This window comes from Tachypleus tridentatus, chromosome 5 (genome assembly GCF_004210375.1).
Source record: "Tachypleus tridentatus isolate NWPU-2018 chromosome 5, ASM421037v1, whole genome shotgun sequence".
Lineage (NCBI taxonomy): Eukaryota > Metazoa > Arthropoda > Merostomata > Xiphosura > Limulidae > Tachypleus > Tachypleus tridentatus.
Genome location: NC_134829.1, coordinates 27189907 through 27261995, shown reverse-complemented (window position 1 = coordinate 27261995; position 72089 = coordinate 27189907). Strand labels below are relative to the sequence as shown.

The following is a 72089-nucleotide window of genomic DNA, read 5'->3' as shown; positions in this document are numbered from 1 at the left end:
ATCCACAGACTCAAGCTGTGACTTACCTAACGGTCTCTTTAAAACCAAATTTAAAAAGTATCTTCTATTTCGTTGTGTATACAATTCCTATGCCCTATCGCTCTTTTCAATAATAACTGATGGTTTGGGCATTGAGGCACATCTTGTTGGTTGCGGGTTTTAACTCCGTAAACCGAATATTTTTGCCCTTTCAGGGAGAGGGGAATTATAATGTGACGGTCAATATCCCTTTATTCATGAGTACAAACTTACAAACAACAACAGAACTTGACACTGACTTACTAACCATTATCGTTAAAAAAACGAAAAGGAAAAATTCAATGTTTTTCAAGAAAACTAAAAAAGATGAAAACTCATAAACCGTCCACGATCACCAGGACAAAACTCGTTAGAAGTACGTAGTTGATTAATTCACATATTATGTGTTTATAAGTTCTAGTAAATTATTCATCAAATTATTTCTTCAAGTTGAGGAAACTATCGGTACTGGTTTCTAAACAAGAGAGTATTCATATTTTTTGACAATTCTTTTATGTTTCAACTGAAGGTCTGAATATCAAACAAACTCAAACCGTTAAATTTAGAAATAGACTGGTGTAGCGAACTAAATAGCAAATTACACCTCCATATCATCTGTTCTTTACTGAGATTCATGTTTTGGCGAAGATATTAAATCAGCAAACAAAGACAAAAATATTGAACCCTATCCACCCACAAAATGAAAAATTACAGTGTTATCAGATGTTTAGAAATAACTTTGAATTGTGTCTCCAAAATTTCGAAATCTTCAACTATTCTGCATAATCCAAGCATTCCTCTTTTGGGAAACACTGAGCAGAGCTGATAAATTTTGTTTTCAGAAGTGCTATTGGAAAAGAAACGATATATTAAAAACTGCCCTTTCAAACATGTGAAACGATCGATTAGAAATTAAATAAAGTATCCGATAAGTTTCACTAATTTACTACCAGACGGCTCTCCTGGAAATTCAGAACGCAAGCAATCGTGTTAAATTATGATTCGGTAAATAAATGGGTTTAGTTCAAATCATGAAAACATAGAACGTTTCTACTCACTAAATTACGTGTTAAAGTTGCGCCCTCTTTACCAAAGTACTAACATCCTCGAATGATGAATCCTTTTAACACAGTGTACGTGACGTAACTAATTCTGTTGGTTTTCAGGCGATCATAGTTTTATGGTATATCGTGTTGTTTTTTTCTTCTAGTTGTTGTTTTGTTTTTTGTAAAAGGCGTTCACTTCGATCACAAACTTACGTGACTTCAATTATTTCCGTCTCTCAGTTGGTAGTCTGATTGCACAACAAAATACGAACATATCAACGCTTGTCAGCTGTCATACTAAGATAGTTAAGGAGGTAGAACACAGAAACGTCTGTTAACACTCATATTAAGGCATTTTCTTGCTAGGATAGTTAGGAACATAGTATTTATTTATTTACACAGGTATTTATTCGAAATGACAGTGGAGCAAATAACGACACAGCAACAACTATTAACAGTCATATCCAGATATTTACTCGCTAGGACAGTCAAACAGATTATAACCTATTAACAATCCTACTTAATTATTTACTGCCCCCCAGTGGCTCAGCGGTATGCTTGCGGACTTACAACGCTAAAATCCGGGCTTCGATACCCGTGGTGGGCAGAGCAAAGATAGCCCATTATGTAGCTTTGTGCTTAATTCAAAAACAATTATTTACTTGTTCTGACAGTGAAGTATATAAGAAGACAGCAATTCCTTGACAGTCATTCACGGACTCTCTAGAACAGTCAAGCACATAAGAACATAGCAACGCATGTTAACCTTCATACCCAGCTATGTACTTGCTATGACAGTCAAACAAGTAACATATCAACGTCTGTTAACAGTCATACCCATGTTTTTACTTGCTAGGACAGTCAAACAAAGAGCCAAACAAAAGTATCCCAAGAGCTGGCGGTGGGTGCTGTTGAGTAACTCCATTCTCTCGTCTATTAGCACAAACTTCGAAACAGCTGTGCATAAATATATATTTGTGTAACTTTGCACGAAAATTCTAAAATAAACAAACAAAAAGCCCAATAAAATTTTATCACAAGGCCAGTTTACGGGTTATAAAAGTCCATTTAAAGGAAATAGTTCTGAGTGATAAACTTAAAGTCCATTTGAAAGAAAGTCCTACATAGTATGTTTGTTTGTTTTGCTGCTCTTTGGACTATCTGTGCTGTGCCCTCCACAGATATCGCAACCCGGTTTTTGTGTTGTAAGACTTTAAGACAGTGGTTTCCAACCAGGGGTGCGAGATAACATTTCAGTTTTTTTTTTTTGGTTTATATTAAGGGTACTGTTCTATATATTCAAAAATTACTGTGGGAGGTGCGAGAACATATTAACATTTTTTAGGTGTGCGGGGCATAAAAAAAGGTTGAGAACCACTGCTTTAAGATAACCTTTGAGTCACTAGGGAGGGGTGGTGGTAAATAAAACTGTTTCGATGCAAGAACTGAATTATTTAAACAAATGTGATACTTTACAGAACGTGGATTTTTCAATATTATAACGTATCTTAAAATTGCTCAGAAGTTTAAAAATGAGAAACATTACAGAAATAGTATACAAAATACACCAATTATAGTTTCATTCATGGATGCTAAAGTGAAACCACCAATATAGACAGGCCAACTTGCTAGAATTTCTTTGCTTGTTATTAACCAAAACGTTGCACAGTGGGCTATCAAACTCCAAATATAACCTCTGAAATTTAACACCGAGCAACTAAAAGACGAGGGCAAGTTTCTTTGATAAAACAAACTGAAAAGTACGAGTTAGAACATTAATCACGCGGCTAGCTACAACCTCCTGCATAATGTCACATCAATTTACAGATAATCCAGGATGGAAAAAAACAAACATATCTTGGTGAGTTTTTTTCTTTCAGTTTTTATTTTCTGTAATAAAACAGTTCGAATAATTACTGCGTTATAAGAATGATGTTGATATAATTAGCAGACTGTCTCAGTTTTGTTTGTCTTTTGCGATGGATTAGAATTCAGATGTCTTTGTTGTTTGAGAAAAGAGTTCAATGAACGTTTTAAGAATCAATTATGAGGTCAACAAATTACTGGTCATTGTTTTTAGAATAACTTGTTTTACAGAGAAGGGAAATTACACTAACACGAAGTTTAAGTTAATCCCATAGGTTAAGTTCTTCTTGACGAATACGTTTACTTAAACAATAGAAACAAAGGCCGACTGACTGGCATCGCTACGATTTCTTTTGTTAGGAATAACATACTCTTTGTATGCTGTGTCCAACTGCAACTGTATTCATTTATCATTTTAAAAACTATTTTAGCTCGCTCAATATACTCTCACGTTTTGCTTCGTTTTATTCTTAAATTGTTCAGAGTTTTGATTTAGCAATCAGTTTTATAATCTGAGATTACGTATAGTTTGACTACACTAAAGTACAGGGTGGCCCGTGAGTCCCTACCCTGAACGAGGTGCATCCTTAATATTGCCAGTTTCAAACAATTTGCTTTCCCAAAAAAAGAAACAACTTTATAATACATGCATAATTGAATATAACATAATAACATATGGATGGGTTACGGGCCACCCTGTACTTTTCTAGAATTGATACTTTCCATTAGTTGATGAACAGTGTGAACGAACGGTGCCTTTATTCCGTAGGTTCACTCGCTTTCTTCAAATTATTCACACACTTCAGTAACCATGACATCATTTATTCGATTGTTGTAATTAAAAACGAGATTTAGCTTCATTAAAATTTTTGTTTTTTTTTTTAGATGTATTATTTTTTTATTCACCACTAATAAGCTTAAATAATTTAGGTATTTGAACTACATGACATACCATTACAACAAATTAACCATTATAGTAAACAAGTTAGAACATGTTTTAATCAGATGCACGTGACTTGATGTTTACTATTTATTGGTCGCAAAAGTTGTGTCTTTCTCGTATTAAAGATAAAAAGAAACATATATATTTTAATTGGTTTATTCACGTGTCTCATATTGATTTAATAAAAGTAATACACAACTTAAACCACAATTATTTCTTGTTGCGAAAACACAATATACTTTCCTACATGTTTCAGCCACCTACGTTTGCTTGTGAATTTCGCGCAAAGCTATACTAGTGTTATCTGCCTTCTCCCTAGTCTTACTTACACCGTTAAATTACGGATGGTTGGCGCAACCACGTTTGTCAGGCCATCAGCAGGCAGAGTGTAAATAAACAGTACAATGGTAAATATATCAATTCAAAAATCTCTTTTAAAGAACGTGCGTTACATGTCAGTTTTAAACTATGTTCTGCTTAAATGAAACAACACCAATAAATGCATGTTTACATACATACTGATATATTCAAGTGGTAAAATATAACGAAAGAGACAAATATATTGTTAAATATATATACATGTATCCATGTTCGTATCATGCTAAGTGGAGGGCTGGACTTTAAAATTCCTGAAACTTTGTTTTTATTGTTTAAAAATTCTATTTGTTTAATTATTTCTAGTGATTTTTCTCAGACTCAGTTAACTACTCAGGGAATAATTGTATTCGGTCTCACCTATAGTGTATGGTAGTTTTAGTTATTAACATGTTTTGCTGCACATGATAAAATACAAGTTTTGTTTTTATTGCATGTTTGTCTTCGTCAAAAATATATTTAGAAAACGAGTTGTCTGACCAATATATATGTGATGTTTGGTCCGCACTTTATTTTATGAATTCCACTTTTGTCCCAAATTGTTAAGTTATATTTCATTGAAGAAAGAAGGTTAGAAATGTTCTTAAGATGTCTATAATCAGTTTAACAGTCACTATATCTAGAAATATGTTTTCCTATTTGGTTTAAGGAAAGTTAGGTAGGCAAGTAACTTTCTTTCTTTTTATAAACAACTCAAAGTGTATTGAGATGAGACAAAATTATTTTACTAGTTATTTTGGTAACAATGTTACAGAGAACTATACGATCGTATCTTCTATGTATGACTACATGTTTAATATAGCTGATTTCATTGAAAGGTTAACGTTGCTGGACGACATACGAAAAGCTCTGGAAGCTAGAGTACAGAACACACCAACTTGTTGAGAAAAATGTTAATCTATATGTGATGGAACAGAGGATGCAAAAAGGTTTCCTAAACACTGACATCAGAGTTAATAATTATCAAAACACCCAAAATATTTAGTGGCTATTTTATTTATTTGCAAATTTACCATTATCATGTGCAATGTTTAAGTGGTGTAAAACTTATTTTAGCTTAATGTACCCGTGACTTCACACAATAACTCTATTTTTCTCATATCTCAGACACATTTTTGTTTTAACTGACAGTTGAAGGGGTGAATTTAAAATTAATATGAAACTCAAGGTTTCTATGGAATACGACAGTTTTCTCGATTTTGTGCATACCATACATAATTTAAGTAAATGTTTTACAGTGACCTAGGAAAACATCTTATGAGTGAAGGTGAAATGTAAGTTTTATTCGAATCTGAACTTAGCAGTACAGTTTAATAATAAATGTTCACTAAAATGGTTAAGAAAATTAATTTTTTACAATTATGAATCCTACTTATATTTATTTATCCTGCTTTATTTATTTAAAATGATGAACAATATTAGGAACTATATTTTTCATGAAAAAATATCTTTTCTGAGAGGAGTTAATCATAAAATGAGTACAGTGAACAACAACCAGTTAAAATCCACTTAAAACTAAATGGCTTGTTGTAACCTTAAAAGCCTTTTCCTATCGTTGTGGCCCCCCGTTAGTACAGCGGTATGTCTCCGGATTTATAACACTAAAATCAGGGGTTCGATTCCCCTCGGTGGGCTGAGCAGATAGCCTTTGTGGCTTTGCTAAAAGAAAACACACACATTATCGTTGTGACAATTCTTTTAAAATTACTTTTTTTAATCGACTTTTCCACTCTTTAAGAACATGTCTGCAAGTTTTACACACCTTACAATTTATATTAAAAAGATTTTGAATATGTAAATCGGATAGATACGTGACGATACAGCTAATATAAAGCAGCGATGGAAGGAAATATATCAGAACTATGTTGACGTGATGTCACCGGAAAACGATCGCTTTTGGGAAGTGAATATAACAGTCCTTTCCGACTCAAAATAAGCATACATTCAGATTATAAGGATATACTCAGATCGACACAACTTTCAAGACAGAGATTTAATGAGAATGGAAAATAAATGAATATGCATCAACCTGGGTCATATGGCCCACACAGAGAAAAACCAGCATTAAGTCGTGCTCAACTCGAAAGCAAAGTGCAGTGTTTTGTGACATATGAGAATCCACGGACACAAATGTGAATGGCAAAAGGAATCCTCGAACACTATGCAATAATATGCAACATCACGAAGAAAGATTTCTGTCCAGAAAATGAAACAGGATAGGAAGACTAACTACAGAAAAGTGTATAAACTATACATGGCCAGGAAGAAACAGCAACATGCGATGTTATTCAATGATACTACGTGCGCCTTAATGACTGTAACATGTCTCGTGTCATTTTCTGTGTGATCAATGAAACACCGCATGTCGCGAAACGTTTTAGAAGGAATGTTCGTGATCCTCGCTGGATACTGTCACAGGAGCAAGTTAGGGATAAAAGGAATGAATAAAAGTCAAGACGAGCTATGCTTCCGATCAGAGCTTTGTACGGAAACAAGTCCAATATAAGACTTCCAGAAATAACTATAATTAATATATTTTCATCACAGACCAATGACCGAGGCAATCAGTGCATGAACTCAGTCTGCTCTGTCTTTTCTCTAACAGTTTTTACTATACTATAATACTACAACTTCCCTTCAGTTCAAACAAATTAAATTGTATGTCTCTCACCCTCTCGGCAATTCTTAAGAATGTTAGGTTCTTCGGGCTCCCTTTTGGTTGTTCTCTCCCTTACCCTCCACAGTTGCGGAGGAATATTTGCGCTACTGCATATCAACTAGCTTTTAGTCGAAAAAAATCCCATCCAAAACTTATATAGTTTTCGAATTCACTTTGTAATGGATCAAGTAGTTTTATAAGAAGTAAAATTTGACGAAAGGAATGTTGAATAAAAGAAGGTTTCTGAGCTACTCAGTTACTGTAGGTCATCGAATAAAGTGCCCAATGCAATAAAGTTTTTAAAAATGTACAGAACTATGACTGTCTACGTGAGAAACTATCTTCTTATAACCATCTGTTGGAACAAGAACCCACATTAAGTATTAAACCTTATGTACTTGTTGTGTGGTTTTCAAATGTATGACACACGTCGACGTTTCGAATAAGTAGTGAATGTGTAAAAAAAAAAAAAAAAGGTACCTTACTGGTGATATGGACAAAATTAAAAATGTTGGTTGGTATTATTTTAGACAAAAAATAGTTTTTATTCTACTAGCGCCCGCCAATATCACAGCGGTGTGTCTTGTAACTCATCGTGGAGCGTTGTGTTCAATCATAAACGAATATACAACTAGCTGTTCAAACAAAAACTAGTAATTCAGCTTGTAAATAATGGATTTATCAAGCCCCTTGGTGCCTGTAGCGCTCCTTATATGATATTTTATCAGTTTTGAGTTTCATATGTTGTGGGTTAAATGAGCTGGATTATATTTTCTAGTAAAAAGATATCTTCAAATGGATTTTTTTTTGTTTTTTTAGCGCAGATAGCCGTCACTAATTTAGCAGTGTAAGACTAGAGGGAACGCAGCTAGTCATCACAACCCACCGCCAACTCTTTTACCAACGAATAGTGGGAGTGATGGTTACAGTACAACGCTTTTACGGCTGAAAGGACAAACATATTTGGTGCGACCGGGATTCGAACCCGAGACTCTCAGATTACTCATCGAACACCCATTTCATACAAATCACTTTCTGAGCTTCTTATGTCCAGTAATGCCTTAGGTTGACAAATGATGTAATTTTATCGTATCTTCAGCAAAGATTAATTCTATTCACATTAAATATTTTATTTATTAATAACTTGGCAATATTCATCTACCTATTTAAAAAAAGGTGTCGTAGGAGAAAATGTAATGATTTAAAACTTAAGACATATTTAGATAATAATAAAAATTGTTTTGTTGTTTTTTTGCATTTCGCACAAAGCTACTCGATGGCTATCTGTGCGAGCCATCCCTAATTTAGCAGTGTAAGACTAGAAGGAAGGCAGCTAGTCATCACCGTCCACCGCCAACTCTTGGACTAGTGTTTTTAATGTGACGGTCAATCAAACTATAACGCCCCCACGGCTGAAAGGGCGAGCATGTTTGGTGCGACCGGGATTCAAACCCGAGACTCTCAGATTACGAGTCGAACGTCTTTAACCCACTTGGCCATGCCGGGCCAATAATAAAAATACAAAAACGGGAAAACTGTATAAACAGAACTTATTAAAAATTAGTAATTTGGAGATGTCAAGACTATATGTAAGTATGAAAGAACTATATACGATCTCAATCCAGTTTTTAACGAACTCAAGAGAATTAAGTTTGTTTCTTTGTTTTGTATTTCGCGGAAAGCTACACGAGGGCTATTTCCGTTTGTCGTCCCTAATGTAGCAGCGTAAGACTAGAGAAAAAACAGGTAGTCACCACCACCCACCGCCAACTCTTGGACTACTCTTATTCTAACGAATAAGTGGATTGACCTTCATGTTATAACATCTCCCATGATTGGTGTGATGGGGATTTGAACACGCGACCCACAGATCAGAGTCGAGCTTCTAAGCATCTAGCCAGGCAGGACCAACTGAAAATATTCCTAATATAAAAATGTACATACCAGTTAAGGAATATTATTAATGAAAAGCACTTCGCCAATAAGTTACATTCATTTTATAAATTATTATATAAACTATTTGAAACTACAAGGACTTTACACGATACCTCATTGAAAAAAAAACGAAAGTTTCTTGGCAGCCATTTAGTTTTGAAAGAAAATAAATTTTCCCAACTTGGGTGTTCAGGGATATTTATATCCCTCTTTGCCCCGATCGCCGTAGAATTTTTGTTATCATTTTCGTGTGTGTGTGTGTTTTCTTATAGCAAAGCCACATCAGACAATCTTTTGAGTCCGCTAAAAGGAATCGAACCCCTGATTTGATAGTTTTAAATCCGTAGACTTACCAATCTACCAGTGGGTGAATGTTATTTTCGTGATTTTTGGATTTTATTTTATGTCAAGATTATTTTTGCTCAACTCGAGTGATGGATGTTACAAAGAGGTGTGGATAGAGAAGTCTAGTCGGGTCAAGGTAGCTGGAAGAAGGGCATGATGATGTCCGTCATGACATGACTTGACGGAAGAACGAAAGGAAGTAGATGAACATTCATCAAACGTCACGCGATCAGGAGCACGGAGTGGGTGGGATCAATAGATTCAAGTGATACATCAATGTGTTAATCACAGCCTGTTTTAAGGGGCGATAACAAAAAATCAAAAGAAATCAGTCCAGGATTATTAATTTAAAAGTGTGTTAAAACTTAATTGAAAACATTTGTGGCGCATTGTTTTTTTATCTGTATATGTTTCTGAGTTCAACTTTGAATAATATATTTTTTATGTAAACCTAACCATTGAACATTTCAGTAATAGGTGGGCCCGGCATGGCTAAGCGTGTTAAGGCATTCGACTCGTAATTCGAGGGTTGCGGGTTCGAAGCCCCGTCACACTAAACATGCTTGCCCTTTCAAACATGGGGGCGTTATAATGCGACGGTTAATTCCACTATTTGTTGTTAAAAGTGTAGCTCAAGAGTTGGCGGTGGATAGTGATGACAAGCTGTCTTCCCTCTTATCTTACACTGCTAAATTAGGGACGGCTAACGCAGATAGCCCTCGAGTAGCTTTGCGCAAATTTACTTTTGGCTATAGTTTAAAACTAGATGGATGTCTGTAATATGAGGACAAATGTTGAATATTTTGAAACTTTGATATATATATAAATGTTTCATGAACGTGTTGTTTAAAATTTAATATCATATGAATGATATATCTATCAAGTGCGTGTTTTTCTAATAGCAAAACCTCTTCGGGGCTATCTTATGTGTCCAGCAAGGGGAATCGAACCCCTGATTTTAGCATTGTATATAACTAGACTTACCACTGTTCTATAAAGAATAGAAGCTGAAAGACGGCTTTAATTAATGGGTAAGGAAGAAAGATTCGTCATAAGTTTACAAATATGTCGATGATACTTTTGCTGGTTTAACTTCTACCTAACCCATAAACTTCTTTCACACTAACATCAAATTCATCACTAACACACCAAACAACAACAGTACAATGTTAAACTGCAGTTTACTATTATCCGTGAATTCAGTTCAAAAATAATAATCAACATTTAGAGAAAAACTTTTCCACTGAACATAAAATTCATTAAAAAAATCTAACCCTAAACTAAAATCATTACTAAGTAAAAATTATTTAGAATTACTCAGTACGAATGCCATTTATAAAATTGCATGCAATAACAGACCGTTGAGAGTTTTACATCGATGAAATCGAAACACAATTGGAAACTAGATTCATCAAACATAATAAAACACCCTCCCATGTTTACAAACATTGGAACTAAGAAACATTTCATAAAAATTGCTTATACATTTTTAAACTAAATTTTTAAAAATCTCTTACCGAAGGTGAACTACCATCAATATATTGTAGCACCATCTATTGGGTTTAAAACATATTTAAGTTGTTTTTGACACGTTGGTGGTTATTGTGGAGTATAGAATTATGCCTAATTTAATCTATAATTGCAGTCATCTTTTTCCGAATATTGAATGACCTCGTCATAAATGTGATCATACATATAAAACTAAACGTGGCTGTAATTTAATTTGAAATAAGAGCTTTGTATTTGTTTGCTCTTCACAACTGTGCTGTTAGGGAACCATCACTTCTCCTTCAACTTCGCGCGAGATTACATTACTTTATTGATTTTAGTTTTTAATTGTGGTTGTTGAAATACGCCACAGAACAGTAAATAACAGCTGTAGGAAAGTCATAAAAGAGGTCGAGAAAGACAATCCCATGGTAGTCGAATCGATAAGTCGAGGCTGAGAGATTCAAACATGTTTTCCAGGTGTTGAGTTCTATGTCGTTGTGTGGATTTAATAGGTTTTATTTATACGTTTTTCTAACATTTGAACAATAGTTCAGTTAGTTTATTCTTTAAAGAGGGAAGGTTACTAATTTTTTTATATTTCTTTTCTGTGGTAAATTTTGTTAATGTGGTTTTGCCTGATTTTGTAATACCTTGTTCTAAACATAATAATTAAAAAATGTTATAACACAATCCCTATTCCACAGGGATTTTGAACTTTACGTCTTCTGCGAAAGACAAACCACTGAGCCAATTTTGAAGGTTGTCAAAAAAAAAAAAAAAAGGGTCGAGGGTTACAGACAAAAATTGGCTCTTATATGTATACAAATACTTTTCCCCAGGCTACAATGCCTACAGTGTTTTTGCTGCAACGTAGTGCTCACAGAGTGACTCTGGGTTTTTTCATACACAAAATTTAACAGATAACTCCATCTCTTAACGAGAATTGAGATATAATTACAAACGAGACTACTGAGGATTCCCTCTTATTTTAATACAAAACTACACAAAGGGCTGTTTCTATTGTGCCTATCATGAGAATCAAAGCACAAGTTTAACAAATATGTAAAAATAGGTTCATTAAATGCAATACGAACTTATCCAAACTTAGCAAACATTTTATCTCAGTCTTTTTATTTATCAATGTGTTGATTAATTTACATTATTTAATTAGTCACTTTCTCAAACCTGTTTCCATGTGCACAGTAGCAACAGTGCCTCAATGAAATTATCAACATATGTGAAAATAAATTATTGTAAGATAAAGTTACTGGTACTTTCTTTTTAATATCTGTTTACTTCGTTTGTTTATTGAAGTATGTGCAAAACTACTTAAAGGCTGTTTCTACTAGCCATCCATATTTTGCAAATTACAGAACAGTGGGAAAACAGCTAGTAAACTCTTTGCCAATAAATAGTGTAATTAGCCATCACTACAGTGGAGAAGGTGTTCAGTGACAGGATTCAATCCCACAACTTGCAGTGTCTAATGTTCTAATCACTGGTCAAGTTAAGCCCAATCTCTGGTGAGAGAAAAACTGTTATAAGGACTTACTCCATCAAGTTGTGATTGACTCTTTTAGAGTAGACCAGGTTTTGGAAATCACCAATAAGAGCAAACTAGTATCTCAATCCTTGTTTAACAAATTCATGTGGTTTTTGTGTTTTTCTCCTATCATTTACAGTTTTTGTGTAATTAAATTAGGTTTTGTCAAATTTTTTTAAATGAGCCAAATTAATCCATTTCTAAATATAAGATTTAGTTTTCAAACCAAATCAAGAAAGTTCTGTCAAGACAAAATATATGAAGGGAAAACAACCAGCTAGCTTGAATATAATGTACTGATAATTCTAAATAAGTAACACAAAGCATACCACCAGTTTAATACGTAATTTACTGAGGAGTATACAATACTTGTACTCATATGTATTTAAAGGATTGTCAAAACAAAACATTACACTGGTTATAAAAGTCAACAGGTAATTTATTCAGTGGTATAAAATATTTACACAAGTATTTATTTACACCATAGTTATAATGCAGTATTATTCACAACCCAAACCTAGCAGGAGTTCTCCTGGGAGTAACTGGAGTTCCTGGTTCTCTCCGTCCTGGTGTTAAAATATTACTTCTGAAAAATAAAATATTAAGACCAAATTAGCTTGTACTTGTACTTGTATAAGTAGTATATGCTGAAGAGTGTACAATCAGGTATCTTCCCAAAGATCCTTCACTGCAAAACAGTAAAAGAGTCAATCTCACAAATCATTACTGTTGTGTCCAGCATTTAATCAAAATAAAATACTACCAATATCACTGAATAAAAATTAACTTTAAAGTATGACATACTACATATTTGTATTACACTTTTCTGTAAAAAATAGATAGTTCAACTTCTTAAAATTACCTCTAATGTATTAAAGGATGACTGAAAGAGCAAAATGGACAAGAAAGCAGACATAGTGACACATCCCATGGATACACGCACATCACTTGTTCTTATTTTATAATTTTTTGGTACTACTTTTCTATGAAGAAACCTTAATATGACATTCAGGTGTCAATGACACTTCTTAAAAACAAAATAATACCATGCTAAGAAATTCAGAACCACAGCAAAATTGAATCAAGTATTCTGAGTTGTGAATGATACTTCTTGAAATAATATCATGTTAAGAAATTCAGGACCACAGGAAAATTGAATCAAGTAATCTGAGATGAGTGATGGATTTGACGTTTCTACTCTTCAAAAATTAAACTTATTAAAATATAATGTTTACAATACTGTTCAAACATGCCTCATAAAAAAAATTCACTACAAATATTGCAGTTTCAAATACAGTTTTAAAATATTTGTACAATACTAAATTATTATTACATGTATTAAAATAAAATTACAGTGATGTTGTCACAAGAAAAAATGGGTGAGGAGAAACAAACAAAATCTTTCAAGCTCATGTTTTAGTCAAAATCCACAAAGGATCTCATCACCTTTTACTGGAAAACTGATTCTTAGCCTCTTGTTCTTCTCTCCGTCTCTTCAACTGTTCCTCTGCGATAACCATCTCTTCTTCCATCTGAGACAGGTTTTCTTTTGCTGCACGCTTTCCTTCCTGAAAAAAGAATTTATATCAGACTCTTATGTGATTAATTCATCAACAATATCTTATAAATAATAAAAACTGATAAAGATAACAAGTGAAACTGGAGATAACTTTTCATTTGTTGTTGTTTGACATATTTGTTTTACTTTTCAATTCTACATCCTTTTCCCTGCTTAATTAATAATGCCAATGGCTTTTATACAAGTTCTCTGTTGTTTATGGAGACTCAAAACTAAGCATAAAGATGTTTTTAACATAAACAACAGAGATAATTCATTATATGAAGTTGATGTGTGGCTGTAGATAAAAAAAAGTAACTAAGATAAAATACCACGTTATAAAATAAGGTTATTTTAACCTAAGGTTTACAGTATGTTCTTTTCTCCATTAACAGACTGTAATAAAAATAATTTCCTGGGAATGATGGGATTGATTAAAGAATTCTCAGTAATTAACTGTTAATGGTAAGAAAATTATAGAACAATTCTAACACTCTGAAGGGAGTAACAATCACTAACCAGTCGAGACTTTCCAGATTCCTTGACAGCGTAGAACATGGGCCCAAGCTCTGCCAACCAATTACCATCAACTGCTGTTACACACTGCATATATTCCTGGAAAATAAATTAATATTCACAGTTAAAGATCTGTTAAATATGTTGAAAAATGCAAGTTTTTAAAAAGAGAGAATATATGAGGAAACTTGGTGTCATCTGAGTACCTCACAATATAATGTCTTTTTGTTTTTATTTTACAAACTGTTCTAACACTTAGAAGAAATATTATCACAAGTACAGTGAATATAAATCAATTTTATTCTATCTTTAATATATGGTCCACTCACATTTTAATTGCATTATTTTAATAGTCACCACTGTGTTAGGCTGAAATATGCTTTTCTGGTTTTCATTCATATAACATTAATTCTACAAAGCTTTCATTCATAAAACTGCAGAAATGGCTGAAACAGACAGTAGCATAAATGGTTCACAACATAAATATATAAAAAATAACAACATTATAACCTTTCTACGGATTGTGATCAGGTTAAGTAACTTGTTGAGTTAACCTGATGATGCCCTATAAGAAACAATGTTATATTTGTTTGTATCAAGTATGAGAATAGGTCAAGCAGGAAAAAACTGGAGATTAAAAATACATACAGCCAAGTCTTCGACCTGTACTTTAATCTGGAAGGAGTGGCAAAGAAGGAAGTCTTTCATGTTTTAATTTGTATTCAGATCCTCATACAGAATTAATGTTATTATTAACATCAGTACTTCTATACTGTTAATCTACTATAACTGTATACTGATAACAGTAGAAACAAAATACATTAAATTTCCAGAATTGGATATTTAATTCTTTTAAGGAAATTATTCATGAAATCTGATGTTAGTCCTAGATGAGGACTATTCCTTTATAATTTACCTTTAATAATTCCACGTAACTTAAGTGTTAGCTAAAAATATGACACCAATCTCTTGAGCTACAGTTAGACAAAAGGTATGCAATTGTTCGAGCAAGGATTTTCATATTTCAGTGTTTACTTACAGAACTTGTGACAAAGGTTTTTTGCAGCATATGCAAAAGTATATTGTAGTTTTTATCTCATCAAATTTGCATCACTCTTTTATACGAGCAGCAGCAAGCTTAAAACAATGGTAAAGAACATTGTCATCTCTGATATATTTATATCCTGTGACAAAAAGTTTATATTACCCACATCAGCTGTCTCCATATCTTATTGGTTTCAAGTGGGTTCAGATATCTTGTTTGTTTTTCTCATTCAAGAAAAGTTAGTTACTTATTACATATATAAAAAAAAACACAAAAACAGTGAAAACATGGATACATACTAACTAACATGATATTTTTATAAAATCTGAACAACATAAACATACTTGAAAACCTTGGATAAGTGTACAAGGACTATCTTGACAAATGCAAGTGATAAAGCTGCTCACACACAAACAGTTATTTTCTGGAAAAAATAATACACTTTATAATGATGACTTCTTACATCTCAAAAAGAAGCACTGGCTATATTTCCTACCTTTGCTGTCATTACAAGTTCATGATAGACTATGTAGTCTGGTGTGAAGCCCATGCCAAAAAGGGCACTTGTAGGATGAAGATGGCATGGCATTCCTGTACGACAGTTTACATACTCTCCAATACCCTTGAGGCGAGCAGCTTGATGGAAGTATGCTGAACAGATGCATTTCCGTATAAAATCCCACTCGCTTCCACAAGATGCAATGTCCATTTTCTGCTGAACCATTATCTCTTTCAGCTGTTGCCGAACTTCTCGAACCTATCAAAATTCAGCTATGTTCCAGAAACTCAGCCATCCAAATGCTCCAAAAACAACTTACAAAAAATCTATCAAAAAGGCTAAAATCATCTATATTTGTGACAAGTACTTGCTAATGTAACACTCATCTATTCTGGATTACAAATTAAACTAGAACAATGTTTGGTAATGAATACTATATAGAAAAAGCTTTCTATAAAGTTACAAAAGAAAAAAACTTTTCCCTTGATTTTATTTTGGCATAATAAATACATGATTGATAAGAAATATTTAATATATTCATTTTATTATAAGTTATTTGTTCATACTTTTTAAATTGTCTCACAATTGTGTGAATCATAAAAAATGTTAAGAATTTGTTAGGCTACCTCAGTTACCAAAGAAAGAACCATTGGCAAAGAAAGATTAGCTCAAGGAAATAATTCCATAAGTACACTTCAGTTTAGTCAAAACACAGAAGAAACTAAACTTAACCAGAACTCTTTGATATATGACATTTTAAACTTCTTTCATTATTTTTCCCTCCAACATAATAAAGTTTAGAGTACCAATAACACTGACAACCATACTCATGGCCATTGCAAATCCCATGGTAAATGAAAAACAATACGGTATTTTATGTGGATCTACACATGTAGTGTAGAACCTGTAAGGCAGAGGTTCTCAAACGTTTTAGGACTCGAACCTCCTTCCATCAACCAGAACAATATTTTAGACCTCCAGAAAAAAAGAAAAAAGGTACATTGGGTATTTTTTTGTTACAATAACAAAATTCTATATATTTATATGTATATATACATATATATTTAATTTTCAATCTAAGAAGTAAAGACAACTGTAACAAAAGATATATGTACAATGTTTCACAAAAGTTATTTATTCTCCCTATGAAGTTCTGTTTATAAAAAAAATAATTAGTTGGCTGGTATTTGTCTAGACAGCTCTGGTATAAACGTTTGATATCAAAAAGAAAAATCATGTAGGATATAAAAAATATATTAAGTCATATATAAAAAACAAACAAACCACAAAACCCTAACATGTCTAAAAGGCAGACCCTGTTAAAGTGCTATGGTTTTGTAATTTTTTTTAAATAAAAGGCAGTTAAAGCGTTTTAATGAATTAGGTGAAGGGTTCTGTAGCAGGAATTGGAAGCCCTGATAGTTCAGTTTGTAAAATATTGATCTTAAAATATCAGTGTGAGAGAGAGATTCTGATTTCACAGATGGAATTTTTATCCCACTTCAGAAAATTAGTGCATACTTCTTTCCTAGCATATCTAATGTTTCTTCTTCTGAGATATAAAATATGTTATCTGATAATTTGGCATATTTAATTCATACCAGATATTAAACAGAACAACAAACACAATTCCTTGGATATTAGTAAGAACAAGTACATTGATTAACTACTGTAAGTAGAGTCAACTATGTACACTATGGTTTTTCAACTAAAAACAGATAAAAATTAAACATTAATTACATGTTCATAATACAATCATATACATTAATTTTATAATTACCTTAAGATTTAATTGAAATCAATATAAAAAAAATTTAATACAAATACATTAAGATATTAATTCCTTGCAAGAACAATTATGGGCAATTTAACAGATACTTAATGAAGACTGAAAACCACTTACTTTTTTCATAGCCTTTACATGGATGAAGTGTTCATTACACCATGATGATGAATAGCTAGCAACAAGAAAACCTCAGTGTTACACATACTATACCAAGATTATCTTCAGTATTTCTTTCTTAAACTTATCTCTGATTTTTATTATTGAAAACATTTTGAGAGACAGGATACTTTGATAACTAAAAGGTTTTCCAGCAACCTCTAAATACATTTTAACACATGAAAATTATTTTCATTCACTAAGTGCTAGAAAAAAAATGTTGTACAGAAAACAAGTGTCTATGTGTGTTTTCAAACAATGAATTCAGCCTTCACTTGGTGTTCTCTTACTGTACTTCATTATCCAGGCATGCCAATGACATTTATGAAAAAAAGAGGAAAAGGTATATAGCCTGGCGCCAGAGGCGCCACAGCTGCGCCTGACTAGGGGGGTCCGGGGCATGAAATTTTTAAAAAATGGATGCTATTTGGTGTGATTTGGTGCAATCTGGGACATAATTTCTTTATGTTTTTTGACATTGCAATGTTGGAAAAGTACACAATATATATCATATAAAAAGGAAATTAAAAGACTTTCATTTTTACAGTTTTAGCAGATTGATTTATTCTTTTAATTTGCATTCATTTTTTAGAAGATATATCAAAATATCTAAAATTGACAAATAAAATAAAAAGTAAATAAATGAAATTTAAGATTGTTTATTTGCTATTTATTCAGTTTAATTTTTTTCTAAATCAAAATATATTAGTAATATGAGTTAATAAAGCCAAAATAACTCAGTAAATATTTCAAATACAAATCATTTCATTATTATCCTTTTGTCATCAATAACATCATCATCATCAACTACTGGTATGCTGCCAATTAAATGTTTTACAGTCATTGCCAATAACTACTTCTCTGCTGCATATATTCCATACAATTTTCAAATCACATAAAATTACTCTTTTGACTAATCATGACTACCTACAGTTCAAATTGTTCATCTATGCAATCTTGTCATTATACTACTGGTACCTTAATGTCAGTGAAATTTCCATTCTTTCACAAATTGACAACACAAACTAAAACAGCATATGAAGGAAAGCTATGACATTGCTTAAAAATTCAACTACTGATATGGTTCAATATTAAACTACTGATATCAGGGATATGCCTCAGAAATTAAATTTTGTACAGTCACTGACATCAACAACTACTGCTCTGCTGCATGTATTCCATTAAAATTTCAAATTACTTAAAATTATTCTACATGACTACCTACAGTAAAACTTGTTCATCTATACAATCTTGTCAATAAATTACTGGTACCTCAATATCAGTATATTTTTCATTCTTTCACAATACAAACTGAAACAGCAAATCAAGGAAAGCTTTGACATTGCTTCAAAATAAAATTAATGATATGCTTTAAAATAAACCACTGGCACTATATGCTGCAGATAATAATAAAATGTTTTTCAGTCACTGATATCAACTTCTGCTCTGCTGCATAAATTACAGTCAAATTTCAAATCACTTAATTTCCTTTAATCAATCTTGGCTACTTTCCTCTTTTTTTGAGACAAGGGTTTCCAGTGCTCTCTTCCGAGCTTTTTTTCTCTCCTTCTCTGAATGGGCAGCTCTCTGGCCTCTGCTTTTCTGGACTTTTCTTTAGCCAAGGTGGCTGGGCCAGATTTCACAGAACCATAGGCCTCAAGCCTTTCTGCCCTTTTCTTCTGATTCTCCCTCAGCTTTGAGGTATACTTTGAAGCTGCTTATATAATGTCCTTACACATTCTCTTGTCTACAGGATCAAAATGAACATCTTTCCTTTTAAACATTTCAATCGCTGTTGTTTCTTTGGAGCATAGAGAATATTTTATCATCTGGTATGCACACGATACCAGACCACGAGGCTTGCAACGAGACGAAACGAGACTGCCTCCAAGATGGCGGTCAGATTTTTTTTTTTTCTGCAATAAACATTGAAAAAATACGATTTCTCCTCAAAAACCACCTACCTGGCCCCAAATCGCTCATAATTTGTCCTCAAATTTACACAAATCTCGTGGGTGATCGTTGGCCGTTTGAAAACCACGGAAGTCCGTGTTTCAGCGGAAAAATGGCATGCATGATTATCTTTTAAATGAGTGAAACATTTTTAGTATAATAATTATGAACTGTAAAACTGAAAGTTAAATCAAATATTGGAAAAATAGAAAAAGGTATCACAAATTGCAATCTTTCATGAGACCTATGATTAGTCACATAGTAAGTTTCTAGAGATGTTGTATACATGTAGTAGTATGGAAGAGCTTCATTCATTTTTGCATAAACTTATGAGAAAATTAAAGAAATATATCAATAGAAACATGACTTTCAGAATAAGCCATCCTATGATAAATTATTATATAAGGTATTTAATGCACATACTGATAAACTGTTGTCAGTTATAATAAGGTGGATACTGTCCTAACAATAAAGCAGAATCTATCTATACAACAGATGGTCATTTTGTGGCTGATTCCAGTATTAAATTAAGAAAATAATTAAATCATTAAAAAAAGTAGATTTCTCCAACTTATTTTTATACCATATATAATATTTGTTCACAGTGATAGACTGCTAGTGACACATGGGATGCATGTCAGAGAATAAAAATCAAAATAATTCAGATTTCACAAACATAAATGCCAATAAGGCACACCTTTTTTCTTTTTAAATCTGTATAATAGATTTTAAGATGATACTGTTTTGACAACTACAAACCCATTGTTACTCCACTGTTGATAAACATTTAATAATGTTAAGTGATCACTTTCTGGAACCTGAAATTTTTCTCTTGCAGCATCACTCTCTTCTTCTCTTCCTTTGGGTCTGTAGAATATTGCTGGTACTGACAGCATGGAAACAATAATCTGTAAACAGGAAAATACCACTTCTGAAAAGAAGATCCCACACCACATCAAAACTATCAAATCTGAAAAGACAGTGTGCAAAGAAGGGCCCACAAGAGCCACAAATCAGAAAATAGTTGCAAGGATTGATACAGGAGTAAGATAGTGGATATAAGAGCATAAATATGTCATGTTAAACTAAACAGGAAGTAAACATGAGCCTCAACAGCCATATAATTAACCACTTCTGAATGAGATAAAAGAAGGTCATTTATCTGTTTTATACAGTATTTAACATTTAACTTTTATAATTTTAGTTAAAATACAGGGTAAAATGCAAAATGTTACTTTCATTGTAAAATATTTATATAATGAATAGAATTTCTATTCTGTTCACTCTAATCAGTATATTTTTATTTTAATACATATTTTTGTGCTCAGTTTGTGTTTGAACTGTAGAGCCAAGCCTATGGCGTAGCTCAGACTTAGCTTGCGTTGACTCAACCACAAAAGTTGCTGGCTCACCCATAGACACATTTGAGAGTGCTAACTTAAGTTAGTATAGAATATCAAAGTCTTATATTCCACTTGTATCTCTCATGTTATCTATCTATTTCAGCATCCACCAAAACATATTTTAACAAAGATGGTTAAAGTACATCTAAAGTCATAATACTTGAAACGTTTCATCTTGAAAAACAAATGCCATACACTTTGCTCAACCAGTACTTTCTTCCCTCCAATTTTAAGTTCACTATTTTTCCTGTATTGAGTATATAATTTACACTCACTATTTACTAGCATCATTTCTTTAACAACAGTTATGTTTGTGTTTCTATAGGAAGTAATAATTTCATAATCCTAACAATAAAAAAATGGCCCACTTCACCGAACTTTTGTAGCCTAAATTTCCACATTCCCCTTTCCTTGCAAGCTGCCAACTTCCAATCATAGTCTTGTTTTCCTCAACTGGAAGAACAGCCTCACCAAGCTAACCAACTTTTATAATGAAAATCTTCCTACAGTTTTTATTTTTATTACTGGAAGTTTTCTCAGAATTGCAGGTTTCTTAGTCAATCTGAGCAGAGTACAAACCTCATGGTTCTTAATAGCTTTAGTTATCTTTATTTTTCTGAAAAAACATGTTTTTAATACTTCCTGTTCCAACCAATCATTTTGTTTGTGAAGGTCAAGTACTACTATTGTACCAATTCAGTTGAAATTAACTCACTAAGGTAGTTAAAAACAACTTTGAATTGGAAGTCAATTAGCTTTCTTTTTTTTCCCCCTTATAAGTTTTGCTTTTAATATCTTACAAAAGTGTAAGAAAAAATTCAGAAATGTAACTCATTTATAACACAAACTTTTTGTAACATTTTTTTACATGTGAGAAAAGTTTGGTCACTAGGGAATCACAGAAATTATTCTTCACTTTGTATCATAATACTAACTTACTAAATATACATCTCATTCAGATTGAGTAAAATATGACATCAAACTGGAACAAGTTATTATTTTTACACTTAACTTTTCTTCTGCACGTTTCATTGGGTTACATCAGTTAAAATCATACTACAGTTCTCGATTCTACATCAAATCTGAGAACTTCAACATACCAGAATTTCAGAACTACAGCCCATTTCACAGGAAACAATAAGCATTTTTGACAGTGCAGGATCAAGAGGAAATTCAACCATGTTACGACCAAGGGGAGTAAGGTTACCCACATTGTCCAAAGCACCCAAGATCCAGAGTTGGTACATGGAGTTCAGCATATTATCCTGCAAGAAGAGACAAATGTTCATGTGAAGTGAAACATTATCAAGTGAACTCATGGTCATAACTTTAGAAATAATTCAAAAATACTTATGAATGCTACAATATTGAATATTATTTCTTAAACCTAAAAAATAACTTTTGTTTTCTATAAATTTTTATTGGATAGTACAGTTGGTTTTAATGAGTGTTAAAAATGTTTGATTATAATGTGAAACCATTTTAATAATAGTTCTTTTACTAAATACAGGTACAGAAGTACTGTCAGTTACACTTCTGTTACTAAACACGAGTACAGAAGTACTGTTTGTTACACTTCTGTTACTAAACACGAGTACAGAAGTACTGTTCATTACACTCCTGTTACTAAACACGAGTACAGAAGTACTGTTCATTACACTCCTGTTACTAAACACGAGTACAGAAGTACTGTTCATTACACTCCTGTTACAAAACATGAGTACAGAAGTATTGTCAGTTACACTTCTGTTACTAAACACGAGTACAGAAGTACTGTTCATTACACTCCTGTTACAAAACATGAGTACAGAAGTATTGTTCATTACACTCCTGTTACAAAACATAAGTACAGAAGTATTGTTCATTACACTCCTGTTACAAAACATGAGTACAGAAGTATTGTTCATTACACTCCTGTTACAAAACATGAGTACAGAAGTATTGTTCATTACACTCCTGTTACAAAACATGAGTACAGAAGTATTGTTCATTACACTCCTGTTACAAAACATGAGTATAGAAGTATTGTTCATTACACTCCTGTTACAAAACATGAGTACAGGAGTTTTGTTTGTTGATACTAAAGGTGATGAGAAGGGCACAAAGAAATAACTCATTTATGCTAGCAAACACTTTCTTGAATAATTAGTTTTAAGATGAAGTATAAATGAAACTGAAAATAGTGGTGCAGTGCTAACACAACTGAGTACTGATTTCAAAACAAACAAAACATATCAAAATATACTGTTTTAAAATTATTACATTCTCTTTTAATAAATGAATCTCATTTATTATAAAAACATCTTAAAGGTTAGTTAAACCTACTACCATTTTCATTCTTACTATTGAGTTATAATTCATTTGTTGTTATACTTAGTATGCATTTCCACCTAAAAGTGGCAAAATCAGAAAATAAATTTGGAAGAGATCTAGAAAAACAATTTCTTTATTTTAACAATTTATTGCTTCACTTTCCAATTCTAGCAATCACTTCATTTCACTGATTACTGTATTTTTAAACCATCAATTTTCTAATGTATATTTTTACTTTCAAACTGGTGACTTTAAGTATGGTAATCTTTCTAAGCCAGACTCTAATTTTTAGTTGAACTAATAGCTTGTTGAGATGATACTTCTAAATGGCCAGATAATTCTCCTAATAACTTTATTTGCCCTTTCTGAAGGAGTACACTGGCTTTGACACACTTCTCTTTTTTCTGATTAAATATCTAAAATTACACTTTGACTTTTTTAAACCCATAATGTATTGCACATTCTGCTCCAGAATTATTTTCATGATGTCCTACTGATTATCACCATACCTTCTGGTCCTACTGATTACCACCATACCCTCTGGTCCTACTGATTACCACCATACCTTCTGGTCCTACTGATTATCACCATACCTTCTGGTCCTACTGATTACCACCATACCTTCTGGTCCTACTGATTACCACCATACCTTCTGGTCCTACTGATTACCACCATACCTTCTGGTCCTACTGATTATCACCATACCTTCTGGTCATGATGTCCTACTGATTATCACCATACCTTCTGGTCCTACTGATTACCACCATACCTTCTGGTCATGATGTCCTACTGATTATCACCATACCTTCTGGTCTATTTATACAAGGTGGATTATAATAGGATTTTGATTAGTCTTCAGCAGGTGCTAGTAGTGCCCACTTGGGTTTAAGGGTTAAATCCAGTGAATATAACTTAATTATTTATAGAATCACTTCTGAATATGATGTTTCACTGAGAAAACTAACAGTTGTTTTACTTTTATAAAAATATTTGCTTAAAGGATTTTTTAAAGTGTTTTATTCACCAATTTCTTAGATAAAAAGATAAGAATTAGCTAATCTCAGTTTGATTTTAGTATTCTTGGTTGCATCAATTTTGTGAAAATCTAGCTTTTAAAATGATAATTCTGGGCTAACCCAAAGACACTGATCAAACCAATATGAAGTGACAGACTTACTCAGTTAATAGTGTTTTGAATGTCTAACTGTCATACTAAACTGTAAAGTTCACAAGGTACAAAGCAATACCATTAACTAATTCTGTCACAAGATATGAAGAAATAATTGAGAAAAGTATTGCTGCCTGTCCTGTAAGACCCAGTGGTTTAGGAGGGGGTATCTAGCTGGAAGCGTTAAATACAGATTAGCAATACCATTAACTAATTCTGTCACAAGATATGAAGAAATAATTGAGAAAAGTATTGCTGCCTGTCCTGTAAGACCCAGTGGTTTAGGAGGGGGTATCTAGCTGGAAGCGTTAAATACAGATTAGCAATACCATTAACTAATTCTGTCACAAGATATGAAGAAATAATTCAGAAAAGTATTGCTGCCTGTCCTGTAAGACCCAGTGGTTTAGGAGGGGGTATCTAGCTGGAAGCGTTAAATACAGATTAGCAATACCATTAACAAGCTCTGTTATAACCAATGAAGAAATGATGTGTACAAGTATAGTGCTCTGTCTGGTAAGACCCAGCAGTTTAGTAGGAGGTATCTAGCTGGCAAAGAGAAAAATAGATCAGTAATACCATAAACAAATTATTCTTATTTGTCTCACTGGTTCAAAGGGCAGCTTAAACACCACAATTATTTATCTATTGCTTCATAAGTTAGTATCTTCAGTTTCTTCAGTGATTACTTTAGAACAGCTAATTCTAGCAGAAGTCGAGAGTTTCCTCAAATAAACATATGGATCAGCAACTAAGTCACTTAAGAACCCCTTTATTATTACATCCTAGTGATGAAAGTCACCGAACTAATCAGTTAAGAAACACCTTTTTGAATTCAAGACACTATTAACAAACTTTGTTTTACTTTGGGTTAGTTAGCAGTTCTATCTCACGATAATGTCCAAGACATTCTTAGCATTGTGAAAAACTGTTAGTTTTTTCTAGGCTACATTCTGTACTCTATAAAGATTAATATTTTGAACAGTGTTGTGTCAGTTCTCCATATTATATTATAGGAATGAGGTTGAACAATTAGGAACTACATGATTAACAGCTATTTTCCTTTTACCTCTGGGGGAGGATCCATGAAATGGAACTGTAATAGTTTCTGGACTCCCAGAGACTTGAGGAGTAAAACTACATTTGACAAGTTGGTCCTCTGGATCTCTGGCACAGTTGTCATCAGCAACTCCTGTTTGTACTGACTTTCTGTGTAAAGCCGGAAACAGTGACTGTGGAGAAATATATGAACATCAGATTGTTCTTCCCATATAGATAAACCATGCTTTCCTACTCAATTTACTATCAATGTTTTTTGACAATGATAACTAACACACAAATACAATATTTAAAAAAAATATTCTTTTAAATAACAAGTCTTTAACAAAATATTAATGACATTGCCAAGGTCCTTGAACAACTTTATTACATACTATTACATTTTATCTAAGATTCATGTTATTTAATTTCATCACACTTCACATTAAAAAAACAACAACTATCAAGATATTTTATCTATATTCTATTTGATTACTGCCAATAATTCTTGGTATGATGAAAATATTCAATCAATAACAATATTCTGGTAAACATTGTTAGTGTATTCATGATATAATTACACCTTCTTAACAATATTCTGGTAAACATTGTTAGTGTATTCATGATATAATTACACCTTCTTAACAATATTCTGGTAAACATTGTTAGTGTATTCATGATATAATTACACCTTCTTAACAAAAACCCAGAAATGGCATCATTGTAAAAACAATTGTTATTCCTATAAATGTGAATTACATTAAAATTAAACACCTACAGAATACTGCAGTTTTAATGTTTTTTTATCATAACAAGCACTATTAATGACTATTAATACATAAAACTAATTAATTATAAGTATTAAATGTCAATAATTAATTCAAAGAGGAGGTAAAAAGGTTTTCCTAGAAACCTTAGAAACTAAAATATATTATTAATTCTTGTTACTTAACCATGCTCAACATAGAAATTTTTCCAGATCTTTTGATGGCTGTTTGATTGAACAAACAAACAAACAAACAACAAATACAAAAATACCTATTTTTACTACTTCCCTGTCCTAGTAGCTCTTCAAGATCTTTGAAAGACACTTGATTGAATGAAGGAACACACAACTAGTTACTAATTACCCTGTCCTAGTAGCTCTTCAAGATCTTTGAAACATTGATTGAATGAAGGAACACACAATTAGTTACTTTCTCTTACAATATTCTAGTAGCTCTTCAAGATCTTTGATTCACTTGATTGAATGAAGGAACACACAACTAGTTACTTTCTCTTACCCTGTCCTAGTAGCTCTTCAAGATATAATTACACCTTGATTGAATGAAGGAACCCAGAAATGGCATCATTGTAAAAACAATTATTATTGCTATAAATGTGAATTACATTAAAATTAAACACCAGCAGAATACAGCAGTTTTAATGTTTTTTTATCATAACAAGCACTATTAATGACTATTAATACATAAAACTAACTTAATTATAAGTATTAAACATCAATGAATGACATTCAAATGAAGGAACACACAACTAGTTACTTTCTCTACAAACCTCTAGAAACTAAAGATATTTGATTAATTCTTGATTGAATGAACCAACACAACTAGAAATATTTCTCTTATCCTGTCCTAGTAGCTGTTTGATTGAACAAACTTGATTGAATGAAGAAACACACAACTAGTTACTTTCTCTTACCCTGTCCTAGTAGCTCTTCAAGATCTTTGAACGGCACTTGATTGAATGAAGGAACACACAACTAGTTACTTTCTCTTACCCTGTCCTAGTAGCTCTTCAAGATCTTTGAACGACACTTGATTGAATGAAGGAACACACAACTAGTTACTTTCTCTTACCCTGTCCTAGTACCTTTTTCAGATATTTGGACATCAGTTGTTTGATTGAATAAAGAAACAAACATCAAAATGCCTATTAGATACTCCTGTTCTCTTCTAATAGCTCCTTTAGATCCTTGGTTTGCACTGCTTTAGTTTCCAAATATATCATAATAAAATACAACAGGTCCTGTTCTACTAACATGATCCTTAGCTGAAGCCAGTGATATTGAAAAATTGCCATACAAACATCTCATTCTAAAATATTATTACTTACCCAGGCCCTGTCCTACCAGCTCTTCCAGATCTTTGATTTGCATTAGCCTGTTAGAGAAAGAGATTGTAATAATGAGAATCTTTGTGAAATGATAACACACACTTAAGTACTTCATTTCTAACACTTGCAGTCATGAGATGACCTGCAAAATGTCCCAATAAGAAAATTCTTGTAATTATTTGTAAAAAGATGACCAATAATCTGATTGAATTGTGTGATTTAAAATAGAATGTTTGGAAACATATATCACAACTATACATTACAAAGTGTATAGTAACATAACAGGTTATAATGTTCTGTGAAAAGTTAAAGTTTCATATACAAAATATTAGTATATTGTCCAACTTATTCACTCTCTTTTGTATTTTCTGCAATAACGATCTGTATCGTTAACCATCCAGTTGCTACTAATCATGTATGACACTTATGTGTATATTGCTTATGACTTTTCATAACCATTACAGTAACTGTACATTATTAAAAGCTATGTCATAAATTTAGTTAAAATCAATCCATTTGCATACATAGACTTCCGTTTTCTTTAATTGTAAGGCTGAACTGAATTTGGTAAAGTTTATATATTGTTACATAAGTTATTACTAGTTTTCAGTGATGTAAGATAAACAAAGCACATGGCTAGCTTTATATCTTTATAACACCAATCAGATATTAACATTTCATAACCAATGACTAATGAATGGATAAGGTCAAAACCATTTCCCACAAAAGAGAACAAAAAGTTAAAGAATCAAATTAATGTTTTCTTATAAAATTATTTTTATTTTAAAGGTAAAGCTGTACACAGCACATGATGGACAAAAGTATTTTTCACTTGAACATCACTTGGAACACTGACTAGTCATTCTCAACCAGACTGATTTTGCCATTTCACAGACATTTCTTCAGCAAAAAAATGTCATTAACACATCTGACTTTTTGTACATAACAGACAAGTATTTTTTACTAAAAGCTTACCAAACTTCATGAAGATACACTTGGAATTATAGTCAAAATTACTTTTTCAATACAAGGTTAGTCCACTGGACTGGCCCTGTACATATTCAATTGGTGCACACAATTTCAGCCCGAGAATATCTTTAATAATTGTGTTTTTCCCTCATATTTATGTTATTTTTATTCAGATTTCTCATAATATTTTGTAAATAAACTTGAAAACCTTTAAGCCTACTGGTACAATTGTCAGCTTCCACACAACATCCTTTAATTGTTTTCAAAACTTCTTCCAGAAAATTATCACTATTTAACTAAAAAGAAAAATTCAACTGATCAATTTACTTTGTGTTACACTCTCATTAACACTAGAATTTGTAAAACTACAGAGTTCATTTTTAACAAAACTTTAATAAGAGTCAATGAAATAATGTAACAAATACTGACACACTGACTAGTTTTTGTAATCTAATATTACTGTGATTTGTCTTAAGGAACATTATCACTGCCTTCCTTTTTTAAATACAAACATGATAATGTTCCATGTCAACTAAAACACATCTTGCTCCACCTATAGCTCCAACTGAACTGCTCAATGACGTATGGGATGTTAACTCAGAAGCAGACTCCCAAAACTCACTACCACTACACTTAGTGGTGGTTTGCAAGTGAAATGACAATCCACTACATGAGATGAGTAATGGTAATTGATGTAGCATAGTCCAGACTGATTAGAGCCAACAATGGGCACCCCTATACAAAGGAGATTCAAACCATCATCCACTACCACTTGTTCAGGATGCAAACCAATACATACACTAAGCAGAGAGAGAGATTCATGCTGCTGGATTGCAGCTAATAAATTGCTCATAAACGTTATAAAGTAAACTCTACTTGTATGACTCTCTATTAATATGGAATCAAGTAGTTAAAAATATGAACCTCCTTCTAAAAGTGTAATCTTCCATTACATTTGGTAAAAGTGTATACATTTTTGAATATATATACTGGTATAATTATTTCTTTAATACACACAACTGAAATGTTCTCAAAATTGCAGAACTCAACAGCATTTGCCATGCACACATTTCAGAAAGATGGAATTCCTGCTTACCTGACTAATTGGATATACTTGTAAGGCATCCATACCTATTCTTGGATTGTATACCTTTAACTTACAGTAACCACTGTCAACAACAAACATGATTCCATCAACTGGAGAAAAAAGTAAAAAGAAAAGTTTATAGGAAGCCATTAAACTAACTGCATGCAGTTAAGTTTAAGTTGCCAAACTTCTATATTGTTATTTAGTTAGGATTTGCAAAAGTTGACATTTTTAAATGGTCATAGTAAAATTTTATTATTAAGATAAAATAAAGTAATAGGCCTATAAGCAGCTTATATTTGCTATTATTCTACAAACCTCATTAAGTAAAATACATTTGTTTCAGAAGATGTTGATAGTATTGTAGTTAAGAAAGCTTGTAAATTAGTGAAACATATGTAATACAAAACAAAGGTTTTTCTAACTCAATTAAACAAATACAAATTTATTTATTTATTTTACTGTAAGTCAAGCAAGACTGTGAAAAGTACATTAAATCATAGCATATTCAAGAAATTATTGTTTTGTATATTAATTTAAACATAATTAAATGTTCAGTCTTGAGAAAAAGGAAAAAAAAGATTGCAACCATAAACATTCACCACCTGGGCACAAATAATAAAGTGGTCATCATGTGATGTACCCTAGTTTATAGAGGTACTGGAAGGAAGTAAGACCTAAATTGCATTAGGGGTACATTGTCTATCCACTTTAACCTTAAATTAGCCAGTCACACAAAATTAAAAAGTAAACTGAGTGGGTACTCATACTACATCTTTATCAACTTTCATTGTCAGATGTGGAAAAATAGCTTCTCACAAGAAAAAGTAAATAAGGTTAACAAATAAAGAAAAGCAGAAAATAATAGAATACATTGTATCAATGAGGAAGACAGCAAAACTGTCCTTGAAGTTAATTAGTATTCCAACTTACAATAAGATGTTTGGACATAAATACTAAGATAGTAAGGTGTTATTATACTAATTATTTTATAACAAATATAGAAAACATCCATACAAATCTTAAAATAATAATTTAAACAAAATTATAATATACACAATAAAAATAATTTCTAAAATTTATTATAGATGAAATAATTGGAATAACTTATTGGAGGTTTCATATCATGTATAGGTAAAATAATGTAGTAGTGGTTATATTACCTTCCCTATCTAAGACCTGCTGCTCCTTAAAATCATTGAAGATCAAAATTAAAGAATGGAAGACAGGAGCTATAGTTATAATATTGTTTGAGCTTAGTATAGTAACTATACCTTAACATCATGGTATTTTCATCCAAACATCATATTGGGGGCTGGAATACTAACTTCATGGACAATTTTATGTCCCCCCCCTCCTCCAATGACGTAACATATTCTTTCTTGCTGGTTTTTTATTTAGTTTTATAAATTTGTTGTTAATTTATTATTTCTTGTGAGCAATCACCTTTCCTGGCTGCAGATAGCAAAAAGTGGTGAAGGTGTGTGATATTGTGGGCTAGTACCCCACACCTGCTCAATTTTTTATTTTTCTTAATTATGGGAGGCTTGCAAAGTTGAGGTTAAATTGAACAGACAGTGTACCCCCAATGCAATATGGATCTTATTTCTTCCAGTATTTCTAAAAACCAGGGCATGTTATGTAATAACCCACTTTATGATTTTGCCCTATACTGGATGTTTATTTTGAGGCTGTGATTTTTTTTTCTCTCTCTCTCTCTATAGAAAATTACATTTCATATAAGGGTTGGATATGATTCTCACAAGCCTTCCTATAAAAGTCATGTATTATCTTTTTTAATTTTCAGCTTTACTAAATAATTAATTTATATATATAAACAATATTAATACACAACAGCTCAGTCACACCTGTTAAAGATGTTTCTGCAATATTTGTGGCTACCACACACTTTCGAACTCCATCAGGAGCCTTCTGAAAGATCTTTGCTTGAAGGTCACTTGGCAACTGAGAATAGATTGGAAGAATAGCCAGTTGGGGAGCATTATCTATTTCACCTAGCCTCTCTGCAAGATTTAAAATTGTCAGGAATTACTACAAATTTTCTTTCCAACTACTGGCACCAAGTTTTCTGCACAAAATATTAAAACACCACTATCTAATCTGTTTTAACATATGTGTGATCTAGAAAACACAGATCATATTCCTATTTACAAAACTGTCTAGAATTTAAATTATGTACTAATAAGTTGGGTTAAAAACAGTAATAATAAGCAAACCATATTTCATCATTGTTTAAAGATAATATACTTTATATACTATAAATCAAACTTTTGGTCCTCTTCATTGGTTGCCACGGTATCAATTTTACAAATTCATGACACAATTGTTCAGTGCTAGGAAAATCTGTACAGATTAACAAACTGCTAAACTGTGTATTTTGCATTCATAATCTCTTCCACTGGTTTTTGTGTACCAAACAAATTGAGAAACAATTTTAAATTGTTTAATGACTTTTATAAAATTTAATTTTTGGCTGGTTACAAATTTTAATGAAAGTTTAAAACAATTAAAAACCTGATAAATAACTCCAAAATTTTCATTTCAATTATGTGTTTTATTATTCTGTATAAATACAGAAAAGATATTCAAGAATCATAAAAACAAGACATTTTGAATCAATTATTAATGTAAAATCAGTTTTTTGTACTTTAATTAACCTCAAAAGAAACGTTTAGAAATTGTATAAGTTTAGTTCTGCTTAAGGCAGCTGTTCAGAAATAGTGAAGAAAACCTGAATCATTTTTGTATTATGTACTTATCTACTTTAATTACACTCACAAACAGTTTTAAATATATTGAACAAAAATTATGTTTCCAGATGTAATATTTTAGAAAAAAACAGAATTTTAATATTTTGACTAATAAAAAATGAACTATTAAATGAAGAAAAGGTAATTTGTGTTTACTGTTGCATAAGGTCCTATGTAAAGATCATAATTTACTTTCAAGCTGTGAATTAGAGGGCCAAATCTATATCTAAAAAATTGACAAAAATAGATGCAGAAAAAAAGAAAGAAGTCTATGCCTAGTGAAATCAGTCACATATAACAAGTATAAGTCAATACCACTGAATTAATTGGTTTCAGTAAAATAAATAATGGTGTTTCTTCTACACTGAAAAGCAACAAAAACTTCAGTACAAACTTGTATATGACAAGCATGGAATATTATATGCACTAGGAAATAAAAAATGAAATTCACATTAAGCTCTATGCAACACTTGTAAATGCATTTTAATGTTTTGACATCACATGCAAGTTTTATTATATTTTGCAAAAAATACCTTTGTTTTTCACATAGTTTTCCAAAAACATACTTAAAGAAGAAAAAATATGACAGTTCAGAAGTGAAGTAATAACTTCCATCTACAAAGTATGTAATTACAATATTGAATTTTATTTCAAGGTTTTTTTTCATATAAGAAAACATACAAAATGCAGATTACCAATAACAACACTAGAGTGCATAATTCGACTAACTTGGTCCAAGAGTGGTTCTGATAACCAAAAATCTGAGTAATTATTACAAAGTTTTTCAAGACATCAACAAAAAATTGCATCTTGAACATATATTTTAGAATATCATTAATATGTATATACAGTTAATACATATAAAAATCATTTGAGATATAAATAAGAAATGATTCTATTTACCAACAAAAGAAACATTCTATTGTATTTGGTAGTAATTTTATTCCCTGAACATAAAGCAACTTTGATTTAAAAAAACACACAAAGCACACTTGTACTCAAATGAGATTAATGTGGAATCTAAGAAATCTAGGACAAAATCTACCTTGTGTTACAAAGTGATCTAAGCTTATTAAAACATGTGTAACATGTGTTTTTTGTTGTTTTTTTTACAAAGAAAATAAATAAATGTAGGTACATATTTTTAATTTTCAAAATATGATTTAGATAATTAGCATATGAATAACCAGTGTTCTACAGTACCAGCAGAAATGCTACTGTATTGTCAGCTATTTGGGCTAGTAATTACTAATCACAATTTTCCTACCTAATTCTAAGAAACTGTAAAAAAAGATTTTCTTAAAAAGGTACTTTTTCTGGGAAGTACTGTGTGAGAAAAGTCGTGCACACGTTATTGCATCAAAGTAATTTTATATACAAAGATCAAATCTTCATAAAGTTTATTGATATAAACTGTAATGTTTTAGGTGTGAAGCATCTTTAAAACAGAATGTTATAGACTTCATTTTGACCAATCTATAGGCACCTAAACAGCATTCCTCAAGACACTCGTACAATAAAATAAAAACTGATTATTTTACCTGATATCAATTCACAAGTAATTTCAATATCTTCTTGTCCAGGCATGAAAATTAGGATATCCCCTGTTGACAAAATTTAAAAGAATAAGATGCCACATATATTGCCTTAATGAACTGTATGTCATAGAAAAATAATGGTTATACATCTTTTCCTTAATTATTTCAAAACTATCTTTCCCCTTTTGATTGTAAAAGACTATGAAGTTTATGAATCATGCAACAAAATTTTAGGTCTTAAACTTTTCCCCTTTTTTTTCACTACTTATTAACTCTACCAACACAGTCAGGGTGAAATCCACCCAGCTTGTCACCATGAGAGCAATTGTACTATGATTTTTGATAATGTAAACATGTCTAGAAAATTTTGCAGACTATTAGTAAACATTATAAAGCTTTTGTATACAAAATATTAATTTTTTATTGCATTTTAAAAGTTCTTAACTTATGCTTTTATCATGCCTGTTTTTCTCGACACATTACCCATCCAACATGCAAATTGATTTTGATTTTAAGATTATTAATACTTTTATATACCAGAATATTTTTCAAATTTCACATGCAAAATCTTCATAAACTTCAGATAATTATAAAATGTTGTTTTAAAAAACTTTATATTTTGTCTGTTATTTCATTTCTGTATCTCTGTATGGGATGAGTCAATTTGACTGACTTTGTAACCACCATAAAAAATTATGAAATAAATATATATTATGCTTTTTTTTCATTCTAGAATGACTGCTAATAATGACATGAAAACATAAATGTTTAGTCTAAAAAGTTCAAATATTATAACATTATACATTTATATGTATTATTTTTATTATATTGACTTTTCAGCCATATCTAGATAACATTAAAGAAGTTGCAATGACAAGGCACATGTGCACTCATATTACCATATATGAGTATAAAACTGATCTTTAAGGAAGCAACTTGTCTTAGCTGTGTTTCATTGGACTAACACTAAAATACAGTTTCATATCAGTTATAGTAAGTTATATATATATACACATATATATTATTACCATTTATAAATAAGTTCTTAAACTTATTTTTCTTAAAACATAGAATAATAAATAAAGTATAGCAAATCATTATCTATTCTAGTTATGAACTTTATACACATTAGCTATTTGCCATAGATTCCTAAGCCTTATCAAATTTCAAGTGTAGAATGTGAAATAATGTTTTTAGGTTTTATATTGAAATAACCAAACATCATAAATTATTAATACCACAGAATTCTAATATAATTAACCACATTTAGTAACTAAGCTGTATTTGGGTATAAGAAAATATGAAAATCTAACCTCACTAAAGTCTTACCTTACCACTTGGAATCTAGCATGGAAAGAAAGTATTCGTTACTCAGTTACTTCAAAGAGGCTGAGAAAGCCACTAGGGGGACATTCTGAACTTTTTTTTCACAAGTCATAGACAAAAATAGGTATATGCATTTCCAACAATGGAAAGAGGTGGACAGGGCCACTGTGTATGATTCACTAACTATAGTGATAGCTCAACAAACAGAAAATACAGGATGTTCTTATTTTAGACTCTAGATTATAAATATTGATAATCTGAGTTCATAATTTGTAAGAAACTACAGAATTTGTATTTGAACATCACAAATATTTAACTCAAATCAATGCTGCATTCAACATACCACATGATGTACAAAAATCAGTATTTAGGATTTCTTTTTAATATTTACTTTTAAATTAATAAACTAACTAATTGATCATACTAAAGTTTGAAATATAGTGTACAAGTTGATACTGAATTTACTGATGTAGATTCCTAAAACACCAGTTCATTTAAATGTGAATGCATGTCAACAAATTCAATGACATGATGTATAAGCTGTATCAATAGATTTAAAGGAGTTTTCAACATTAATTTCAATAAAAAATAACAGTAAGTCATTTCTCTATACTTTACTACAACTCCAAATCACTTACAGGCCTTCAGCAAGTAGTATCAATATATATTTCTCTAATGCATTTGGTAAAAATTGAACATTTTGAAAGCTAACTATTAACATATAGCAACTCTTGATTTTTCTAAAATCAAATATTCCATTACATAACAAGAGTTATTTTCATTTTCTATTCAGTATCCAACTACTCCACTTGAATTAAACAAAATATTAATATGAACTATTAAGACTGAATAATTAATACTAGTATTTTTTTCATATTTATATAACTGAATTTTTCATCTTTAACACTAATTTCTTTAAAAAAAAATAGAATTAGTGTTTGAAACCCAGACGTACCAATATTGGGTTGTAAGTGAATCTGTAATGCTTGCTTGACAGCAGCATCAACATAGTCTTCAACAGGGTTTTTACTGAAATAAATCTCAACAGGAAATGTTCGTCCCGGAATTGTAAAAACTGGGACATTACCAAAGAAAGAGGCAAACTTTGAGGCATCCATTGTTGCTGAGGTAACAATAAGTTTTAAATCTTTTCTTCTAGCCACAACCTATGAAAAATGAATATTAATTACTACAGTCTAAAAATTGAGCAACTCTATTTTTAAGGAAATGATAAGTTATCTGTCTCATTTCTCAATATATTCTAAAATATAATGCAAAAGAAAATAGCTTCAAATGCAAATCTCTGTTTATGATACCTCAACTACTTCCAAATAACACCCATAAGAAACAAAAAGTGTTTACATTATACAAATATATGTGTGTGTGTGTGTGTGTGTGTATTTATCTTATATCTTTAAAATAATACAATTTTAATTCATAATGAAACATAGTTAACCCAGTGTATGGTCTATCAAAATAACCATTTTTGATTTAAAAAAAAGGAAAAGTAATAATGCTCTTTTTAGCAAATAGTTAATCTTGTTGGGATTAAAACAAATATGACATGATATTGTAACACCAACTAACTGCCCTCTTCTTTTCATGAACCTCTCATACTGGTCAAAAAAACTTCCACATTATTTGATTCACACTAGAAATTCTTCCTAAACTTACAAAATCTTTAATATTTACTCTATACACATTATATACAGTTGGATATGGAAAGTTTTAAAAGAAACTAAAGAAAAACCGACATAGCAGTTTTGTGAAGAAGCTTTAGTAGCTACTTGTTAATATGTAACTCAATAGAGACAAACAACATAGCATCATGCAAATATCACAGACGTTACCTCTCTTAGTAGTCCAAACAAAACATCTGTGTTTAGAGAAAGTTCATGAGTTTCACCCATTATTATAGCACTGTAATCGTCTAGATATAGAAGTTTTAGTAGCTGCTTGTTAATATGTAACTCAACAGAGACAAACAACATAGCATCATGCAAATATCACAGAAGTTAGCTCTCTTAACAGTCCAAACAAAATGTGTTTAGAGAAAGTTCATGCGTTTCACCCATTATTATAGCACTGTAATCGTCTAGATATAGAAGTCTTAGTAGCTGCCTATTAATATGTAACTCAATAGAGACAAACAATATAGCATCATGCAAGTATCACAGAAGTTACCTCTCTTAGTAGTCCAAACAAAACATCTGTGTTTAGAGAACGTTCATGGGCTTCATCCATTATTACAGCACTATAATTGTCCAGATCAGGTTCTCTTAAGGACTCTCGTAACAAAATACCATCGGTCATATACTTGATCAACGTTTTCTGAGGAACAAATACAACACTCGTAAAGTTATAAAAATACAAATCCTCAGTAACTAATGTTAACTTCACAAAGAACAATGTGACTTTATCCGTGAACCTGATGACGACTGAAGAAGGTTGAAACATTGTTCGCTCCTCTACATAGAGTTTTCTCTACCCATACCAGCCATTTTTACATATATAATGTGACTCTATGCTTTCATTTTCATCTATCATGTTTCTGTAAAGTTTTAGAATTTTTTAATTTGTTACTAAGAACCAGAAATTACTTTAAATTTCGATAACTAAAAAAAAAAGATATCCTCTGATTAGCTATAATTAGAAGGTTGCATGTTCTATAGAGCTCAGCTCTCTTAACGTTAGACACATCTCCACGTTTTTCCTCTTGAAATAGCTTGCCCAACATAAATTATATTCCAGACACTACACTTTATTTTAGTGAACTTTCTACAAAATTAAAAAAAAGGATATAGTTACCACTTTTGTTTATCCACAGAAAAAAACCTGTAGTGTTTCTAAGATTCATTAAAGGCCACATAAAAGATAGTCTATTTTCTAAATATTTTTAAAAATAATTCTGTATTCAGAGTAAGTAGGTTACGATATTGAACATATGCAATTAAGCCTTATTTTATAAAACTTCTTAGGGCTAAAGAAATGTTTAGAGCATTTATACTGGTAAAACATGTCCCAGTTCAGCCTTAATATGTTTACTGTGGCACAACATGTAATCACTTCTTTATCAAAATATATTTTGTTTGACAGTACTTTATAGATTATTCAGGAAGCTTTAAGATAGAACTCCAGGAGAAACATTAATCTTTGAAATTAGCCAATAGCAAATGACAAGACTTTATTCCAACCTTTCTGAAGATGTAACCAAGTATGCTTTATTAAACCTTCCTAAATGCTGGCTTCCTGCCCTTACATTCTCCCAATGAACAACTGTTTTATTCCCTAACTTGGTGTCATTCAGTGACTTCCTATAATATATGTATGTATGTACAGATACATTTATGTGTATCTATAATTGAAACATATTACTTACATTATGTCATTCATTCACCTACCTGAAATGATTCACAAAACTACACTTTAATTAATGTTATTAATTCTCATAGATTTATTAAAAAACAAGGTTATTCACATAATGTAACACCTTATAATACAGTTCTTATAGCAGTTGTTTTAAGCTGTCTGTTCAAATTTGTTTTTCATTTTCCAAGATGAATGGTCATCAAAAAACCAGATATAAAAGTTTTCATGTAAAGTTTACTACTTGTTCATGTTAGATATGAGTATTTCTTTTAGTAAATATTTTCTTTTAATATCAGTATTTTGTAATAAAGGAATCAAAATTTACAAAACATTTATGGACAGGTATGAATTATTCAGTGTGTTTACAAAGTAAGAATACAGTTATAAATATTTGGAGAAATTTGCCTCAGATGTAGCACAAGTTGTCAGTTTAAATGAATTTCAGTTTCTGTGAGATAAGTAAAGATTTAAAGTAACCACTTGGGATGGCTGTTTCAAGAGGAAGGAGGGATGACTTTAACAAGTTAAATAGTATTCATATCCATATCAAAACAGTAAAGAAGTTAGATAACACACATATTACTACTAGATGCTTTTTCTGTCATCTTGCTCTTTATAATCATCTTACATTTGTTACTTATACATTCAAAAACAGTTGAAAAAAATTAATTTATTCACTTCTAATCATCAATTACTTTCTCATAAAAACTTGTCATAAATCACTTGAAACTATAGAATACAAAGTCTTAAATATACCTCTGATGTGCAATCTTCAAATCGAATAGCATATCCCACTTGATCTCCCAAATTCACATCCATTTCATCAGAAACACGCTTTGCTACTGACATAGCAGCAACACGTCGAGGTTGGGTGCATCCAACTATGCCATATTTACTGTAGCCTTCTTCGTGGAGATACTAAATATGAAATAATAATTAAAACACCCTACAAAACTACTCAAAAAGCATCCATTACGTTGTTCTTTCTTTTCCAACATAATTCTTATTTAGCTGTCTTCAATAGAGTTCAGGTACTAACTAACATCACAGAATAAAATAATAAATCTAAGGCTGAAATAATAATTACCTTCTAAGTAATATTTAAAATATTCTTCATAAACAAGTAATATTAGATTGATAAAAATTAAAACAAAATTAAATGAAATCCTGAATGGTGCCAATGAATTTTTTATCAGTTTGCCAGTATCATCAGTTACTAATAATAAGACCTGTTCAGTCTTTATGAAATACCACTGATCAAAACAAGATGCAAGTAGTTGCTTGAGTGATGATATTTTCATTAATTTAATAAACAGATGAAGGTAATTCTAGTATGACTTTGTTAGAAATAAAAGTCATGGAAAAATGTTTTAACACAATCTGATTCACACAAGTCTATAATATCACTAATGTTTCTGATACTAGGTCAAATCACAATTTGTACAATTGATCTTCTAATATTAAATGTGGAAGAAGTATTTAAAAGTATTTAAAAATATTTTAAAAGTATTTAGAAAAAGTCTCCTTTATAAACATTAACAAATGTTAAGCCTTTCTTTCAAAATAAAAACTCTACAAAAATGCAATTTCATCCATACTTGTGTTAACTGTGTCGTTTTCCCCGAGCCAGTTTCTCCAACAATTATGACAACATTATTGTCTCTTACAATAGTAAGCAACTCCTGACGAACAGCAAATACTGGCAAGTACTGGCGCTGTTGTAAAATGGACTTCTTCCTAGCAAACTCACTTGAAGCTTCGTCCTTTTCTTGCATGTGCTTGGCAAACCTATGATCAGCTTTATAATCTGTGTCATTGTCCTCATTTAGTTCTTTACCCTGTAATTATCCCAATAAAAACACAATCGAATAATTCTTAATTGAAAGTATAATGTTACTCAATTCACAGTAAGCTGTGTCCATTAACTAGTTATGATTAACTAATCCCTGGTACATATACGTTTTTTTAAATGATGAATAACAAAACCTTAAACTACAAAAACCAAAGTTACAAGAAGTAATAGTGTGAGTGCATGCTTTAATATGTTGATGTTCTGTAACCTAATATTTTATTTATTTTAACCTTAAGTAATTTCAGTTCAATAACATATGCCATCCTAGTGTTACGTTTAATGGCTTATAATATTAAAAACTTGGTTCTGATACTCAAGGTGGGCACAGCAGAAACAGATCATTGTGTAGCTTTGTGCTTAACTATAAACAAACAATAACAAGTCGTAAAGCATTATATCTTTCCCTGAAATTCTGTGCTTTGACAGGAGCTAAACACTCTTCTATCATGCAACGAAAACTAAATAATGTTTCCTGAACATATTATTCCCACTTAGCAATAAGATAACATGCAAACTTGTACTCCATTGGCTGCTGAACATGTATCATGGCATGCCATCATGGCAACCAAGTTGGTGAGGCAAAGATTCACACACACATTATTACTGTCACCACTCTCAGAATTGCTTTGCACATTAACAATATTGTATATCTAGTTTGTTTGTTTTTTCATCACACAAGTTCGTTCCATTATTTTAAAATGTTTTCTCAGTTTACTGCTGCAATTTGACCTAAAAAAGGTTTTTCTAAAGAACTGAAACCTTGCCAGTCAATAAAATACTTATAATTTCAAAGCTGTATTTAGCGTGTAAGTTTTTTTTTGAATGAGAATACACAGACTACACTTAAATAATATTAAAGCAATAATTAATCTCAGGAATAATTTTATTTGTTGTCAAAGGTATTACCATGTGTATCATTCATCAAATATTATAATGATTATGTGTAAAATAATGAACAAATTTTTTCAAGAATTTTATTTATGTTAGATCAGAAAGAATAAATACCGTTGATAACGTACATCACAATACTGTATATACAAGTTCTGATCGTCTCCGAAATATTTAATAAAATAAAGTATTTCAACATATATCAACCATGACATTAACACCAAGTGACCAAACCATATATAAACTGAAAGACTTTCTTTAATGGCAAATATCTGACTATTTCATGCTTGGTGGTTAGTTAAATTTATGAAACTTACTCTATTATACCATTGTGATTTGGATTTGCATTTCTCTCCCTTTCTTTTGCCTTAACAAGTTAAGGGTCTTAGTCTTCTTTGTTTGTTTTAGAGCAAAGCCACAATGGGCTATCTCTTGTGTCCAATCTGGGGAATCAAACACTGCAATTTAGTGTTGTTAGTACATAAACTTACCACTATCCAACCACGGGACAAGCTTAGGCTTGAAATGTAACTTAGTTTTGAAGTGTTAATGCTGAAGGTGGAATTAGAACAATTCTGAAATGTTGATGCTCTTTATCTTATCAGCTTATTTTATTACATTTCTGCTAACAAGTCTCAGACTTATTTTAATTTAACAACACAACTACAACAGTCATGTGACATCTGTCTGTTTGGATACATATTTCAAACCCTGTACTGGTCAGTGTTACCAAGGCATCAAATTTCCCATTCAGAAGTCATATCTTGTGAGACCATGAAACAAATACAATGGGTCAGTTTATAGTCAGTAAAAAAGGGATTAGACTTTAAAGGAATTTTCAAAGACCTCATGATAAAAAGAAACAATATTGACTTTCCAGGACTGAAAAATTTGTTTTTAAACTTCCATGACTATCCAAGATTTACATAATAAATGTAAACTCTGTAAAAATAGAAGGACAGTTGATACAGAATAATTTCTGCATTTAAAATCTGTGTTATCAAATTCTGTAAGTGCACAGAAAACTTGCACAAAATCTTACTTAGCCTAGTAATATGTAATGAAGGCATTTAATGATGACCAAAAGTTTAGTTTTAGGTCAATAATTATGAAATATACAGAACCATGCTACCTTTGCAACAAAATAGGGCATATTAAGAACTTACACAAAAAGAAAATTAAAGATAGAAATAATCTTAATGATAAACCTTTTCATTTTCTTTTTTAATACCCAAAATGTCACCCAGTTTTGTCCCAGCTAGTTCCCACTCTTTCTTCTGGGCTTTACGACGCTCCTTTTGTTCCCGAAAGTGCTTTACGATTGCACTTCCTTTTCTTGAAACAATAGCCATGTCAGAAGTAGGATCCTAAAAATAAATAAAACAAACAACTTAAAAAATTCTCAACCAAAAACAAATACTTGGAAAGCATGTAGCATCTTTGAATTCTGTTGTTGATCAGTGTGACATTTTTATGATAAAATTACAGACCTGACAACTATCCTTCCAAAAAATAAAGTTTATAAGTTAAAAAAAAAGTAATTATAGAAATAAAATGTTTATCCACAGAGCTAAAAAAATTACACACTAAGTCTTTCTTATCATGTACACATAGAGCTAGAAATAGCAATTTTGTTTTTCCCAACAAGAAAGTTCATAAATCACTAGATTATAACAATAACTAATAAGTCAAAAGTTTTCAGCAATTGTTTCCAGTGTTAAACACTCAGTTCTTTGAGGTTTGCATACAAATATAGTAGTCCTAGAGTACTATGTCTCAAGCCTATATTTTGTGTCTATTTTATATTCAAGCATGTTACTGTGCAAGTAAGTTTTATTTTTACATTTTATAGAACTTTGCATTATTTTTTCTAGATATACCAGCTTTTGTTTTAGTTCCCTTACATTCTAAAAATTCACTGATAAATCTTTCGTTTCTTCTTTTCTTAAAAAAATTACTATGGTACCAAAGATGACAACTATTTCAAATGACTGAGCGTAATGATTGTAGACAGAGCCCTTTCACAGTTTTAGTCCTTAGATTTGCCAGACACAAGACAATCTGGTGAACAAGACCTCTTTTTTCCATTTTGTGAACGATCGTATCGGTGTTTCTATGCCACTTAGAAAACGAGAAATACCCATCTACACGAGCGCTGATTGGCTGACAAGCACAGATGTCGTAACTATGGAGAAGCACCACACTCAAACTATTGGTAGACGTCGGAGATACAAATATTTTTTATTATTTCAAGCACAAACATGATTATTGCATGTAGCCATTTGAACTGTCTTTTATTTATTGTCAAAATTTATTTGTATCTCACTAGGAATTTTCTTTTCACCCCTTTCAAGCCCTGGGGGAACAATTTATCTCTTTATTATATAGACCTATATAGTATATAATAATTTGGGAGTTGCAACAAGTTGTAATATTTGTCTGTATGAGCGTATAGTTGTAATGTATACACCAAAATCGTAATGGTTGGCATCTCTACAGTTCAATCCTTAGCAAACATAAAAAGAAAACTGAAAACATCAAAATGAAATCCTCAGAAATTTAACATTAAAATATCACTTTGAAAGACTTATTTTTGTTTCATGAAGCCTTTTCATATTCTAAAATTATGTAACTGATTAGAAAATAAATATACCTGATATACCAGTATTAAAGCATGCTTGTAAACAACTACATAACCATCTTTGAAGCTGTTTTGTAAACTAAAATTAATTTAATATTTGCAAAGGTATATAATTAGTTTTACTTCTTTAAACAAATCACCAAACACATGGCGGGAAAAAAATAAAAGCCACTTTCCCTTTGATTTCTTAAAAGAGGAAAATATTAGTTCAGGTCATCTGGTGACCCTCAAGCTTTAATTGGAAGTATGTATGTCAAAAAATAATATATTCCATTCAATAGCATAAATATGTATACCTTGACAGGAATTATTGGTTCTGGCTGTTTTGTAAATACAATACGCCCATCAAGAAATGGAGGCACTAGGTTATGGACAAGTAAGTGGACTCTGGCTTCATTATCCTCTTCAAAGTCTTCATCAAACTCAAGTTTCTGAACAACTCCACTGGTTAACATTCGATTAGTCTCCCATTTTTCATTATCCTGGAGAGGAAAATATACATGAAAAATATTAAAGTATTAAAGAATAACATATTATGTACAACTTAAAAAAACAAAACTAAGCATAATATACAGTTTAAAAACATTTAATGATTAAAGAATCATACACTGAAATATAAATATCACTCTCTGTGAAAACTTAAGAAAATTTAACTTACACAAACTACAAAATTTTTCTCGTATTTTAATAACTTTTAAGCAAGATAAAAATGTAGTCCCATAAGTTACGTATATATGATTAAAAAAAAACAAAGAATGATTTTAAAGCTCACAAAAAAAATAATATTAGTATTATAATGCACATTTGTCACAGCACAATGTAATACAAGAGCAACTGATATAAAATTAGGCTTATTTGAAAGTTGTTTCTGAAAGAATTGCATCAGGTAATCTAGTAGCATCAAATATTGGGCAACACTCAAATAGCATTAGATTAAAACTTTTAACAGTATGTATAACATTAACTTCTGTTATTTAAGTGACAAATATACAAATTCTTAAGTTATACTATTAAAAGTAAAAAACTGTTAAATATGTGTGATAATGAATTGGTATGTGGGTGCATGTATATTAAACAATATGTATTAAAACTGCATTACACTTTAAATTTATAATTTGACTAATTTTCCAAGCAGTTGTTAAAGAAATAAACATCCTTACAAGTATTAAGAAAGTTTTAATTCTTAATAAACAGCTTGAAATAATTTCAGTACAGAGACAAATGTTCACAACAATTCGTCATAAGATTTGTTCAAAACAAAAATTACTTAAAGTACAAATTAAAAGAAAAAAACAAAGCTTTTCTCAGCCAAGTAACACATACTGTCTATGGTTTTATTTCTACCTTATTAATCTGCCGTTGCTGTGCCGACATGCGCTTCACTTTTTTTTTCTCCAAAGCTTCCTCTTTTCTTTTTGTATATTCTGAGGACATTCCTCCAAACGGATTATGTGTCTCATCATAACCTTCATCAATGGAATACCATTCTCGATCCAAACGTTTTTGTTCTTCCTCCCAAGCAAAACGATCCTCCTCTGAGGCCCATGGCATGTTTGTTTTGCCAGCATCTATAGAAAATTTAGTTTTTCATATATTAATGGATATCAAATGACTAGATTTAGTTACACTGTAGCAACCAAGAATAAATTTTACTTTTTAAAGTTCTTTTTTACTATAAAACTCAGAATTACTGCTGAGAATCTACTATTTAAATAGTGACTACTCTTTATATTATATATATATATATATATATTTTGAATAAGAATAACCAAATATTGAAATATTAAGTGTACAACTCTAACAACTGGGAAGACCCATGTGCAAAGTTCTCAGCTTGCATATTACTCATAATGTACTAACTTCATATAATTATAATACAAAATATACAGGCTGTAATTACAATCTTTATATTGAACACCTTTCATTTTATGTCAACAGCTCACAAGAAAGTTATAAGTTTCTAACATGTACTTCATTATTTTCATAATTGTTTATGTCAATAATTTTAAAATTGTTTAAATTTTCTTTTTGCTCATCAACTGAATCAGTTTAATTTTAAAAGATTTGGTTAAAATTACACTTTTTTAAAAAAATATTTCAAGCTTTATCATAATAATACCATAGATATTAACAGGGTGAGTATAACTAACATCTTAACACAAAACATACTGCACTTTTAGACAATTAATCTCCTTTTTAAAAGATAATAATGTCAAAACCTATCAAAAACATCTAGTATAAAACAAATTTGGGAAGTTATATGCAAACAAAAAGAAAAACTAACTGACAAGTGCAGTCCTGAACCTTTGGGAATAGATTGCTTTGGTATAAAACCTTATTGTGAAATATATACACAATCCTTGTCTGCAGTATTTTCAAGCTTCTATTAATTTCACATTGACTTTAATTAGATAATAACTATGAAAAGAGCAAGATAATTAACTCAGTTACTTCTGAGTATTGATTAGTATCACATATGATGATCACTTAATCAGGTCTTTTTGATTACTATTTTCAATTATTTCTACCTTTAAAGTAATTGAAATATTGTTATTATTGAAACAGATGAAATATACAAAGAAAGGTCAAGCTCTTAATTTCTTAGTGTGAACAGAAGTTGACATTACATTCTTAATGTAATTACACAAACCAGTTATGTTAAATTTATTTAACAGCTGTTCAATAGTTAAGCGACGTCCTTAATGTTATAAAGTAGAAAAACCCTACAAGCATACCTTCTAAAGTCCTCGGAGTTGCGCCAGTTTTTTTACGATCAGCAGCCCAAACATTGTACTTGTGGGCTGGAGTGGGTAAAGGTGTATCACTGTAGTATTTCTTGTTTCTAATGTGTGAAGTATGACAAACAAAGCAAAGAATACAAAATATTAAGTAAACACAATAAAACTTTTTTTCAATGCCAACTAAATTTTTACTAAAATTACTTTTGGATAGCTTTGAACACTGAGCACAAAAACTATGATTCATAAAAAAAAATCTACATAAACTCCAAAAACAATTTTCATAAAAAAAATTTTAAAATCACAACTATGACAATTTTTGGTTCCTTTTTATCATATGAGAATCCACAAAAATAACAAGTCATGAATGCAGAAAAAAATATATCATCAAATACCTTAGAATATACAAATATTTTTATTTCACAATACACGAGATTAAAAGATTTTTCTACTTCTCTATACTTAGTTTTCTTTTTAAAATAGCAAATATCGATGCACAACTTTACAAAAATGGATTTTGTCAAAAAATGCAGTTTGCGTAACAAACCCATTTACATTCAGCAAGAAAGACAAACATCTAAATCTGAGATATTTAGTCTAGAAGTGAACATGTTACCAGTAAAAGAAAAGTATAAACAGAAGAATACTATCATTTATAAGTAAATTTCTGTTTGAAGTGAATTTTGCTGATCATTTTGGTTATTTCTTTACTCCTTTTAACCATTATTCTACATACTGTTTGTATGCCTTTTTTTTCAATCATCACAAGCAAGACTGGTTGCCCCAACCCTGAGAAACATCAGCATGCCCATAAGAACAGCACAAACTTTCCAAAATTACTTCATGGCCAATCTATACCAAAAGAAAGCTGCAATAAGTAGCAAAGTCCCACATCAAATTTTTAAAGATAATTAAACACCAATATGCTTGGAGAAAATAATATTTTATGGATTTTTACCCAAGCCACAATTATTATATTTCATTCTTTGGCTTGTCATGCCTTTTATAACCCACATATGTCCTAACTCTTACCAAGTATCATTGATACTAAAATATGCTAAGTCACATTGAAAATTTTTACTTCAAAAACAGAAAAAATGGAGGAATTTTGAAATTGAAAAACGAAAGTGAGAGCAAAGTAACCTTTCCATAAGAAAGCAGAAAGAAAAGCATACAGTCACAATAAACAAAGTTGATATTGAACAACTTTTATAAAAATGAACAAATCACAATACACAATGACCACACTGAACACACTCTAAGTACAATTATGTATGGTAAACAATTACAGATACAAATGAGTCTTTTCAGGAATATGAAACCACTGAAGTAATACAACATAGCAATAAAGTATTAAAACTGGTAAGAGTGGCTACAGAAGTTATGTCTTTTTCAAAACTTTATACTGAAATGCAATGGATATTATAAGTAAAAATATGGTGAGAAAAAGAAAAGTCATGGGAATGTTTAACATTGTCAACAATTGCAACAACCGTTGATGATGTCCCCTGTTAAGCAAGTTTGTTTTATACCATGTAACAACAGCTTGTTACTAAGCAAAACACTAACTGCCTCTACCATCAAAATCTACTGTGCTAAGAAAATAAGACTAGTAGCAAAAAGCCTTCCATTTTTCATCAGCACTAAAACACTGAAAACAAGTTGTTTATCTGTAGAAAAAAATATTCAATGTGTAAAATAAAATATTGTGATATTTTATGTTTTACAGTAGACTGAAAAGAAGTGCATAAAAACTCAAATATAAGTTTGCATAAAATCTGTAGTTTTATAGTTGAATTCTCATTCTCATCATGGTAGAGGAGATTAGATGATCCTAAATTAAAAAATTGATAAGTTATGATAGCAAATTTAAAGGTTTATGTACATTACAAACAAAATAAAGAGCCAAAAATCCACTAACAGAGATGAATAAATGTATAAAAAAGTGGAAAACACATAACTAACAAGAATAAAGGGTTAAAAATAACCCATCCATTTGAAAAAGCTTGAACTTAATCTGCTAAACTATATATTAAAAACTGCATGTTAACAACATATTAATTTATATACTTTTCCATATTCTACAAAATTTATACTTATTCATGAATTTTATTCCATCATGTAAAATTATTTCAATCCATGTAAGTCACTAGAAAATAACACAAAAATAACTTCACCACTGCCACTCACTTCACTTTAACTTAACAACCAGCTACCCCAAAACCAAGAGAAAGCTGAGTAATAGATCAAGCTACTCAGATAGATATTGAACAAATGCATGACTCAGCTACCATGTCAGGCAGCCAGATAACCCAGGCCAAGCCTTATACAAGGAGAAAAACTACTCAGATCCAGCCACCTCCTGAATCCACCATCAAAAACATTCTGCAAGTAAACTTCCTCCAATGACTCTGCCCTTTCCTTAAGAGCCTTCCAGTGACCACCTTTCATTCAACTCACCAAATGTTCTGCAGATTGACACTTCAATCAATTCTCCACCATTGCTTAACAAAGTAACAGACAAGATCTGTATCAATTTCTCTATCTTCTGTCTCCCCTCTATCAGTGAGAATGAAGATTTCCCCCAAGACAGACTAACCATAAGCTAACCCAACTTCTTTGGTCATTCCTAACAAAAGAGAAATTTCTGTTGCATTAGTTTACAATACCTTCTACTTCTCCCATGTCAGTAGGTGAACAAAGAAAAACTCTCATTTCTGTACTCCCCTGGCTGTTTTCAGAGGTTTATCCTGAGAGATCAGATCTTAAACTGAAACAACTACCACTTTAAATAAAAATAAAGAACTCTAGTTCATAGACTATACAAATACAATGTAGAACACAAGAGCCATAAACAGCATGCAAAACTGCTTTAGATAATACTAATATATAATAAGTTCTTACTTTCTTTCTGAAAGGATGCTACGCTCACTTTTGTTACTTCTACCAGAGCGAGAGGAAGGGGTCGGAAGATCCCATGATGAATGTTTTGATAGAGTACTGTCATCATCTTCTTCCCAATTACATCTAGATGGAGTATCTACAGAGAATGTTTGTAATAAGTGGCATATCTTAAAAAATGATTTGTGTTTAGATTTGAATTTTTTTCTTAAACAGACAAGACCTTAAAATAACCAGTTATTACTGTCAATTCATAACAGTGAACTTTTTAAGTTATAAAAATATAAATGATAGAATGTGTTTATAAAGATGCAATTTTTTTCAGTCATAAATTTATAACTCATTCAATACAAAACTCATTTCTGTTAGCCCTATTACTATGGAAACAGTTTTACAGGAGTAGAACTAAACACTGTAAAGTACTATGAAAAACAGGTTTTAAGAATAGAAAAGAGTCACTTCAAAGAACATATTAATATAACAGAAAATATACAAGCAGGTAACATGGATTATTATCCATAGCTACAAGCAGAGCTTCTATTATACTTTACTGTCTATAAGATTTGTATGTAGAACAAAAGTTTCATAAAACTGAAGATATACAACTTTAAGTTCACTCATTAGAGTTAATACAATAAACAAATAAGAATACTGTAGATACAAAAAGGGAAAAAAAATCTCTTTAATTACAGAATCATTTTGTTCAATTCTTTTTAATAACTAAAATAATCCTTAACTGATGCTAGACATTATCATCACATAATCTGAGTAATCTATTCATAATTCTTACATATGATTTAAAATAGCAGTTCAACTGCTGTATCTGCATAAGAAACTGATTATTAAAGTTCTAAAAGATTATCTTTAACATCTCAGTAACCAAATACCATAACATATACAATAATTATCAGAAGGTAACAAAGTTCATTATTGGTCTGCTGCTGATTTGAATAGTAATATTTTCAATACCTTAAATAACAGCAACAACAAAAGCAAACCATCTATATGAAGATTTAATATTTTTTTAAAACTAGTTCAACTACAACAGTTGTCGTACTATCTTTTTCTTTATCCAAACATTCCAATGTGCTTGTCAAAATATTTGCAACCTGTCTTTATGAAGTTGCATTTGAATATGTATCTACTGTTTGTTAACACAAAATTAATAGTTTTCCAATTCAAGACAGATACTTTTCATCATGCAAACATGAATACACATAACACCTTAACTTTTTGGCTTGAATCTAATAGCTTTTAAAATGAAGTCACCCTAAACTATGTATCAGGCAGTACTTATTATGTACCCTATGACAAATTATGTCACAAATTTATTTATTTGTAGTTTTAGACAATACAAAGTTCATTAATGTGCACTTTTTACTAATTTTATCACTATCTTACCTAATGTAACCTTACCTAATCTGTTTCCAATTTTTATATTTTATTTACTTTTATAACAATAAATAAAAAATAAAGATATAAAACAAGAAATTCAATACTTACATTTGGCTTTTTTTTTACTGCCATTCTGCTAATGAAACTTAGGCCTACTTTATTTTTGCAATGGTGGTACTAGTACATTAGATATTTTTTATTTACTTCAAGTACGCATTTAACAAGACAATATAATACCACACACAAAGCAAAGAATGTCTTATAAGTATTATAATTTAAATGGATTTCTTATTAAGGCAGAAGTGACATACTAAAAAAATCACAACTGCATTATGCATCATTCAGTAAATTAAATCTATCTACTCCATTGATTATAAACAATGTAATAGCAAATTTCAGCGAGAATTATTAGCAATAAATGAGAGAGACAATATGATAGGTGCACATGGCAAGTGGGTTTGACTTCAAAGTTTATGGTCCTAAACACAGAAGACTGAAAGCTATGAAAATTGAACTATGCCTCAGTAACATCTATATTATGGTGATTCATTTATGTTTAACTCAGCATATCACAGGGTGATGAAAAAAAAACTTGTAGGATGGGCAGGATATAATTTATATAGTATTAAAGATTGACTTACTTACTATTTTTTGATACCATGTTTATTCTTACATGCTGATAATAAAGTACTTTAAAAGTCATGACATGTACACTTTAACCTTCCCATAGAAAAAAGGTCAACTGATTTTGATAAACACAACTTTATTTAATAATTCTGAATAACAATCTATCATGCTCAATTCACATAAGTTGCAGAACTAGTTTTCACCAAAATATTTTTTAATGCTTAATACTTACATTTTTAAAAAAAATTAATTAATTTATTTTGAATTTCATGGAAAGCTACACAAGGGCTATCTGTACTAGCTGTTCCTAATATAGTAGTGAAAGACTAGAAAGAAAGTAGCTAATCAGCACCATCTACTGTCAACTCTTAGACTACTCTTTAATCAATAAATTGTAAGATTGACTGTCATATTATACACCTCCATAGCTGAAAGTGTGAGAATGTTTGGTGAGATGCAAATTTGAGCCCACAAATTACCAGTCAAGCACCCTATCCACCTGACCATATCAGGCCCACAAACTTGAATAAAAAGTAAATACAGAGCAGCCAGGTTTGGCTTATATCAAGTAAAAAATTTGTTTTTCAAGTCTATGTAAAACAAAATTTTTGGAACAAAATTGCAAACTAAGAATATAAGTAACAGTATATTATCTTGAATTTTTATTTCCAGTAATATTTATTCTAAAATAAACCTAAAAAAGCAAGTGTTAAATGGTTTAGCACTAATACAACAAAAATATCCCCAGTATTATTATGAACTTTAAAGGCATATGTAGCCATAAAAAACAAAAAAATTGTTTCCTCATTCATGTGCAAGGAAACCCATGCCAACAGTATTTCATAATGTCTGAGATACATAATAGATAAATATCTTTAACTTGATTAACTATTTTTTAATTTTCATTATAAAATAGTGAATGCTTAAATATTTTACTTAAACCCACATGATTTATCACATTCTGTATGTTAAGCTGGACAACACTGTTATTATTACACATTACTAAGCATATCTCAAGTCATAACTTGTGTCTGTAAGTAAAGTGCAAATTTGAATCTCACACCCATAGTTGAAATTATTAATGGTGAACCCTTGCCTTGAAGGAATCACCAGTGTGTCACACATTGATACCTTCCCAGTACAAACAGTTATGTCACACTGTGATACCTTCCCAGCACAAACAGTTATGTCACACAGTGATACCTTCCCAGCACAAACAGTTATGTCACAGTGATACCTTCCCAGCACAAACAGTTATGTCACACAGTGATACCTTCCCAGCACAAACAGTTATGTCACACAGTGATACCTTCCCAGCACAAACAGTTATGTCACACAGTGATACCTTCCCAGCACAAACAGTTATGTCACACAGTGATACCTTCCCAGCACAAACAGTTAAAGGCAAATCTTACTTTATTATTACATCCTTTTCCTGTCTTTATGTATTCAGTAAATACAAATTTGAATTCAAGACTCAAATTTTTGTATTACTATGAACACTACTGTAATATATCCTTTTAACTGATTACTAAGCATGAAGTTGTTGATTACCTTCTTTTATTTATATACAACTCATCTGTTTAAAATATTTATAAAAAAGCCCATTACCTTTTGGCCTGATTTGTGGAGTTAAAGGTTCCTCTCTTTGCCGTGGTGTGTCTTCCCAGTCTTTGTGGGAACGTCTGCTTGAATATTCTGAATGCCGTTCTGAATCCCTACTTCTATTCCTACTTCTTTCACTTCGACGAGAACCTAAAAATGCATATCTTTTATTATTTAACATTTATGTAGCAGGGATAATCAATTATAAGTAGCCTATCTTATTACATCTATACATACAAAGAATTATGACTGGTATTGTTATTACAGCCAAAGACATTCATGCTTTAACCTACTTGGATGTATTTACTTACCTCTTAAAATATTTTCGTAAGGCAATTATATATCATATGAGCATTGTGTTTACTACTGAATACAATCAAAACTGCTTAAACAGTAAAATAACAAATATTCTTAGTTTTAAACCATGCTACAAGTTCAAATTTCTACAGAATTATTTTGTATAGAGCATTTACTTTTGTCATTACTTCTTCTATTATCCCTGTCCTTTTTTTTCTCCTTGTCTTTGGATTTATAACTAGAAGCATACACTCCACGTTCCCGATCTCTGTCTTGTCGCTCATACAGTCGTTCCTTAAATTCATAGCTGACACCACCTGTATAAGATGGCGTCTCTACTCGTGATCCTCGATAGTGCCTATTAAAAACAGTACATGAAATTTATCACTTCTATATGAATAAAAAATGTGCATGTTTACAGACTAATTATGGAGTACACATTTTAAAATTTTATGCCATCATATTAATTTTCAAATTTATATATTACAAAGGAATGAGTGAAATTTAAAACAGTTCTAAGAAGGGTTAACAAAAAATAAACAATAAAACCCTTTTTCGTTCACAGACATATACCTATCTAATATGAAATACACACACACACACACAATAAATAAGAAAGACAACACATGACAACAAGATCATAATTTAAAAGAAAAGTGATGGAAGTCCACCACACAGTTAAGGTTATCTCTCTCTTCATTTTTAAATCCAACATAAAACTTTTCACTTACATAATTTTGTGTAATTAAATATAATTTGTGTATGTGGAGGTAAAAGATTAAAAATACACATACAATTGTTGACATACTTCACAATAAAATTTGATTTATTAGAAGCCCTACTAAAATATGTAGTTTTTTTCTCTGGGGCAGTGTGTAATATGCCAATCTAATGAGTATATTCATATCCAATAAAAACTACAAAAAATTGTCAACCCAATGCACAAACAACATTATCAGGCAATCCATTCCACAAACTTATAACTTTACCCAAAACACAGTCTACATTTAAGTTTCCAAAATATCAAATCTAATATACTACACCTTTTCATTTTGTAATTCCAACAACCAAAAAACAGACTGGTTGGTTTCCAGAATTTTAAAAAACAGTATGAAAACCCTCATTTTCATTTTTATTAAAGCTCAGTTAAGACAAATCTAGTATTCTATGTCACTCCTCTTAGCTTGTTTGTTTGTTTGTTTCGAATTTCGCACAAAGCTACTCGAGGGCTATCTGTGCTAGCTGTCCCTAATTTAGCAGTGTAAGACTAGAGGGAAGGCAGCTAGTCATCACCACCCACTGCCAACTCTTGGGCTACTCTTTTACCAACGAATAGTGGGATTGACAGTTACATTATAACGCCCCCACAACTGAAAGGGCAATCATGTTTGGTGCGACTGGGATTCAAACCCGCGACCCTTGGATTACGAGTCGAATGCCTTAACACACTTGGCCATGCTGGGCCTCCTCTTAGCTTAAATGACTTAAACCAAATTTGCATACAGTCCTCCAATTCAGGCTTCACCAGGCTCTATTAAAAATTATGAAAAATGTTTTTTTTATAGTCCTATAAACTGAATCAATAAACTGCCCTTTCCATCACAGATAATCACTCAGCTTTACAATTTTATCAAAAATCACAACTAAATTATTATTTTCTTGCAAAATACTCACAAATCATTTTTCACTATGCACACAACTTTACAATTTTCAATGTTAAAACTTATTTCTATGTTTTGGTTCATAAACTCTTCATATAGCTATCAAAATTAAAAAAAAACAACAATAAATAAAAGAAGTTTTAAAACAAGATGGACATATTCTGGTTGAAAAAAATGTCTATTACCACTAAGTCAGTATTTTACTCACTTAACATTTCCACTAACAACAATCCCATATGGATCCAACTTACAAATCAATCCTTATCAAACACTTTCTGAAAATGTATTTTAAATAGGCACTTACCTCCTCTCACAAGATTACCTATTCTCATCCAGTGTTGCCCTCTATATGAAAACTTCTTTATGCATACCACAATCCTTCTGCTCCCCCGTTACTAAAATCGAATGATTCCAGCATGTGTCTTGTGTAAATCATTATGCATAACTTCTCCACCAATAGGAAAGTGGTATGCTCACATGACACGACTCCCTCTATATGCCTTTACCAAACCATCGCTTCGAAGGTTGGCAGAAGATGTAACCACCAGAGGAAAGTGTGGAAGAAGGGTGGAATGTATGAGAGGTGGTATGTGCCTATAAGAAACACCTTTTTAGTAAAGGGAAATTATAACTTCTACTTAGAAGAGTAGTTAGAATCTTACACTCAATAGGAGGCAGGATCAGAGCAGAATAATAGAAATAGCCCCTGAAAGGGTCCAAAGAATACCCCTGGAAATTAGAGAGTCAAACCAAAGATGTGATGAGGGGAACCACACCACTTCTTAACAAGGTATACTCTTCACCCATCTATGAAATGTGTATAAAATAAGGGTGGAAAAAGAGAGAAGCACATTTAAATGTGAGAGAACTGTGGCAATATATTGATCCCAAACATGAATTATATGGGTACTTCAATCTCATATAGTATAAAAGTGGGTGGATCAATGGATGAGCTGTTAGGTGTAGAGAGGCTAGGGCATAACAAACCATACTTTATAAGCCAACTAAATACAAAATCTATGTTACTGGGAACAAACATCTCAAGTTCAAGAAACTGTAGGGAATCCAGAGCTATATCAACTCCTGAGCATGACACATGATATCTTTAACCAACTGATCCAGAGACATGACATTTGGTATTAAAATGATCTCTGGATAATAGAAATCAAATCTCCCAACAACAAAATTGACTGGAACCATCCAGAAGATACAACAAAGGATAGCAGAAAAGGACAGAACTAGAACAATCTTCCTTTTCTCTACTATGATCCACAATACAGAAGGAGTATGATTGAGAGAGGAAAATAGACAACTGCAAATGTGTATGAGGACTTATGTTGATTGGTCTTATCTAAATCCAAAACTCAGCTACAGGGTACTAACATCCCCACATGGGTAGGAAGAGGCCTCCCACACAAAGTGGTGAATTGCAATTTGACATCTAACTCCTTTCTCATTGTATAACATATACTGAAGGATATCACATTATCTACACCCACATAACATCACAGTCCTACTCTGCACTGATTATAGCCAACTTTGTGTGGAACCCATTCATGAGGGTACCTCCATAATCACCATCAGCTTAGAGCTGAAAAGTGATAAGAGTTCCCATACTCCACTAGAAGAAGGGATAGAGGGGGTTTGAATTCAGTGAAGAGTCTAGAGGAAAGTCACAACCTGAGACAGTGCAATGGGTAACCACAAAATCTTATTTTGAAAAGCAGAACATACCAGTTTATTATGTATAAAGCATAGAAGGGGTGGGAGCTATCCCATTTTTTTGCTTTACCCATGCAATCCATGGGTGGCATGATCTGGAACAGTCAAGTTTATGAAACAATTACATTGCAAGATTATTCATCTACAAGTGATCTTATAGTACACCCCATCACAACAGTGCGCATCACAAAGCCACGGTAATTTAATCATGAGTCAACATGGCTGGTACAGTGCAGATTTCTAATTCAAGAATACCTGGTCAAGCACCACTCCCCATACATTGGGATCCATGTAAAAAATAAATGAAGCAAAGGCTTCTGAAATGAAAAACAAAACAAAAAACTGCAAAAAAATATAGACTTACCTAGTCAAAATTGCACTAAAGCTCAAATAATGGCTACAGATGAAAAATGAAAAACTGATGAAGAAGTAACCATGATAAGGTGTAAAAAACAGGAAGTGAATGTATTTGGTGTAATCTAAATGCCTGACTATAGGATATCCTCCAGTGGCCAAGAAAGATGAGATGTGAGGGAGAAGATAAGATGTTAAATCTGATGAGAAGACACCCAGAACAAATTCCAGTGGGAAGAAGAGAAGGAGGAATAAGTCAATTTAATCAAACATCAAACCAAATTGATGTGGGTAGAAGGGCAGAGATCACAAACAGAGAAAGATTGACAGGATAAAGTGTTGGGACACAAAGGTCTATCTGTATTGAGCAGAGAGAAAAAAAAGAAGAAACAAAAATATGCAAAAAGGAGAAGTTATCCTCTGTAACCATCACTGTCTTTGTAAAGAACTCCCTCTTTATCCTCTGGATCACTCCTGATCTAGATAAAAGAGAAGATTGGTATGAATATCAAGGGTACATGAGATGTCAATAGCAAACACACCAGACCTTCCGTTTACTGGCTAGGAGAAAAAGGAAATATGTTTTAAGGGAATGGCAAAAAACAGTACTTGAGAAAATAGATTCAAAAAGAAGTAAAATCAGGGAATGAAGGATGATATTAATATTCCAGTCAAGAAGACTAGGCTATTTAAGGGAAACAACAAGTCTGGAAGGTATGAACGAATGAATATAGTAAGGGCAGGGTAAGCAAATACTTGATAGTATAAAAAAAAAAAGGAAAAGTATGGGATAAGGCAACCCAATAAGTTGACATCGAGAATCCCCAATCAAAAAGCCATGTGAGAAAATTAGCCACATGAATCACAGTAGGATGGTCAGAGTCAAATCCTCGAGAAGCAGATCAACAGTGGAACTCTCAGTTGCACTGATATGCCTCCACAGAGAAAAGGTTTATGGAAAGAGTCAAAAAGAATGCTGCTGGACAGGAGAAACCCTATCTTCATGCCAAGGGCTGGATAAAAGCCAGGAGTGAAGATGAACAATATGATTGGTGAGATGTAGAACAAATGACCAAGGGTGACGAAGTAGGGAATGAGTACTGGAGGAAAAAGGAACAGTTGGTTTAATCACAAAAATCACAGTTGAGCTGGCCAATAGGAAGCAATCAGAATGACTCAACAGGGAGTGGTATGAAAAAAAAAGAGGCCATCTGATGAAGTAATCTGATCAGAGGATAAACACAATGGAATTTGTAGGATCAATCTTGGCTGACTGAATCAATAGCCTGAAATCAAGGATGAGATAAAGGGGACCAAAGAAGGTTAATCTGTGATTAAGGCCTTTTAGAAATGCATCTACATGTGTAAAACCAAACAGATTACAAAGCCACCAGAATACAAGGATTGAAAGACAACTTTGCTGGATAAATCTTGTCAGAGTGGGAGAGACAATTCCCCATGAGATGGAAAGCACCTGGAACATGACACACAGTGAGACAATGATGGTACATGCATGCCAAATATAAGAGATTCAATGTACAAAAACAGAGACCCCCTTGGTGATGGATATGTGTTATCACCAGAAAATTTTTGAAATGAATCAAATAAAACACCAGACAATGTTTGGCATGAGGAAACCCAACTGACCACAAGAAGCTCAAGGGCTTTGATATTCAAAGACTGCTCTTTGACAGATCAACAACCCCAAACCTTCTGGTGGTTGGCCCATGCACATACATATACTCCAGCCCTGAAGGGGTGTTTCTGGGAACAGCTGGAAATCCTGACGAGTAGAAGGAAGTGGAACGGCCACCACTGTATGGGTCTTGTCCAACCACCAAAGCAGATCATCCATCAAGTTATAAGGAAGGGTAATGGGAGGTGTCAAGGGATCCCAAGTGAGGTTGCATTGATTCTGATGAGTATACTAAGGGATCACATGTGTATAAGTGAGGGGAACCAGTGATGTCACTGAAGATCATATTCCTAAAAGTGAAAGAACCTCATGAGCAGAAAGTGAGGGAGTTGAAAGGACATAGTAAACAAACAATTTTATGGAATGAAGTAATTTTGGAAAAAGGTGGGCCCAACAGAGAAGACTGTTGAAAACTGCACCTCAATGAACAAGATATTGAGTAAGATACAGGAAGAACTTCTCCATTTTGATTAACCAGCCCACCTGAGCAGCCACATGATGAAGTGGACGAGAAAGGCTGGCAAACTCCAATTTGGAATAAGCCAGAAAAAGATACTCATCCATATAATGGTGAATTCACCATCCCACAACATGAAGATAGTGAGAAAAAATTCTGACCACCTGACAGGAAAGACAAGTCTGAAGAGTAGGGTACAAAAATAGTAAACCACCTTGTAATGGATTGATTAAAGATACAAATGGGACTGTGTGGAGATAGGGATATGTAGATAAACACTGGTGGCATCATCCATAAGAACATAGCAAACATCCACAGCATAAATTATTCCATAAGAAATTGAGGGAGTTGAACAAATTGATTGAAGTGGGACAAATCAATGCCAAGTCTCAAGTCTCCTGTTTTGTTAGAAATAACAAAGAATCATGAATAAACCTTCAGTGAAGTAAGTATGATAGGTTTTATAACCCTGCTGAGATAGCAGGTCCTGAATCACCTCCAACAAACATTGGTAGATCACTGGATCTTGAAATGGAGGGAAGGATATGGGTACAGGTGACATGGGAGGTGGGGAAAGAAATGAAATTATGAATACTTCTGATAAAACATGAAGAACCCAGTGATCCTTGATGAAGAAAATCAGCAAGTTAAGCTCCAAACAGACCAGATCCCAATTGTTAATCGCTAATACTGGTGGCAACATTATATGCAACATAAAAAAAAATTATGAGAGGAGGTACCCTAAAAACAAGGGACAGGTAAGGGTTGGAAAGGTGAGGGATGGAAAACTGTCACAGGTGTCATATTAAGCTCTGAGATAAACATGCAGCAAGAATGAAAAATGAGTAGATTGTTATTGTACTGATGCAACTCGCGACTCTAAAGACTCAGGGATCATGCCAAATATGTAATGCCACAAAAATGTGACAATACATAAATCCAGAAGATGTTGTGTTGGTAAATGGATGTGAATTAAAGTTGCATCACAACCTAGAAGGTCTCAACAACAAAGAAATCATATGTACAAAGTCTGTGTTTAAAATGACAAAAAACCAACATTGGGGAAAGTTACAGGAGATTTGAGGACTGCCCCATACGCAGGTAAAACAGAAACTGACTATTGCTGGTAAAAAACAGTCTGCACAATGATATGCAAGAGCAAACTGATCCAAAACTTGTAGGGAGTGAGGCAAGCTAAATCTGTCATTTAAATTAAAGTGCTCAGAATGCACCCAAATATCTGGGGATCAGAGAAAACTAAATAGAGATATGAATATTGATCATGTAGTAAGGAAGTGGGCAATTCATAGGAAATAGTGACAAGGCATAAAACATCACATATCTGAGAAACAAAATTAAAAAAAACAAAACTGTTGTAGGCATATCTGAACCATTAGGAGAAGTAAAGGAAAGCACACCAAAATCAGGAGGTGAAAATAGGTGATCCAAGACCTTGTCAGCCTAAACAGGTGCAGCATGTTCGAAAGGAAATGGGTAGAGATAGAGGTTGATCCAATTAATGTTTAATCTCCCTGTGAATAAACACTGGTAAGTTTCTCATCAGGTTGCCCGCACCTGAGGTCTGTGACATAGTGCAAGTTGCAGGTGTGTGCCCACCAAAATGATAACACAAACTCTTCAGAATTCATAATCAAGAAGAGTCAACCAAAAAATCAAAATTATAAATAATAATGCAACAGTAATAAACTGGAATTAAATTAAAGTGAAGAAACAGTCTGAATAACTGAAAAGTAATTTAAATAAACCAATTTGCAAGTATACTAAAGCTGAATGAGAAACTTGAAACAAACAAAGGAGCACATCCAAGCACAAACGTGTAAACAAGAAGTGATAGTTGGTAGAGACATATAGAGGGAGTGATGTGCGTTATAGGGGAGAGGAGGAGGCTTGTAGCTTGTGTAAAAAAAAGTTAGGATGTGGAAGGTAGGGCATCATTGGATGAAAACAGCTAAAGTAAGTACTGTATTGGAATTCAAAGTACACAGCAAGTGGGATATATTCATCAACAAACATGAAGCCACCATGAAACACAATATCTAACAAACTAATTAAATAAGAAAATCCTTTCCTAAAACAACAGTAATAACCATTAAATCTTTAACTACTGTCATGTTTTTATATTGTTCACTACTGTTGGAATCCACACACTGAACCATCCTGAGGAATTTACACTTTCATTCTACAACACTCAGTGAAAACAACTGACCAAACTACTACATAAAATACATATATAACAAACCAGAATACACGGTGGAATTTATTACAACACTTACGGTTTTCTTGCTAATTATTTTTATGTAGCAGTTTCACTACTGAGAAACTTCTCAAGACATAACAATTAAAATATCCTTCAGTAACACACTAGTAGAAATGGTTCCTATCACTTTACCCATGCTCCTTTTTTCCAAAATAAATTTCTTGTTGATGTATTTTTTCAACTTTCAAAATTAGGTTCTCAATTAATTTATTATTTCAAATTGAGTACAAGCATATTTTAGTCAATGCCTTACCTTATGTGAGTTTTTTTTTTAGAATGTTTGTCATCCTCCTCTTCAACATCTTCATCTTCATCCCAGTCATTCTGATATGATGAGACTTTTGAGTGTTTTATTTCCTCCAATTCATTCATTTCTTTTTCTTTTCTCTTTTGAGCTGCCAGGACATCCAGACCAAGAAGAGACTTTTTAGGATATGGTGGTTTAAACACAACATTTTCACCTGCTTGTGATTTTGATTTTTTAATTACTAGTCCACCAACTTCTTCCTGAATACCTTCTAAACGATGAATGGATTGATGATCAAGGTTCATTTCATACATGGATATTTGACTGTGAAAGGAGTCATAGTTAATTTAATTCTATGAAAAATTCCATATGTTGAAAAAAGAATTACTACAAAGTAGCAACATAATGTAAATTCATGTTTTAGGTTTAGAACTTGCATGATATAAAAAAATTGAACAACTCAAGTTAAAAGGCAAACAAATTTCTGACAGCTGTTCATTTGTGGAAAAAACATAAGCTAAGTAAATTCTAAATCAGTCACATCTTTGCTTCAAAAAGTCATATCAATAATAAATGGCACAAGTGCAAAATGTACAATTTTTTTACTTACAAAAGTAAAGTATGATAAAATATAATTTATCATTCAATTACAGGTGACACAACTATTTTGATTTTCTGTTGTTTTTAAATTACATTTAACTTTCAGTAATTTCTTTTGAAAAACACTAATTACTTTTACCATCACATCCAAAATAGAATGTGTTACAAGTTTTTCTCTTGTATTTCATTCACACTGTATGTCATTATCAATATGAAACATTGCTTTAGTATATTACCAGCTTGTACAGTACTTGAATTATTTCCCAGTAGCTAGATACTGGTAAATGGCAAGAGCTTCCATATATCATTTGAAGAAGAGGAGAAACAGCACACTATAGAGTTCATAGAAATGCTGCACCAGAGACAGTGCAATGGGTAAATGTAATACCTTATTCTAAAAAGCAGGAAGATCTTGTGATGTACAATACACAGATAACTGGAGATGGGCAATAATCCCAGTATGCTTTACTCATGTTAGTCCGAGAGTTTACGGGCCCAAGATCTTTCTTTATGAAGCAAAATACAGCAAAGCATGCCTACAAGCAATCTTATGGACCACCCCATCTCAAAGGTGGGCACATGTATGACAATGTTCTTACAATAAATATTTAACAATAAATATATTTGATTAGACAACACATGCTACTAAGAATAGTCCAACTAAGTGACAAACATACCTGCAAAGAAAATGAAGAAAAAAGGAGCACTCACCCCCTCAGAGACATCATGGAGCACAAAATTGCAAGGAAAAAAAAAGCAAAATCCCATAAAATAAGAAAATTATTTGTTTTAATACCATTTTATACAGGCTACATTCACTGATAAACTTAACATCACAAATAATATTTTAACAGAAATTCCAAACTCATGAGCCATATCTCAGAAATAAATATAATCAATCACATATATAAATTATTCACTAATTAATCATTTAAAAACATACTGACTGACTAACTAACATGATCACTGACAAATAGACTTGCTAATTACAAGTGTAAAACTCATTTATTATAGTGAAGTCATAAAATAATTTAAATGACTCAGTCTATTACTTTTATATTGTACTACCTTTCTAAATTACTATGGAATCTTAGAGATTCCACAAAAGCTTCAACTCTCATGAAGCTGTAGACCTAACAATATCATTCCACCATGTAAAAAATTTAGTATATACAGGAGACCAAGGAGGAAAGGGAGGTATGCGACTGAGTTGACTCAATCCCAGATTTTAAAGTTGGGAATGCCTCATAAACCTCCTAGCAGAGAAAAAGCATTAAGTGCATATTATGGAAAGAGAAAAGAGACACATGAATCTGAGTCAAAAGGGAATCCTACCTAAAAGAACCCAACAACAAATAAACTATGTTTTCAAAGCTCCCTGTGAGCCAAAGCCATTACTTTCAGAGCAGATAAAGCTTACTTAGACACCTCTGAAGGCACAAACAACAATATGCCTTTAACAGCAAGTCATTTAACTGAGAAATGATTTCAGACTGCATGGATGAGATGGCACTAGTAATGATAGGAGATGTGTGACAATTCTGATGATGAAGGGTTGCTATATATCATTTACATGACAGAATGCACATTTCACATGGATACACATGAGAGTAGGTGTATCAAGACTAGTAACAAGTAAACATTTGTATTTATAGAAAGCAGTACATGTTGAAAAAACTATTAGTGAATGGAGTTAAGATATTGTACCAGAAATATATTTTACAGCTACTAAATATACTGAAATATAACACTTCATTATTATTTGTTACTCATTTACAGCTATTTCTTTCAAATACTAAATTGCACAGTAAGATGTAAATGTGTAATAATATGAAGTAGTATTCTCTCATTTTCATTCATTATTATTATGGTTACATTCACATACTTTTCCTATATCATTTAAATGAATTTCCCCTTCAGTTTGTTTATATATAAAGCAGGTTCATATTTTGTTATAGTTAATACAGTAATACTATTTTTACAGTTAGACAAAATAACTGACATTATGAGTCACTGAAGTTTATGTTACAGTAATTATTGTACATATACATATGTAAGTTAGCATGTAAATATGTTGATCATATATTTTGTCAATAGCTAATCACTGTACAGTGTTGAAGCATAATCTTATCCTGTAACAACTAAAAGATATATAAAGACTGCAAAGCCAGATGCTCAAGAATGCAGAAAACAAAGAGGATATCACTTGAAACTCAATCTAAAGTGTTGTTACAACAAAGCAGTTTCTAAGTAGTCTGATTAACAAACTAAATTTTATGATCAATTTTCTATGTCATTTTTTGTTATTTTTCCTAACTTCTTAAGTCAAGGTTATATTATTAAACTAGAATTTCATGTGTTGTTCCAAGATTGTATTATTGGATACAGGTACTTTGAAGTTGAGATGTATTATTGAAAATGTTCATACCAAGCATTTTTAACCTTAAATTTTGTTTTACATGTAAAAGTTCAAATAAATATTCTTTTTATAACTTTAGTATTAACATTTAAATTATTTTTAATGTAGAAAAAAAATGATCCATTGCAGTAATGTCTCATGTATAATATAAAAATATGCATATCATCATTTGATATAGAGATACTATGCCATCACTATCACTATCATACATCTAGAAATAATAGAATTTATTCTACAAAAGTTGTTCTTAGTAATTTCATAGTAACAGGTGGACATAGAAGTATAAATACATTCAAATATTTTTATATATAAATAAAAATGATACTGTGAAAATAACATCTCTTAATGACAATATACTCATATATTTTATGCATAAGTAACAATAATACTGTAAAAATAATCTCTCTTAATGACAATTAAAGCAATTATTTTATAATTTATAATTCACTTATCCAAAATGTGTCTCATATCTTACATATTCATAACGTTAGAAAAACATGTAGGATTAAGAAGTTTTGATAGAAATGGAATAAAAACCCTATAACCCGAGTGTTTTCAAAAGATGGGCCTTTCTTCTACAGGGGCAAACTGGGCAATATTTATAATATTGTATCTAACGGCAGCTGGTATGGGTTTTAACACATTTACACAAATGAAGTAGATGTTAACCTGAAGATGACTTAATAAGATCGAAATATTGTTCTTTGCTTTATTTTAATAAATGTGTTAATACCCAGACCAGCCGTCTTGTGATACATTTCTTGTCATCACGAACATTCATAATATTGTCCTGATACAATGACAGTGACGCTTCATTGTTCTGTCCAGAATTTAAATTCCAGGTTATTGTAGCTTTACAAATTGAGCGGAGACATAATCATGCACTTCGGTAAAACAATAATTATGAGTATTACTATTAGACAATTCTACTAGTAATACTCAATAATAATAGTACCAATAAGTAATAGTGACTAAATAAGACTGTTAGTCTTAGGCTTATAAAGTTATTTACACCTCATGTTAAAGTTCCCTACTGAAAAACAGATTCAATAAAATTCCAGTAAAGTGTTATCAAAACAATTATTATTACTCACTCAAATTGTTTTTAAATACGAGAGTATCAACAGACTCAGCCCTCAGGGTATTTTTATAATACACTACATCAAAGAACTCACTGGCGCCATTATAGTTACCACAGCCCTCTAGTGTTTATTAGTTTATTATTGTAATATTAACAGTAGGTTGTTTTTTGTTTTTGTAATTCGCGCAAAGCTATACAAGATTTGTTTTTGTTTGATTTTGAATTTCTACTCGATAGCTACTCGAGGGCTATCTACGCTAGCCGTCCTTACTTTTGCGGTGTAAGACTAGAGGAAAGGCAGTTAGTCATCACCACCAACCGCCAACTCTGGGTTACTCTTTTACCAACGAATAGTGTAATTGACCGTGACATTATAACACCTCCACGGCTGAAATGGCGAGCATGTTTAGTGTGACGGGAATTCGAACCCGTTACCCTCGGATTACGATTCAAGTGCCTTAACCACCTGGCCAGTAGTAGTAGTATAAATGTGTGTAGTCTTCTTCGAATTATTATATTTTAAGAATATATTTATTTATGTCGAAATTACACAAGTCATTGAAAAAATAAACATAGGAAAAAATGTTCTCTACGTATTGCGTGTTATATTGTTGTAAGCTGTGTTTTACATTTTTTAAAGATTTTAACATAACTTAATGTTTATGGACAACGAAGGATCTATTCGTTTATCCAGTGAACAAGAATGTCTCGCTCTCTAACATAAACTAAAGTTATGGACGGCTAGCGCCGATATCCCTTGTGTAGCTTTGGGCAAATTAAAAAGAAAAAACTTATTAAGGTAAGGTACGATAAATACGATACTTCAAATGTGGCCTAACCAGTGATTTATACAATGAAATTATAATCTATTTAGACTTGCATTCAATATTTCTGTATATAGAACCTAAAATCCTATTTGCCTTACGATTAGTAACAGCACACTGCTTGGACAGCTGATCAGCTATTATACAAAGATCTATTTTTTAACATTATTAAAACTATTTCTATATAAATTATACTTTTATTCAAATCGTGACAACTCATATGCATTATCTTGTATTTGTTATAATTAAAATACATCTGTTATTTATTCGTCGAACTCACTCAATGATCTAAACACTTTTGCAAAATAGTAGCATCCTTTTCACAGCCAGCAACAACCAAGACCTTAATATGATCAACAAATGTAATTAATTCATTGCTCATTTCTTCATCTATGTCATTGATACAAATAAGAAAAGAGAATAGGTCCTAAGGCTGAGCTCTGAGATACCCCACATGTAACATTAATTCAGTTTGACTAAACTCCATTTATAACAACTCTCTGTTTTCTTTCACAGAGCTGCTCTTCTATCCATTAGCTAACTTACCCCTCACACAAATAGTGCAATATTTTTACAAGCCTCTTTGTAAAACCTTGTCAAATCTTTTCTGAAAATCCAGATATACCAAATCTATACCCTTGCCCTCCTCTACACCTTTTCAAAGAATGTCAAAAAATTTGTAAGGAAAGATTTTTCTCTTAGTGAAATCATGTTGACTATCCAAATGAATTCTAACCTTTGTTAAAATACTTTGAAATTAATTTTATCTCTTTTCCAAACTTTTACCACAACTGATTTAAGAATAATAGATGGATAATTACTGGAACAATTTTTATCATCTCCCTACGCTAGCCACCTTCCCAATCCTTTGCCAGTTGTCCAATATTCAAGGACTTACATAAAGAAATAGTAGCAAGTGGCTCACATATCCAATCCACCCTTAAAACCCATATGGAAGTACTATCTGGCCCAAGAGCTGATACTAATAATGATATAATAATCTGGAAATTTGGTGGAATTTGGAAAATCGAGAGAACATTATAAATACGAGTAATCAGTTAATGAAATATTCAGTGAGAGTTTGGGAAAATATTTAGTAAGTGATTCAGTTTAATTTTTGCAATGAGGATTATTGTGGTTATTAAGTTAAATGATGATCGATTAGCAAGGAAATTTTACGAGTAAGTTTATCTTTAAGTCAAGCATACCACTCGTCTTGTAATTTTTGTCCAAACGTTGTTAGTATACTTTGCTTAAAACATGTATCAAAGTGACCATAACCAATAGCAAACGTTATAAAAGAAATAAACAAATTCGTTATCGTTTGATAGATTACACTTAGCATTATATTTGTCAAATAATCTAGAATAATATACCAACTGAAAAATACTTTACAACAACATTTCGTTCCTGAGATGTTAATAAATATTTTTAAAAACGTAGTTTTCTTAATGTGTTTCATATTTCTAATTTTCTTAAATAAACACGATTAACTCTCTGTGAAGTGCTTTTTAAATCAACGAAATGTGATTCTTATTAAACATGTTTTAATGTACGTGTATAATGCTCAATAAATTAATTTTGCACACCACAAATTGCTTTATAATATCTGTGACTGCACAATATAATTTTCAAAACAAACAATGTCATTGTGTTACTACGAGAAGTTATTGAAATATTAGGGTTGTAAACCATGCTATTATGAGCTGTATTTTTAACATCAACCCCGTCATGGCCTGTTGGATTAAGGCGTTCGACGCGTGATTTGAGGGGCATGGGTTCGAAACCCCGTCGCACCTAACCACTGTTTCTTTAAATTTTGTGCAAAGCTACACGAGGGCTGTCTGCGCTAGCCGTCCCTAATTCAGCAGTGTAAGACTAGACAGAAGGCAACTAGTCATCACCGCCAACTCTTGAGCTACTCTTTTACCAAATAACACTGGGATTGAACGTTACATTATAACGCCCCTACGGCTGAAAGGGAAAGCATGTTTGGTGCGGCGGGGATTAGAACCCGCGACCCTCAGATTACGAGTCGGACGCCTTAACCCGCTGGGCCCGCGGCAAACAAATTAGTCCGCTCTTTCAGCTTGTGGGGGCGTTATACTGTGATAGTCAATACCACTATTCGTTGGTAAAAGAGTAGCCCAAGAGCTGGCGGTGGGTGGTGATGATTATCTGCCTACTCTCTAGTCTTACACTGCTAAGTTAGGGACGGCTAGCGCAGATACCCCTTGTGTAGCTTTGAGCGAAATTCAAACACAAAACAAACAAAACATTTTTAATATTTGATTTTTTTTTCACTGGAGGGAATTTTTTCCATGATGAAATGATTTTGTTAAGTCTAAAGTTTAATAACAGTTAAAGCTATTATGGACTCCCTAACTTCCCATGGTATTTTAGAAAGGTAGTGCAATAAGAAAATAACAGAGTGGGTAATTTAAATTGTATGATGATTCCAACAGAATCAGTAAGATTTACACTAACAATTAGAGAATCTGTTTATCAATGATCGTGTTAGTTAATCTGTCAGTGTGAGCCCGGCATAGCCAAGCGTGTTAAGGCATTCGACTCGTAATCCGAGGGTCGCGGGTTCGAATCCTCCTCACATCAAACATGCCCGCCCTTTCAGTCGTGGGGGCGTTATAATGTGACGGTCAATCCCACTATTCGTTGGTAAAAGAGTAGCCCAAGAGTTGGCGGTGGGTGGTGACGACTAGCTGCCTTCCCTCTAGTCTTACACTGCTAAATTAGGGACGGCTAGCGCAGATAACCCTCGAGTAGCTTTGCGCGAAATTAAAAAAGACAAACAAACAGTCAGTGTGTTTTTTAGCAAGTAGTTAATGAAGAACTTACGTAAATAAGCGATTGACTAAGTTTATTTTTGAGATATGGTGCATTAGTTTGGAATTTCTGTTGAAATGATGTTTGTGATGTTAAGATTGCGAGTAATGCAGCCTGTATAAGACGTTATTAACACAAATAAATTAATTTTAACCATAAGCAGACTGAATTACACACTATTTTTACCAAATAATCTAAAAAAAAACCGCCCAGCTTTAGAACACGTTGCAGTAATACTATCAAGAGTTACTTTGGTTAAAACCAATCAAACGTTTTCCTTCGATAGATTGTTTAGGCAGAGTATTCATGATGAGACTTTGTAGAAAGGACAGCAACTGCCTGTTGAGGAGACATAAAGTTAACATTGTATTTATTTTATCAACTTTAGTGTATTTTGGTAATAAACTACGTATTATAAACTGTATTCGATATTGCTCGTTATTTAGTTTTGTTATGTTTTCTATGCTAACTTGAGGTTATAGGAACATGACCAATGAATATTAATGTTTCCGCGGCAAAAAGGGTGGACATGTTTGCAATTCATTACTAAGATAAAACTGCCCTCAGCACTTTGGTTCTGTGGATGTATTATAAAGATAACCATTAAACCTCACTATTTAATCAGCATAGAGTATCAAAAAGTTGTTGGTCAGTGCTACTGACGAACAGCCCGCTGTCTAATCTATCAGTTCAAAATTAGTTAAAGCTAGTACATATTGTTTTGCGCGAAAATCTGAAAACAAACAAAATACAAAATCAGTCACACCATGTATAGAGCCAAAGTTTGACAGAGTACTGACCCACTCGTGGCTTTAAAGAATTTTGTTAGTTTCATTGAGAATGTCAAAAATGTTATCACCGATTCTCACATTCATCAAGCTACAGGGCATTTTTAGCTATCTCTTCCAAGTAACAGTGTTTTTTTGTATCTTGCTATTATCTTTGACGTAAAAAGAATAATACTCAGTACTTGCATAATGCTTTTGTATTAACTGATAAAAATTTGGCCAGTTTCTTTGCGTAAGAGAAAGAAAGGATAAACTAGGAGAAAATCTCAAGACTAGATGAAACAATTTAAATAATACACTACCACCACCTAGTGGCTGCAGTACGAGGTATGCTATACGTATAATTTCTATTTACAGAGTAATATATTTCAAATCTACTAGCATTTTGAACAAATTTCGTGGGAAATCATTTTCTCGGAAAACAAAGTTATTTACTTGTAACATTTTAACTGCAAAAAGTGTTTTACCACTGCTGAAAGTTATTAAATAAGCTAGTATCAAATGGAAGGTATAGAATACGTTTTAATAAAGTAAGTTTTAGTTATAAATAGGAAATACCATTTCATGTGCCTATTGTTGGTTACTTTAAGAATCTTTGGAACAACATCTTGACGTATATACAGAATGAAAGAAAGTTGGAATGAATATTGAATGTAGTTGTTGTGATAAAGACACACGGTTTTTCTTGCACGGTGAATGTTTGAATGACAATATCATATATTGTTATGCAGTAATATTCCCAAAACAATATCGGGGTATTAAATGTCAAACTATGCGAAACAATATACACTGTTTCGAGATTGGGAATAAGTTATATCTTCCGTAAATTTTTAATGCCATTAGAGATTAAAGTGTATGGTTGTTTTAGTTGTTGCGTCACTACCACCAATCAAAGAGTTAACTTTCCAATTCGTTCGGAAGAGCGGTGATGTGTGAAAGGACTCGCTGGTAATCTGAGGGTCGCAGGTTCGAATCCCCGTAGCACCAAATATGGTCGCTCTTTCAGCCGTGGGGGCGTTATAATGTGATGATCAGTTGGTAAAAGAGTTGGCAGTGGGCGGTAATGACTAGCTGCCTTCCCTCCAGTCTTACAATGCTAAATTAGAGACGGCTAGCGCAGATAGCCCTCGTGTAGCTTTGCACAAAATACAAAAACAAAACATATATATATATATATATATATACATATATATGTGTGTGTGTGTGTACTCTTAAAAAAGTCGAAAAGCACTTGTATATGTGTGTTTATAAATAAAGTGTGGTGAGTGTTTTTTTTTTCAGCAAACAACAGTTATTGATAAATAAAGGTTTGATGGGAGCTTGGTTTTGAAAGCAACATCGATTTG

The 72089-nt window shown here is 31.9% G+C and overlaps 1 protein-coding gene across 2 annotated transcripts; it reads right to left on the bottom strand.

Annotated features, from left to right (window-relative positions):
* Positions 1-12639: 12639 nt before the first annotated feature.
* Prp16 (ATP-dependent RNA helicase l(1)G0007) lies at positions 12640-66410 on the bottom strand. 2 transcript variants are annotated; one of them, XM_076501786.1, is made up of 25 exons: positions 66301-66410; positions 62194-62511; positions 53949-54130; positions 53482-53625; positions 49852-49987; positions 46945-47051; positions 45554-45777; positions 44506-44691; positions 42777-42935; positions 40427-40666; positions 39585-39746; positions 37644-37790; positions 36415-36625; positions 34137-34199; positions 31693-31848; positions 29834-29934; positions 27769-27815; positions 25688-25850; positions 22238-22402; positions 20494-20642; positions 17743-17797; positions 15837-16097; positions 14299-14394; positions 13668-13789; positions 12640-12807 (listed from the first exon to the last, which is right to left on the bottom strand). In XM_076501786.1, the coding sequence occupies exons 2-25, from the start codon at positions 62499-62501 to the stop codon at positions 12726-12728; spliced, it is 3666 nt and encodes a 1221-aa protein (XP_076357901.1). In that variant the 5' UTR covers positions 62502-62511; positions 66301-66410; the 3' UTR covers positions 12640-12725. The 2 variants fall into 2 exon arrangements, with proteins under 2 accessions (XP_076357901.1, XP_076357902.1); XM_076501787.1 differs by having other exon boundaries at positions 53961-54130.
* Between the last annotated feature and the right edge of the window lie 5679 nt (positions 66411-72089).

What these genes read in the sequence shown, in the direction of transcription:
- Prp16 (XM_076501786.1), bottom strand. Translation starts at nt 62,501, where the DNA reads ATGTATGAAATGAACCTTGATCATCAATCCATTCATCGTTTAGAAGGT. An exon ending in AGCATCCTTTCAGAAAGAAA is followed by an intron (nt 47,052 to 49,851) that starts GTAAGAACTTAT and finishes TTCACACATTAG; the next exon opens with AAACAAGAAATACTACAGTG. An exon ending in TACTTGTGAATTGATATCAG is followed by an intron (nt 31,849 to 34,136) that starts GTAAAATAATCA and finishes TAAATCTTGCAG; the next exon opens with AGAGGCTAGGTGAAATAGAT.